Below are 71790 nucleotides of genomic sequence, written 5' to 3'. Positions count from 1 at the left end.
GGCGGACTCCCAACCACTGCACCACCCGGGAAGCCCTCCCTTGTTTTTTAAAACAGTAGTTTAAAAAAAATCACATATGTATGTATTCCATCCTAAATCTTATGCTTACCACCCTTACTTCCTTAAAATAGTTTTTAAAATCACATATGTATGTATCCCTAAACAGTATATTGTTTAGTGTTTGCTTGGTTTCTGAAATTTATAAAAGTGTTATCATACAGCTTATTGTTTTTTGCTACTTGCTTTTTCACTCCACATTATGTTTCTAAGTTTCACTGGAGCAATAGGTGGTTTATTTTCATTGCTGAAAAATAGGACATCGTTTGAACAGTACAATTTATTCATGCAGTCTCCTGTCAGTGGAATTTAGGTTGTTTCTAGTTTGGGGGCAATTATGAACAATACAGCTATGAACATTCTTTTTTTTTTTTGCGGTACGCAGGCCTCTCACTGCTGTGGCCTCTCCCGTTGCGGAGCACAGGCTCCGGACGCGCAGGCTCAGCGGCCATGGCTCACGGGCCCAGCCGCTCCGCGGCATGTGGGATTCTCCCAGACCGGGGCACAAACCCGTGTCCCCGGCATCTCAACCACTGAGCCACCAGGGAAGCCCCAGCTATGAACATTCATAAAAAAATTTTTAAACTGTTAAAATAACATTATACACACATACATATACATGTACATATAGCATAAAAAATGAAAAGCTCATGAATTAAAAAGTGAGCCCCTCTGAACACCACATGGCAAGGAGACTCCTCCAGCCTGACTTTTGTGCTAATCAGCTCTTCACTTTTCTTTGTTGTACTGTCGCCATTCCTAAACACTACAATTTAGCTTTGCTTGTTCTTTTTTTCCTTTCTTCAGACATCTTTTTAAGATCTCTTTTAATCTGTAGGCCCCCTTTCCATCTCTTCTTCCTCTTGCCATGTTGAAATATTAGGCTATTGTTTTCATCTGTGCATTTCATCTGGCATGCTTTTATTATGTGCTGGGATGTTATTCTGCTTATTTTTTCTTTAAATAACTGCATGGGATTTGACTTCAATCCTTTTCTGTTACTTATGCATACATAATATTAGATTTCCCTAACTTATAGAAAGGAGATATAATTTAAGAGTTGTTCTACTTTTACAGCTTTAGAATATCCTCTTCCGTGGTTTTCATTAAGCATTAAAGAACTACGGCATCTCACTTCCTGAGATCTCCTGACTACTTTTAACAGGATCCTCTTTTTTTCTCCCTTTTCTCTATTTTCCTGACCTGCTCCCTTTGTATTCTATTCCTGGCAGTCCCTCCTCAGTTGGCATTTGTCCTAGATGGGAGCCTGAGCTTGTCAGCTCTGAGTGTTCCTCAGGTCCTGTCTCCACTGGCCCCTTCAGACTCCGCCCTTGTACCACTGCTCTGGGGGTAAGCAGACCCCTCCCTGCATCTAGTGCCCTTCTACAGTTGGCCTGCTGGATTACTTATTTGAGGTTCTTAGGTCTGTCACATTCTCTGTTGCTTCCTCTGACACAGCTGCTGTGATGTGCAGGTCTTGTAGGTGTGTCTCCACCCAGTCAGGTTTTAGGGTTTGTGGGTTCTGTGTCATTTAGTTTGTAGTAGTGATTGCCCTTGGGTTTTCAGTTTGGCCAATCCTGGCTGCTCTGTGTATCCTTATGGAGAATTTGAAGAGATTAAACTGTTACACTACCAAGGTTACTGCCTTCCCAGAATCCCCATGAATATTTTTATAGAGTTTATTGTTGTATACCTATAAGAATTTTTCTGAGTATACTTATGGGAGAAATTACAGGTTCTTAGGGCAAATATCTGATATTACAAGGTAATTGTAAATTGTTTTCTAACGATGTTGTATCAATTTATGCTGTCATTGTCGGAAGACAAAAGTCCCTGTTGATCCACATGCTTGCCAATACTTGGTATTGTCAGACTTCTTGATTTTTCACATTTGCTAGATGGAAATGGTTCATCTTCGTTTGCATTTCCCTGAATCATAATGAGGTCAGACATCTTTTCATATGTTTATTTATCCTGCATTCATTCTTTTCAATGAATTGCCTTTCATGTCTTTTGTCCAGTTTTCTTTTGGGTAGTCATTTTTTAAAATTAATTTTAGTTCTTAGAGAATATACTTTTCTCTGTTTTTATTACACATATTTATGGTGCCTTTTGATAAGAGTTCTTGATATTTTACTCAGGTAAAATTCATATAACATAAAATTCACCATTTTAACGTGCAATGAAGTGACTTTAAAAATTTTACTATAGTTGAATATATCACTATTTTCTATTATGCTTAGTGCCTTTTGTGTCTTGTTAAAGAATCTTTCTCTGCCCCTTTGTCATAAAGATATTCTGTGCTTTCTCCTTTGAAACTTGAGTCTTTATCTGGAATTGTTTTCAGTAAGTAGTGTGAGGTGGGATTCGATTTTTCCCTATATGTGTAACCAATTATCCCAGCACAATTTATTGATAATTACCTTCTTTTTTCCAGTAACCTGTGATGCTACTTCTGTCATACCATATTTCACTGACTCTAAGAAGCTATCCATGTAAGATGTAACATTATTTTGGTGCAGCTAAAAAAGAAAAATTGCTGTCAATTAAAAGATGACATAATGCTTTCTTATTACTTAACATGGTCTATTTTATACATTTTTGAAAAGCATTTTTATCATCTATCACTCTTTTGAATCCACATAAGTAAAATATATGTGAATTAAATTGGTTAAAGTAGTCCTAAAATTTATTCACATTTACTTCTGAATCACTTTCTTTTAATTGGGATATAATTCACACACCATAAAATTTACCCCTTAAAGGGTACAACCCAGTGGTCTTTCAACACATCACAAGGTTGTATGACCATCACTAACATCCAATTCTAGAACATTTTCATCACCCTGAAAAGAAATCTTGTACCTATTTGCAGTCATTCCCCATTCCCACTCCCTTCAGCCTAGAGTTCCATTCTGGACACATAATATAAAAGGAATCATGTGATATGTGGCATTTTGTGTCTGGCTTCTTTCACTCTGTATAATGCTTTTTAAGGTTCATCCATGTTGTAGCACGTATCAGTACTTCATTCTTTCTTATTGTTGAATAATATTCCATTGTATGGATATACCACGTTTTGTTTATTTAGTCCATTTGATGGACATTTTGGGTGATTTCCACTTTTTTGCTATTATAATGCTGCTATGAGCATTCATATACAAATTTTTGTATAAACATGTGTTTTCAATTTTGGGGGGTGTATACCTAGGAGTGGAATTGCTGGGTCATATGGTAACTCTGCGTTTAACTTTTTGAAGTACTGCCAAACCGTTTTCTAGATGTCTAGGTCTTTTGCCTATTTAGATCCAAAAAATTGGGCTATTTGTCTTTTTATTGGTGAGTTGTAAGAGCTCTTTATAGGGGACTTCCCTCATGGTCCAGTGGGTAAGACACCACACTCCCAATGTAGGGGCCTGGGTTTGATCCCTGGCCGGGGAACTAGATCCTGCATGCATGCCTCAACTAAGAGTTCACATGCTGCGACTAAGAGTCCACACGCTGCAACTAAGAAACCTGTATGCCACAACTAAAGATCCCGCGTGCTGCAACTAAGACCCAGGGCAGCCAAAATAAATATAAATAAATAAGTATTTAAAAAAAGAGTTCTTTATATATTCTGGATATAAGTTCCACATCAGATAAATTATTTGCAAATATTATCGCCCATACTGTGGATTGTTTTTTCACTTCTTGGTGATGTCCTTTGAAGTACAGAAGTTTTAAATTTCAATTCATCTATTGTCTTGTGTTGCTGTGCTTTACATGCCATATCAAAGAAACCATTGCCTAATCCATGGTCGTGAAGATTCACATGTATGTTCTAAGAGTTTTATCGTTTAGCTCTTTTCTTTAGGTCTTTGATCCGTTTGAGTTAATTTTTATATGTGATGTGAGGTAAAGGTCTAATTTCTTTCTTTTGTGTGTGTGACTATCCAGTTGTCCCAGCACCATTTGTTGAAAAGACTATTCTTTCACCATTCAATAGGCACCCTTGTTACAAATCAATTGACCATAGGTGTATGGGTTTATTTCTGGATTCTAAATTCTATTTCATTGATCTGTTTGTCTATCTTTATGCCAGTCTTGTTTACTGTAGCTTTGTAGTAAGTTTTTGAAAGTCCTCTGACTTTGTTCTTTTCAAAATTGTTTTGGCTATTCTGTGCTCTTTGCATTTGCATATGAATTTTAGGATCGGCTTGTCAATTTCTGCAAAAAAAAAAAAGCTGGATGGAATTTTGATAGGGATTGCATTGAATCTGTAGATCAGTTTGGGGAATATTGTCATCTTAAAAATGTTGTCTTCTAATCCATGAAGATGGGGCATCTTTCTGCTTATTTAGGTCTTCTTTAATTTCTTTCAATGATGTTTTACAGTTTTCAGTGTACTTAAGTGTACTCACACCTTTTCGCTAAATTTATTCTTAAGTATTTTAGTCTTTTTGGTGGTATTATTAATGGAATTGTTTAATTTTTGTATTCATAGCTAGGGCATAGAAGTACAACTGATTTTCACATATTGATCTTATATCCTATAACTTTGCTGAATTCATTTATTAGCTCGAATTTTTTAGTGGATTCCTTAGGATTTCCTATATATAAGATCATGTCATCTGTAAACAGAGGTAGTTTTACTTCTTCCTTTCTAATCTGGATGCCTTCTATTTCTCTTCTTGCCTAATTGCCCTGGAGAGACTCCAATACAATGTTGGTAAGAGTGAACATCCTTGTTTTCTTCCTGATCTTAGGAGAAAATCAAGTAGTCTTTCACCACTATGTTAGCTATGGGTTTTTCATAGTTTCCCTCTATCAGGTTGAGGAAGTTCCCTTCTATTCCTAATCAATTGTGTGTTTTTTTGTTTTTTGTTTTTGTGGTACGCAGGCCTCTCATTGCTGTGGCCTCTCCCATTGCAGAGCACAGGCTCCGGACGCGCAGGTTCAGCAGCCATGGCTCACGGGCCCAGCTGCTCTGTGGCATGTGGGATCTTCCCAGACCGGGGCACGAACTCGTGTCCCCTGCATCGGCAGGCAGACTGTCAACCACTGTGCCACCAGGGAAGCCCAGTTGTGTGTTTTTATCATGAAAGGATGTTGGGTTTTGTCATATGCTTTTTCTTTTTTTTATATCTAGTGAGATAATTATGTGATTTTTGCCCTTTATTAATATGGTGTATTACACTGCTTTTCCACTTGGTCATGATCTATAACTCTTTTATATATGTTACTGGATTCAATTTTCTAGTATTGAGGATTTTTTGTGTCTATATTCATAGAAAGGATACTGGTCTGTAGTTTTCTTGTGATATCTTTGTATGGTTTTGGTATCATGGTCATACTGGCTTCACAGAATGTGTTGGGAAATATCGAAGTTTGCTAGAGCTGCTGTAACGAACTACTACCAACTGGGTGGCTTAAACAATAGACATTTATTGTCTTATAATTCTGGAAGTAGAAGTCCAAAATCAAGGTGGCAGCAGTGTTGGTTCCTTCTGAGGGCTCTGAGGGATGGGTCTATTCTAGGCCTATTCCTTGGCTTATAGATGACCATCTTCTCCCTATGCCTCTTCATATTATCTTCCTCCTATGTGTATAACTGTGTCCAAATTTCCCCTTTTTATAAGGACACAATGATATGTTACATACAACTATAATCTGTAATCCATACATATTGGATTATGACCCACCCTAATGACCTCACTTTAACTTATTACCTCTGTAAAGACTATATCCTAATAAGGTCATATTCTGAGGTCCTGGGGTCTTAGAAATTCAACATGTGAATTTTGGGGGGACACAATTCAACCCATAATAGGAAGCATTCACATATTTTTTATATCTGGGAAGAGTTTGTGAAGGATTATTGTTAATTTTCTTTAAACATTAGGTAGAATCCACTAATGAAGCCTCCTTGTCAGGGGCTTTTGGGTTTTTTTAAATTTTTATTTATTTATTTGGCTGCATCAGGTCTTAGTTGTGGTGTGTAGGATCTTTTGTTGTGGTGTGTGGGCTCTTCATAGCGGTGCACGGGTTTCTCTCCAGTTGTGGTGTGCAGGCTCCAGAGTGCGTGGGCTCAGCAGTTTCAGTGCGTGGGCTCTCTAGTTGTGGCGCAGGCTGTAGAGCATATGGGCTTAGTTGCCCCATGGCATATGGGATCTTAGTTCCCCGACCAAGGATCGAATCTGCGTCCCTTACATTGGAAGGTGGATTCTTAACCACTGGACCCCAGGGGAAGTTCCAGGGGCTTTTTTGTTGTTGTTGTTGTAGGAAGTTGTTTTGATTACTAATTCAATCTTTTTACTTGTTACAGGTCTGTTCAGATTTTGTTTCTTCTTGACTCAGTGTCAGTAGTTTGTGACTTTCTAGGAATTTGTCCTAGAAGGCTATCTAATTTGTTGGCATACAGTTGCTTATAGTATTCCCTTATAATTTGTTCTATTTCTGTAAGATCAGTAGTAATGTCCCTGCTTTCATTTGTGATTTTAATACTTTAAGGCTTCTGTGTTTTATTTTTGATCAGTCTGTGTTTGTCGATTTTGTTGATCTTTTCAAAGAGCCAATTTTTTGGTTTTGTTGATTCTATTGTTTTTCTATTCTCTATTTCATTTATTTCCACTCTAGTCTTTATTTTTCCTTCCTTCTGCTTTCTTGGAGTTTTGTTTGCTCTTTCTCTTCTAGTTTATTCAGACTATTGATTTGAGATCTTCTTTTTAAATATAAGTATCTACAGCTATAATTTTCCTCTAAGCACTGCTTTAGCTATATCCTATAAGCTTTGGTATGTTATGTTTCTATTTTCATTCATCTCAAAATATTTTCTAATTTCCTGTGTTATTTTATTTGACTCATTGATATGTTATTTAATTTCCAGATATTTGTGAATTCCCAAAATATATTTTTGTTATTGATTTTCTAATTTCTTTCCACTGTGGTTGGAGAATATACTTTGTATAAATTTAGTCTTTTAAAATTTATTGGAACTGGTTTTACATATAATGTAATTATTGATAAAGTAGGATTTATGTCTCCATCTGGCTGTTTGTTTCCTATATATTTTCTTTTTTGTGCCTCAATTTCAGCATTATTTCTTTGTTTTGTGTTAAATAGACATTTTCTAGTGTACCATTTTAATTCCCTTGTCATTTCTTTTACTATATATTATTTTCTTACTGGTTGTTTTTAGAATTGTGATTAACATATTAACTTATAACAATTTAGTTTGGGTTAATACCAACTTAATTTCAGTATTATACAAAACTTTGCCCCTATATGCTCCTTTCCATCCCCCCTCCTTTGTGCTGTTATTGTTGTGTAAATTACATCATTATACACTGTGTGCCCATCAACTCAGATGATAATTATTGCTTTACACATTGTCTTTTAAATCAGATGGGAGAAAATTACAAATAAAAAATACATTTATATATTTACCTCTGTAGTTACCTTTATTGGTGTTCTTTATTTTTCATCTGGGTTTGAGTTACTGTCTAGTGTCCTTTCAGTTCAGCCTGAAAAACTTCCTTTAGTATATCTTGCAGGGCTGGTCAGCTAGTGATGAATTATCTCAGTTTTTATTATCTGTGAATGTCTTCTTTTTTCCTTCATAGTTGAACATATTTATAATGGGTATTTTGAGGTCTTTTCTGTAAAATCGGATATCCAGTTGTTTCCAGAGGCAGCTTTTGTTGCTTTTTTCCCATGGTGTATGGGTTACATTTTCCTGTTTCTTGCATGCCTCATCATTTTTTATTGGAAACTGGACATTTTAGATAATATACCGTAGCAACTCTGGGTTCTGGTCTCCCCCTTTCCCCCACCAAGATTTGTTATTTTTGTTTATTTTTTAGTGACTGGATTATTTTAGTGACGTTTATTTTCTTCCTCCCATAAAGTGTGAAGCCTCTGACGTTGCTCCTCAGGCAGTGAAACCAAGCAGGACCCTACAGGGCTCCTGGGCTCAGAAGACTTTCTGTGTCCCCCATTCCTTGTTTGTAGGGAACAGACTCCAGCCTCCATGACCTTCCCTGAGTCCCAAAGGGCAGATTCAAACAGTTGCTAATCAGGGAAGGGAGGGGATGCAGAAACAAGGGAAGAACAGACAAGAAACAATAGTGCAGCCTTGGGGCAGGGTCCTCAAGAGATACACATAACAATATCTTTATAGAACTGAAACCCCCAGCAAATGGAAGATGTCAGCATTCTTCATTCCAGAGAAGACCACCTGAGGCCAGATTAAAGGAACCAGAGAAGCTCATCAAGAGAGTATCTGAGACCAGATTAAAGGAGGGCAGGCCCTGCACACACCCTAATCTTGTCAGGAACCCCACCCTTGAACTATTTCTATAACACTCTCACCAAATCCTCCCAGGTTGGGACACACAGTTTTCTTCGAGGGCAGGAGCCCGCTGTGTCCCCCTTTGCCTGGCAAAGCAATAAAGCTATTCTTTTCTACTTTACCCAAAACTCTGTCTCCAAGATTCAATTAGGCACTGGTGCACAGAGGCTGAGGAGGCCCAGTTTGGATATTCCCATAGTCACCTTGGGTGGTATTGGTAGGGTTCTCCTTCTCTCTTTCTCTGACCACACCCAGTTGTTTAACCCCACTCATTGCTAGCTTATTGATCTATTGTTTCCAATAATGCCCCAGGGCATAAATGTTCTACAAACTAATCCAATCAAAGTGTGGCTCCTTTGAAAGAACAGTTTCTGAGGTCTGTGTTTGATATTTGTTCTGACTCCAAGAGGGTTCCTCCCAGCAGTCTTATTCCATAGTTCTCTCATAAACTAGCCACCCTACAGTCTAGGTTGTGTTTTCTTTTAATTTTTTAAAAAATATTTATTTATTTATTTGGCTGTACCAGCTCTTAGTTGTGGCATGCAGGATCTTTTTTTTTTTTTTAGTTGTGGTATGCAGGATCTTTTTATTTAGTTGTGACATGAAAGCTCTTTAGTTGCAGCATGTGGGATCTTTTTAGTTGCAGCATGTGGGATCTAGTTCCCTGACCAGGGATCGAACCCAGGCCTCCTGCATTGGGAGCACAGACTCTTAGCCACTGGACCACCAAGGAGGTCCCTAGGTTGTGTTTTCTTAAAAATCCATGAATCTCTCCCTCATTGCATTTCACCTAAACCTTCACTGTTCTTGACAGTGCTCTTAGGTTTGAAGTTTTCCATGCTCTGTTGAAAATAAAATCAGTTCCTTTGGGAAGAGATTAAGAGCTACCTATTTTATAGCCTGCTTCTCCACCCAGGCAAAATCTCTGAGCCAGGGCTCTAGAGCTGCAGGTGGGGATGTTGACAAGCTTCTCTTTGATCATACCCCTTCTCTAGGAGCTGAGCGATCACTGGAATGTGATGGCGGCAGCCTGAAGTCCCTTTGTCTTTTCTCTCCTGGCATGAAGCCACCCACCTCATCAGTTGGGGCAAGGGCAGTTGGGCCCCAGTGTTCTCAGCATGCCACAACCAAGGTACAACCTCTATTCTATAAGTGGGGGCTGAACAGAAGAAGGGAGCTCCCACCTCTCAACAACACTTGCTTGGAATTAGCCTCAGCAATAGGCAGCTGGGGATAGGATGAGAAACACTGAAGTTCCTTCAACTGAGCTTGAGGAGAGGGAGCCCTGTGTCCTTGGCTGCAGGAGTCTGGAGTCTTTGCCTCACTGAGCTGGGAGAGGGAGGGAGGGAGTGGTCTTCGTTCAAGGACTGCACATTCTTGCCTTTCTTACCAATTTTGGGGGGAAGGTTTTCTTAAACATATGCTTCTCCATTTGCTATTTGCCTTTAGGACCATTTCCAGAGGCTTTACATGCTTGTTTAAATAATTTTCACAATTTCACTGGGGAGTGGGAGCTTCTCACACTGATGCTGGAAGTTGATCTCCTTCCTTTTTCAAGGATAGTTTTACTGGATTTAGGATTCTTGGTTGACTGTCTTTATCTTCCAGCAATTTAAATATATCATCTTTCTGCCTTCTTGCCTCCATGGTTATCTCAGTAAGGTCAGGCTTCCATAACAAATACCATAGACTGGGTGGCATAAACAATAGAAACTAATTTTCTCATAGTTCTGGAGGCTGGAAAGTCCAAGATCAAAGTCCAGTCTGGTCATTTTCTATCTCTTTATTGATACTATTTGGTGAGATACAATTCTCATGCTTTCTTTTAGTTATTTAGACATAGTTTCCCATTAAAAGAGAGTTAGCTATTAAAGAATAGCTAAATTCTCTTATTATAATTTGTAGATTCTTTGGGGTTTCCAGTATATGCAATTATATTATCGGTAAATTATGACAGTTTTGTGTCTTCCTTTCATGTTCTGTATACCATTTATTTCTTTTATTATTTTCTTCTTTTGCACTGGCTAGTACCTCTGGTACAATCTTAAATAGGAGTGGTGATAGCGGACATCCTTACTTCTGATTTTAAGTGAACTGCTACTAACATTTCACTATTAAGAATGATATTTGCTATAAGTTTTTAATAGATTACATTTATCAGGTTAAGAAAGTTCCCTTCTATTACTATTTTGTTAAGAAATTTAAAAATTAAATCATGAATAGGTATTGAATTTTATCTTTTTCTGTATCTATTGAGATGATAAAAATTTTAATGCAGTGAATGATATTTATAGAATTTATATTAAACTATACTTGTATTCCTGGAAAAAGTCAAACTTAGTCATGATGTATGACCTTTTTATATATCACAAGGTTAAGTTTGCTAATATTTTCATTTAGGAGTTTTGCATTTATGTTTAGGAGTGAGACTGACCTATAATTTTTCTTTCTTATATAATTCTTGTCTCTTTTTATTATTACTCATTCCCTCTTAGAATAAGTTGGGGAGTAGTTTATCTTTTTATAATATTTGGGAGGGTTTATATAAGATGGAATTATTTGTTCCTTGAAAGTTTAGTAGAATTTTGCTGATAAATCATCTGGGCCTTGGGTTTCTTGAGGGGGTTTTTTGGTGGGAAAATTTTAAACTACTGATATGAATTCTTTAATGACTTTAGGAATATTCAGACTTTCTTCTTTTGGTAAGTTATATTTTGTCCATTCTAAGTTGTCCAATTTAATCACATAAACTCTGTAGTATTCTTTTATCATCTCTTAAATTTCTGTTTCATTTATAGTTTTGTCTTTTTATACTTAAAATTATTCCTTTGAGGCTTTTCTGTTTTTTTTTTTTCCATGACCAGCCTCATCAGAGATTTATCTGTTTGATTAGTTTTATCAAAAAATCAACATTTGGCTTTGTCAGTCCTTTTTTTTTTTTTGCGGTATGCGGGCCTCTCACTGTTGTGGCCTCTCCCGTCGCGGAGCACAGGCTCTGGATGCGCAGGCCCAGCGGCCATGGCTCATGGGCCCAGCCGCTCTGCAGCATGCGGGATCTTCCCGGACCAGGGCGCGAACCCGTGTCCCCTGCATCGGCAGGCGGACTCTCAACCACTGCGCCACCAGGGAAGCCCTGTCAGTCCTTTTTAATGATCTTTGTTTTCTATTTCACCAGTTTCAGCTCTTATATGTAGTATATTTCTCTTTTTACTTTTTCTGGGTTGGATTCTTAGTGCATTATTTCCTATTGAGATTATTGATTTCCTTCTAAGTAATATTTTTTGCTGCATCTTCAAATTTTTGGTATGGAGATATTTAATTACCATTTAGTTTTAAATTTTTGAAAAATTTCCATTATAATTTCCTCTTTGATTAATGATTTATTTAGAAATGTAATTTCAAAATGTGTGGGTATTTAAAATATAGCCTTTATTCTTGATTTCTAACTTTTTTGCACAGTGTTTAGAGAATGTAGTCTATATGATATTTATTCTTTGAAATTTATTGAGATTTGCTCAGGTTTAATATGTTTTCAATTTGTTTTCTTGAGGGGAATATAAGTTCCCTATTTTTTATATGAAGCTTGTTGTGTTGTACACACACGTACACACATAATTTTTTGTATGATGATGGATTTGTCCACAGTGTTTTTCTTCTTTATGATTTTGAAGCTATATTATTAAATGCATACATTTATAAAATATTTAATTCTTCCTTTTATCATTCCATAGTGACTCTTTCTATCCCTAATAATGTCCTTTGTCATAAAGTATACTTTATGTGATTATAACCTATCTACCTCAACTTTCATTTAGTTTGCTTTTGTCTAACATCTTTTATTATACCTTTATCTTTACCTAAAGATAAAAATAAATAGCATATAACTATATTGAAAATCCAATCTAGTCATCTCTATCTTTTAATTCAAGGGTTTAATTCATTTATATTTATTGTGATTATTGATATATATGTGGATTTGTTTCTAACACCTACTTTTTGATTTCAACATGTCCTGCCTTTTCTATGCTATTTTTCTCTTTTCTTCATTTTCAAGAATTGTTTGTTTGCTTTCTTATTTCATTTTTCCCCTCCTAAGGTTTTGGATGTTATATTTTTAGCTTTTTAGTGATTTCCCCTGACATTTTTCCAGGCTTATTGAACAAAATCTAAATTAGTCCATAATTTCCCCCTGCTCCCAAATACAAGGGTCTCAGAACATTTTAACTCAATCCTTTACTCAATCAACTTACACGTCATTGTTATCTGTCTTTTAGTGTGCCCTTAAAAAAAAAACTACATAAATAAACATTATTATAATTCAAATAGATAAGGCTTATTTATATTTACCTTCACAGTCACCATGTCTTTACTCACCATACCTTCTTGCTTTTCAGATTCCCCCTTTAGGATCATTTTCCTTCTACATGAAGTATACTTTTTAGAAGTTCTTTAGGTAAGAACTATTGGTAAACTCTCTAAATTTTTGTATTTTTCCTTCTTTCTTGAAAATCAGTTTTTCTAGATTTACAATTTTAAGTTGACAATTATTCCCTCTCTGTACTTTCAAGATATTAGATTGCTATTTTCTGATTTCCATTAATTTGTTAAGAAGTCTGTTATAATTTCACAATTTAAAATAATCTGTCATTCTTCTCTGGCTGCTTTTAAGGGCTTCTTAGTGTGTCTAAGTGTGGTTTTATTTTTAAAGTTTGCTTTCCTGCTTGGTGGTATGCATTGTTTTTTCTGGTTTTTTGGATTTCAGTCTTTATTACCTTTGGAAAATCCTTAGCCTTTATTTTTTAAAATTTGCCTCTCCTCCATTCTTTCTTTCTGGAGCTCCAGTTATTTTCATGTTAATCTTTTTATTTTAACCTCTGTCTTTTAAACCTTTTATATTTTTTAATCCATTTGTCTTTTTTTTGCAATCTGGGTAATTTCTTCAGCTCCGTTTTAGAATTCATTAATTTTCTTTAGTCTGTTGTTAAATCTCTCAAATTAGATTTGTTTCCAACAGTTTTTCATTTCTGAAGGTTCTATTTTTCATCATGCCTTGTCCTTTCATAGTGTCTCATTGCTTACTTATTTTCATGACTCTACTTTTTAATTCCTTAGATATTTAGTATATCATTATTCTATTTTGATAATTCTTTTCCTTGGAGCTGTGTTTCTGCTGATTCTCCCCTGTGGTTTGTGGATCTTAGATACTGAGTTCCTATTTGGTTAATCTGAACTGAGTTTGCTGTTCTCCAGAAAGGACTTAAATTTGCTTCTGCCAGGAGCCACGGAGAGCATTGTTTTGTTCATTTATTTGCATGTGCATGTGTATTCCCATTTATTTTCTGCCTGGTGATTTCTCTTGAAATCACCTGAGAGTTCAGCAGTGTATTAAAAAGTATGTTTTGTTTTGTTTTTTTGTCCAGGAACTACTTGCTTTATAACAGATAGACTCTTCAGGAAGTTAAGCCCTAATAAATTCTTTAGTTGGGGAAAAGTTTCAACTGTTGGGTAAAATTAGATTTTCAAGAGTAGGCTCTTCATATGATGGATATTATAGAAATAAGCTAGGTTTCTGGTCCAATAAATAAAATCAACACTCAATAAACAAGGGGTTGATTATTCACTTTATGGGAGAATTAGCAGTGGAAGCTTTTGGTTGCCAGGTACATCAAAGGTTCCATTTACGACTGTTCATTTCTGAACAGAGAAAGCAAAAATGAAGCCAAAGCATTTTGAGTAACTATTGGAGATCAAAGTGAACTAAGATAAACTGTCTGGAACTATTACAGAAATTGGTGGGGGAAAATAGAATTTAACTGAACAAAAATTCTACTTTGCACACTCTCCAAGAAACACAATTAGTATGTTTCATCTTAGACAAAAACTGTTCTAAACAAGGTGTTTTGTTTTAGGTTAATCTTACCATGTTTCTCTGGTCAGGTCCTCTTTCACTTTCTCCAACAATTACTTTTAAACTTCTCCTCCCTCTTCAACCCTCAGGGCCAAAACAACTTCCTTCCCTGTCACTCTCAACAGATGGCATTGACTACTTTTCTACAAAGGGTATAGACATCATCAGAGGAGAACTTCCACACCTTACATCACCAGGAGTAAATCCTTCCCTCATTGGCCCCTATTCTTTTCTCCTAATTTTAAAAGACAAGCTGGCACTCCTCGCTAAAGCCACATGTTCTCTGGACCTCATCTCTTCCCATACCTTCTAGGACTTTGATCTCTCTCTGTCTCTCTCTCTCTCATCTTCAACCACTCCAGGTCATCTTGTTCTTTTCCAGAAACATTTAAAACAGGTTCAGGTCAGAACCATGGGAAACAAATAATCAGCTCTCCTTCTAACCCCCTATATCTACAATCCTCTCTTCCCCCACTTCACAGCCAAATCTCAAAAGAGTATCTAGAACTAGCCTCCATTTCCTTACTTCTCACTCATTCCCAATCTTGATTTTATCCCCAACATTCCATTGAAATTCTTACCCTAAAGTTTCCATATTTCAAATTCTGTGGACATTTACTGGTCTTCACCCTACTTGACTTCTCCATAGGATTCAACACTGTTTCACACACTCACGTGAGCGCACACACACTCTCTTACACTTCTTTAGCCTTTATTTAAAATGTCATTTATAAAGAGGGTCAACAGTGTTTAGTTGAATATCGTTGTATTTCTCTCAATACCAACTTATTTATTGTAAGTTTATTACTTATAATAATTACTACTCATTATTAGTATTATATGCATGTTAGTGTAAATTAGATTTTGGATTTATTTATACTTTATATTTGAATCAAGACCTTATATTGATTAAAAAAAACTACACACATAAGTAGGTTATATTATTTCTGAATTTCGTCTTAGGTTAGTAGAAAGGAATTTTCAACATATATGTTAGAAAAAGTTGGTGCTAGTCTGGTGGGATTGAGAGTTTCTGCTCTAGTGATGCCAACTTCCTCTTTCTAAAGAGATCCAGGGCAGGTGGGCTTCTGTACTTCCAAGGGTCCCCCTTCATCGCTTTTGAAACAGATTCAGCTTTTCAAGTAGCTGAATGATAATTCTTCTCTTTAACTAATATGAGTTATTTTGGTTGCTCTTTAGTTCTTATGTGAACTACCAAAATAATGGATACTTTTTCATTGATTTTATCATTTCTTTTTAAACTTAACTCTCCCAGCATTATGCGTGGGAGGATGCAGAGTAGAAAAACAAACCTTCAAGCACAAGATTTGTTTTTTTCTTTTTGAAAATTATTTGTTGTGTTTTTCTGGCCATGTTTCTTATTTTGGAAAACTCTTTTCATGGGCTCAAAATGGCAAAGCCATCTTTTGGTTATTGTTCCCAAGAAATGGTTTTTAGTCACTAGACTGCTTTCTGAATGTAGGTTTCCTTCTTATTTCCCAGTACAGTACGACATTTCTGGTTGCTTCAGTAGAAAAGCAACTGACTGCATGACAGGTGGGTGTTCTGTGAAGAGTTCCTGTTTTCCTGGTGGACCCAGGGCTGATGTGTGGGTCTACCTGGAGGCATCCTACATGGAGCACACAGAGTGCAAGGCTGTGGCTCTGGTGGAGTGTCTTCTCCCTCTGCCTTTAAGAGAACAAGGGGCTTGCAGCAGCAGCAGTAGTATACAGAGGCATATCTCACCAGGGCAGCCAGGGAACCAGAGTCCAGAGGAAGCTTAATGGGGCAGAGATGCACTGGTCTGTGGGCCATAGACTATAGCACAGCAGAGACAAAGGAAGCTGTCTAAGCCCTTGTTACTCTGTCTGAGGATCAATACCATGTGTGTAACCTGGGAACTTATTAGAGATGCACAGTCTCTGGGCCTCATCCCTGACCCATGAATCCAAACCTGTGTTTGAACAAGATCTTATGCAACTCCTGTGCCCGTGATAGTTCGAGAGGCACTGCTGCTCTAACCTACATTAAAGCCACAGCCTTCAGATCACAGCACAGACACTACTGCTCCCTCCAGGAAGCCTTCCTGGTACTCCTTTCACATATCCTGGCACTTCGTCACCTGGATCTCGTCCATATCCTTACTGGCCTTGTCTCTGCAGGTCTGCATGTCCCTTCCTCAGAGGTGAGCTCTAGCCCAGATCATTCTGTGCTCCCTTTGCACGCTGCCTGACTCAGAGCAAACTCCAATCAGAAGGCTCACCAGGCCAACAAACGAATGAATGGGCAGGTGATCAGTGCAACAGAAATAAAAGCCTGAAATTCACGGGAAGTTAGGTGTTTATTTTTGCTGCTTCTCCGACAAGCTCTACAAGGTAAAAACAAAATACACAAACAGTTCCAATAGCATAGATTTTAAACGTTCAACCTCAGACCATGGCATTTAGGGTTTCCAGAGCACTTTGGTTCAGGCACTTTTGTACCCAGAGGCACATAGAATTTCCCAGGCTGTAAGGGAGTGACTTGCTCTCATGGGGGTGCTGTTGCCAGCTGCCTGATGAGGTAGGGGACAGCAGCAGACACCAGGTCAAGGCCAAGCACACAGCCCACCCTGCCTCTCATGAGCTGACTGTACAGTTTGGGGGTGGCCAGGTCCTCTGCTGCACCTGTCCCCTCCTGAGGAGCACCTGCGGCAGCGGGTGAGCGGGGAAGGGAAGGGAGCACATTAAACTTGGCTCTGTGTCAGCATCTTTGGTATAAGGAAACATCCTGGGCCTGGGGAGGGCCAGAGAAAAAGGGCAGCCAATACTGACCGGGGTTGATATCCTTGGTGGATCCCAGCTGCCCATGTTCTCCCTGCTTCCTATCAGCAGGAAATCGATGAGCCCCCATTTTGTCAAGCAAATGCTGACATGTCTGCTTTGCCCGCCTCCTTTCCAGCAAGCCTCTCTGAGGCCAAGGCTGCCACTCCATCAGGGCCCCACCTGGGAGGCAAGCTTGTGCCGCTCAGCCTTTGAGCTGCAGATGGAACACATCTGCAGGAAGCAGGCAGCTTTGCCTGCACTGCCTCGCCTCCATCAGTCACTGGCCCAATGAGATATGCTTGCACTTGGCTCTTTTCCCTTTTCGCTAAAGGACCCTAATGTGCTTCACAGCCATGAGCTCTTGGGTCAGCTTTTGCCAGCTGACTCTATTCCATCCTAAGATGCCCTCTGGCCCAGGAGACCTAAGAATATAAGCGTGACCAACACCCCATCCTGGGTACGTCTCACTGATGTCCTCCATCAGGGCCGCGCCCCTCTGTGTTCAAAGATGACACATCATCCTGATTCTGCCATGGGCTGGGGGCTCAGACCGAGAACAGCTGATTCTCTCTACAGGTGGAAATAAAAAACAGTTTCAGTATGAATCAGTCAGGGATGGCATGTGATTCAAGGATACAACGTCCTGCAGGCCTCTTGTGCTTCGGAGCAGCAGTGTTTCAAATTTGTGGCTTTGGAGGAAAAGACCCTTCCAGCTATTTTGAAACATAACCCTGCATTGGGAGGAACTTTGAGCCAGTGTGGTTTTCAGGGTGCTTGGAAGGCAGGCTCTCTGCCCGGTAGCAGCAGAAGGTATTTGAAGAGGTCCCAGTGTCCTTCCACAGAACCAGTTCAGTGAGGACAATCCATCCTTCAGCCCTTTGGATGGAGTCCCAAGGGGGGCGGGGCTGTCACGTTCAGCGCTCTGGGTCTTGTTTTCCCCTCCCCCTGAACCAACTTTTAAAGGGTCTGCTCTAGGCCTTCCTGGGAGACATTCAAACTAATGATTTACAAGGTGAGAAGGCACAGCGGTTTAAAGAACGGGCATCACCAACTTAAAGGAAGGAAAGAAATTACACTTGTTCTCAAGACAGGGTTCATTAGTGGTTCTGGCAAGGAGGTGACTTCAAACACTCCCACAGGAGGATCATTGCAGCTGCCGTGGTGACTTCTGACTTTCAGAAAAAGATCTCCCAGCTCCGGGGAGAATTAGGGGGGAGCACGCTCAGGTCCAATCCCTCCCCCTTCCGATCCCCCAACCTTGGCAAAGGATGGACCTTCAGGCGGGCACCCAGGACAGACACAGGCTCACCCCCAGTGCCCGCAATCCCGCCTGGCCTCCTGCTGCAGCCAAAGAAGGGAGCTGCAACCCCCTGCTCACTGGTGACATCGTCAGCCCTGTGCACCCAAATTGGGCTCCAGGCAGAGCTCCTGTCTGTCCTGCCACCATTGGAGCCCCAGTTCTGCAAAAGCCTTGGGAAAGTAGCAAAAAGGGGCAGGCGGGGGAGGTGCACAAGTGGATGGAAGCCACCAAAGTGCAAGCCTCTCACTGCCTTTTCTGTGCAAAAAGTCTGTGCATCTCTCTGTAAATGTCACAGTAGTATGAGCTGCTGTTCTCCTAACATCTGACACTTGCTTTTAAATCTACAGGTTGAAATCTCAGGGACTCAACTTTTAGCTAAGTAAGTATAATTGCAAATCCTGTTATATATATGAAATACATATGGACATACATATCACACACAGGTGTGGTCATTCTGAATATTACCACACACGTCCCAGGAATTCAGACCTCAACCCACCCATCCGTGTGTAATCCTGGTGTCCTACATGATCACAGGCGAGAAGTCCTGAGAGACTCTGGGCGCTGTCCTGCCTGTGTCTGGCTTCCGGAGCTGGGTGCAGGCACCTCACACGTGGCTTGTCTTCTGGGCCAGGGCGCAGCCCACTGGCAGCGTGAACTTGACGGCGCCATCCTTCTCCCAGCCCCTCCGGATCTTGGAGAGTCTGCGGCTGAAGCAGGGCAGGAGAAACAGGCCTTTGGCCAGGATGACAACACAGGGCACCAGCAGGGTTAGTGTGAAAGGTGGGGGGCAGGTAGAACTTGTAGCGACTCTCCTCGAAGGCGCGGGTCCAGCCGTAGGTGAGCGTGTGCAGGGTGCTCAGCACTAGGCCCACAAAGCCCAGAGTGGACTGCCGGAGAAAAGAAGGCTAGAATGAGGGTCAGGGTGGGGACGGACACAGCCATCCTACCAATGGCTCGTCTGCTTATTTGGCAGAGGGGAAGGAAGGAGGGCAGCTTTAGTAGGGCTCTGTGTTCAAATCCCAGCCCCGTCACTCACTCTCTGGGTGATCTTATTACTGTCTAAACTCTCTGAGCCTCAGTTTCCCCAAGAGAACAATGCTCATACGTCAAAGTATATAAGGAGTCATTGATTCATAAGGATTCTAGTAAAATAACAATGCTTGGGGGACTTCCCTGGTGGTGGCAGAATCCGCCTGCCAATGCAGGGAACACGGGTTCGAGCCCTGGTCCGGGAGGATGCCACGGAGCAACTGAGGCCTGTGTGCCACAACTACTAAGGCCCTCGTACCACAACTACTGAGCCCGCGTGTCTAGAGCCCATGCTCCGCAACAAGAGAAGCCACCACAATGAGAAGCCCGTGCACCTCAACGAAGAGTAGCCCCCGCTCGCCGCAACTAGAGAAAGCCCGCACGCAGCAACAAAGACCCAGCAGCAAGAGAGACCCAACGCAGGCCAAAAATAAATAAATAAATAAATTTATTAAAAAACAGAAACAAAAAATCCAATGCTTTCCCCAAACTGTATTATTCATAACTCTGGTGGCTGCCAGAGGACTTAAGATGTAATTAAATTTAAAGAAGTTTAAAAACATGTTACTAGTTTTGTGTATCTTTTCATGTGTACAGAGTAATGTGTCGGCCAGCATATCAAAATCATAATTTCACAGATAATATTTGGCACAAGATACGGCCAGGGTAAAAAGTGAGTAGATCTTAAGTTGGTTTAAAGATAAGCACAAAGGAAAAATTTACTTGGCACATGGATCTGGCACCAATAGTGAAGGTGACTCACAAGGGCTTGCAGGCTAGTTGTCCTGACACTGTATATCAAGCCCACAGTATCACAAGATGCTTTCTGTGGGTGCTGGTCCCTCACCTCCTGCCCATGCTCTGAGCTATGAACGCCCCAGGTACAAACCCCGCCAGGGTTACTCTCCTGTCGCGGAAGGAGATTAGTGATGCTGGGGAGATCAAGACCATCACAGATCCAAATGGAAATGGTCCAAGCCGTCGTGTGGCAGAGCATCTTGCCCCTTGAGCCAGGTGTGGGCTTTTGTGGGTCACTTCCAGCCATGAGCAGCTCCTTGTCACCCCATGTGCTATACAATCATGACTTTCTATGGGAAGTGTGAGTGTGAAAAATAGCCAGGAAGTGATGATCTGTAACTCTAGCCTCTGGGAATCTTTTGCACGTAGGGTTTCTTGCAACTACAAATGATGCCTTCCGGATTCTACTGTTGGTGCTAGTCTCAACTGACACTGTGACCCTCGGCAAGTTGCTTAATTAGCCTCAGTGAGAAGGAAGTGATTACAAAAGTAAAGTCAGAATTGTAGGGAAAGTGCTGTATAGATGCAGCATTCTCCAGCCCCCAGACCTGGCAGGCAGCGGTGCAGAGCAGAGGGCAGCCAGGGTTAGGACCTCGTGGAGGGTCGAGAGGAGGGGCACAGGGCACCGAGAGATTCCGGGCGGGAGAGACCTGTGTTTATTACACAAGGAATGAAGATAGCAGTGACCCATCAAGCGATGAACACATCTGCATTTTCTCCAACGAGACACTGCAAGGGTTTAATTGAAACGTGGCAGCATGACGATACCTCGGGGTGCTCTTTACGGGTTGGTTTTGAGCTTTCCACAGAGGAACTGTAATCAGGCCTCCTGGATTTCCTTCCAGCCCAGCTTGTCAGCATCAATCCAGGGGCTTGGCTGAGGGACACTGTCTTGTTGGCACTCCCCCCAGACACGGCTCTAAGTGGGTCTGATTCTGCTACCATGTCTCATTCTCACTCCTCCCTAGCATGGGGGGTGCTTACACCTTCTCCAGTATAAACACCAGGGTGGTGAACCTCAGTAAGTGGAAGGACATGGTTCAGAAGAATTGTTTGTAATGCTTTTACTAAAAATAGTAATGGCTATACCTACAAGTTCGTAGACAGGGGCACAAGTATAACATTTTTGACCCTAAACAAAATACTAGCTGCTAAGAGATCCCAGTCTCTATCCTTCCTAGCCGCCATCTCTGGTTCTCTTTGGCTTTGTGACCACTTAAAGGATATGTTTATTACATCCTTAACAACTTCCTGGCTCAGCACAGCCTGTTGGGAAAGGCCATGGTTGGCTCTATGCTCCTATCCACGGCTACTTCACGTGTCATGTGCAAACGGTCAGCCCCCAAACGGAAGCCTCTTTGACTGTGAGTCACGTGTAACCAAATCCTTGTCACCTCCAGACGCGTCTATCAAGATTCCAAATCTCGTAGCAACTTCTGAACCACACCAACTTTTTCTAAGTTCTGATCTATTGAAAATGAAGACTGGGGTTAAAAAAGTCCCCAGCATTGAGAAAATATTGGGGATTAATATCCAGACTGTATAGAGAACTCTTAAAGTCAACAACAACAGAAACAAACAACCCAACTCAAAAATAGGCAAAGGACTTGCATAGAAATTTCTCCAAAGAAGATATACGAATGGCCAATAAACACATGAAGAGATGCTCAACATCGCTCGTCGTTAGGGAAATGCAAATCAAAATCACTTCACACCCAGTAGGATGGCTACTATTAAGAAAACAAGAAAACCAGTGTTGGCGCAGATGTGGAGAAATTAAAACCCTTATGCACTGCTAGTGGGGATGTTAGAAGGGCGCAGCTACTATGGAAAATGGTAATGGAGGATCCTCAGTGAATTAAAAATACAATCACCATGTGCTCCAGCAATCCCACTTCTGGCATACACCCCAAATAACTGAAAGCAGGGTCTTGAAGAGTTATTTATACACCCATGTTCACAGCAGCATTATTCATAATAGCTCAAATGTAGAAGCAACCCCAGTGTCCCCTGACAGATAGATAAGCAAAATGTAGTATCTCTATACAATGGAATACTATTCAGCCTTAAATAAGAATAAATTTCTGTCACATGCTACAATATGGATGAACTTTGAGGGCATCATGCTAAGTGACATAGGCCAGTCACAAAAAGACAAGTACTGGATAATTCCACTTATATAAGGTGCCTGTAGGAGGCAGTAAACATCCCTGGGCCAGAATGTAGAATGGTAACTGCCAGAGGCTGGGAGAGGAGAGCAATGGGGAGTTAGTGTTTAACGGGGACAGCATTTCAGTTCTGCAAGACGAAAAGAGCTCTGGAGATAGATGGTGGTGATGATTGCACGACAAAGTGAATATACTTAATATTACTGAACCGCACACTTCAAAACGGTTAAGGGGATAACTTTTGTTATGTTACTTTACCACAATAAAAAAAAAATTGGGGGGCTTCCCTGGTGGCGCAGTGGTTGAGAGTCCGCCTGCCGATGCAGGGGACACGGGTTCGTGCCCCGGTCCGGGAAGATCCCACGTGCCGCGGAGCGGCTGGGCCCGTGAGCCATGGCCGCTGAGCCTGCGCGTCCGGAGCCTGTGCTCCGCAACGGGAGAGGCCACAATGAGAGGCCCGTGTACTGCAAAAAAAAAAAAAAAATTGGGGGAAGGAAAGGCCCCAGCATTGACCATCAGGAATAAATCTTGAACTAGCCTGACAACAACCTTGTTATTCCCCCACCAGCTTCCAAGTCCCAAACTGTTGCTCCCCTCACTCAGGCGAATTTACTGGGCTTTGCTGAGGATGGCTGGGACGTGCCTTTTTACCCCTGAGAGTTTAGCGGCCTGAGGCGTGGTTTTCAAATCTGGCTACGTGGTAAAATCATCTGGGGAGCACGGGAAAAATCTTAATGCCCAGGCGCCGGTCCCAGAAAATCGGATTAAATTGGATAGGGATTGGAGCTCAGGTGTGGTAGCTTTTATAAGCTCAGAGATGATGCTGACATGCAGACAGGACTAAGAACCACTAATTTAGGAGACTCTTATCACCTGAACCCTTCTAACTTCAGGTTCAGAAGTCTTCAAGGTCCCTCTGCCCAGGCTATTTGATTGGGGTGGACCCGGTCCTTTCTGTTTCTCAGACAAAGACCCATCGAGGGCCTGAACGGGCTCACACTCTGCATCGTGAAGCTCTCCCAGATGCTGCAGCAGTGAGAAGCCACCCAGGCCTGGGAACTGAGTCCTGGTGGCCCCAGAAAGGCCTTAGCACCTCCCTCAGTGACATGCCCTGGGGCTCCAGTGTTTGGCCCATGTTCACCACTGTCCCCTGCCCTAATCTGGAGAGTGATGGATTGTGCTGGGCAAACAAGACCTGCCCTGGGAGAGTATGAAGACCTTCTCCTGCCCATATAACCTCTTCCCTTTGCCATCCAGAATCCCATGGTGATTCCAGATGGCAGGAGGCCCCAAAGACCAGCCAGTAACAAAGGGCCTTCTGACTTTCCAATCCCAATGGGAAGCCTGGATGAGTCCAGCAAGTTTGTTTCCCTAAAACTCTCTCTCCTTGGGAACAATTTAAAAAATCCCAGAACAGTCAAAGGAAGCCAAAAGAAAGGGAGGCATCCTCACGGGGCAATTAATAACGCCCACTACAAGCTAGGGCCATTTTATTATATGTAAGCTTGTTAGCAAAACAGAAGCAGCCAGGTTGTTGGTGGCTGCTGGTGGTGATCCATTACCGCGGCAGGAAGGGGCTTTGGACAATTGCTCACAAAGCTGGGGTCAGAACAGGGCTCTGTTATTATCTCAGGCAGGTGGCAGGAGTGGGCAAGGCCACAGGAAGCTCCTCTAACGATGGGGCAGAACCAAGGTGCTAAGAGCCAAACACTAATTTCTCTGTCCAGCGGAGCTGCACCGACCTGGGTAGTTGGCAATCTAAGAATGTTTAACTGGCTTAATTAGGAGCAGTTAGCACAGCCGAAACCAAACCAAAACAGTAGGAACAAAAACACCCAGACAAACAAAACCCCAAATTAAAAACTTCGAAAACAGCCTCAGGAACAAAAGGATACACGTAAGCACAAGTCACGTCTGTGGAACCCACGCCCTGTTTTGATGGCTTTTTAGCTCAATAAATCATTACAGACCCAGGGGTCAGGCCAGGCCCACTGAGAACCACGGTGTCTCCACAGCCACTTTCTAAGCCCTGGTGACCTGTCGCAGTCATTCGTGGCTGGGAAAGGAAATGGGGTCCAGGTAGTTCCTTGTTCTAAAGCAGCGCTCACCTTACAGGAGAAGGTTGCAGCTCACCTCAAAACCTGTACAGCCACTATTGGGTGCACGTATACATGTCCTCAGCACAAATCCTCCCAGTGACTACAGGAGGTGGATACAGACGAGTCAGGATGCAGGTGCTTGGAGACGCTAAGGAGCTGTCTAGTGGTGCAGGGCTGGTAAGTGGTGGTCTTGGGACTGAAACCCAGGTCTGCTGGCTCCATAGCCTGCGTCCCCCACCCCAGAGATTGTCACATACTGCATCACGTGCACTTAAGTCACCCAAGGAGCCTATAAAAATAGACTCCAGAGCCGACCCCGGGCATCTGAGTCCACAGGTCAAGGGTAGTCCTGGGTATCTGCATTTCTCCAAGAGCTCCGTGACTTCAAACTTTTCGATGGCGGCTCACATTAAGAATCACATTTTCATTACTGCCCAGTACACAATGAAGTATGCCCACATATGTATATATAACTACTGAATTGATACAACTGAAAAATGTCTATGCTTAGAACATGTAAAGAACTCTGACATTTTGGAGACGTTCTACTCTATTTCATGTTTAAAAAGCTTGTCGTGGGCTTCCCTGGTGGCGCAGTGGTTGGGAGTCCGCCTGCCGATGCAGGGGACACGGGTTCGTGCCCCGGTCCGGGAAGATCCCACGTGCCGTGGAGCGGCTGGGCCCGTGAGCCATGGCCGCTGAGCCTGCGCGTCCGGAACCTGTGGCTCCGCAACGGGAGAGGCCACAACAGTGAGAGGCCCGCGTATCGCAAAAAAAGCTTGTTGTGGTCCCCAAAATTGATTTCATAACCCACCAACAAGTGTCAACTGCAGTTGCAAACACTGCCCCAGACCATTCTGCGGCTCTGGGTGGGAGTCTCTTGCCTGTCTCTTGCTGCCTCCTACTGACTCAGAAATGGGTGGCTTAGTCAGAGGTCATGGAAATGTGGCTACATGCCCCGAGAATCACAGCAAATTGCGTTGTATTTTTCTTTTACGCATAATCTTGCACAGTGACTCACAACACATCTGTAGGGAACTAACTCCATTTTACAAGAGTGTAAAGTGAGGCTCGGGAGCGCACGTGATCTGCTAATGGTTACAGAGCTGGGATGTGCCGGCTCCTCCTCTGTATCAGCACTCCAGGGAGATAGAGCATTTGTGGACAGAATGTGGGCATTTGATTACCTCACGTAAAACCCTGTCTTTCTACCCATCTCTCGGCTTTCCACCCCCCTCTTCTTGCAGCAGCATAAGGACTTTCCTATTTGTATTTCGACTCTTCAGTATGTAAAGTAGAACAGCTGCTGAGTCCCGGTCAGCTTTTGCTAACAAAACCAAATTCCCCGGCTTTCTCTGGCAGCTGGAGCTGGAGCTTGTAATCTACAGCTGCTTAAGGGAGCAACTTTCCGGTGAGGGGAGCGAACTGCAGTCTGTTTTAGTTGTGGATAAACTCTGCACCCCAGCATACTCCAGGCAGGAACACGAAAATCCCAGATTTGGGGGTGCGACACGTGAGGATTAGTGGCAGATAAAATTCTTTCTTCCCCCTTTTGCCGGCATGTGTCAGGCCTGAGCACACCTCCAGAGACCTTCCGAGACGAGCAGAGCCAGTGAGATTCAGAAACAGACACACTTAAAAAAAACCCCAAAAAACCCACAACTCTGTTTTGTTCTAGGGTACGCATGCATCCCCAATGAGGGATAATTAATTTGGATTACATGAGAGCGCTGCCCTGTTGGTGTCCCTCTTGGAATCCCATACTGTGTCCTTGCTGCACAGAGACGATATGGGACAGAGTTTTTGTTGACATCGGGGGTGGGTGTGATATCTGTTCCCTGCCCTGATACCATATGGATGGCAGAACCCAGTATTAGTCAGCACCCATCAATGGAGGGGATGAGTTAACCTGCCAGCACCTGGGGGCTGAGCACGTGCTCTGTGTGGAGAACAGTGGGAGATGCCAAAGGAATGTAAAAAATGTCCCTGCCTCAGTGGTCCTTATAATTAAAGCGTGGCTCTACCTGTCTCGTTGCCTCTTGCATCCCAGGTCTAGCAGGACGCTGGGCATGCAGTATGTGTTCAATAAACACTGAATGAATAAATGCATGAAGAACCTTCGCCACTAGTAGCATCTTCCAAAGTGTGTTCTGTGGAGTGTAGACAGTGAAAGAAAAACGGGGGTGGGGGGAGGACGCCAACACTGAAATAAGTCTGCTTAACAAGGTTTGCTTCCTTGTGCATTGTGACTTGTGAAAGTGCGTTGTGACTCGCTGAGCGGGAAGCAAATCTTTTCCCAGATTTATTTTATTTTTTTTATTTTTTGCGGTACGCGGGGCTCTCACTGTCGCGGCCTCTCCCGTTGAGGAGCACAGGCTCCGGACGCGCAGGCTCAGCGGCCATGGCTCACGGGCCCAGCCGCTCCGCGGCATGTGGGAGCCTCCCGGACCGGGGCACGAACCCGTGTCCCCTGCATCGGCAGGCGGACTCTCAACCACTGCGCCACCAGGGAAGCCCTCCCAGATTTGTTTGACTCTACATGTCCTTTTTAATATGAATGGTGTCCTTTGGGAAATGCTGTGTTTTATTTCCTATAAACTGAAGGTCCTAATCTCACCTCCCATCCACTCTGCATGAATCAAGAGGTTAAAGGAAACAACAGGGCCGGGTTCAGCTGAGGGTGCTGGCTGGGCGGTTCGGCTCACCCAAGGGCTCACTGACTGCCCAGACAGATCAGTGACACGTCCAGTGACTACGTATTATGGGATTTTGTTTGGGAAGCCCAAGAATTGTAGATACTGGGAATGTGTAGTCCAGGGTTCAGCCTTCTGCTGTCTGAATTTTACACATGCCTAAATCTGGCATCTCCCGGTGTCACGAGGATGAGCTCATCCCAGGCAGCCCCTTTATCAGGAGACTTGGGTGAGCCTGCCAGGCTTGGGGAGGCCCGGGCACCTGAGTGAGCGGTTCTGCTGCACAGATTACGAAAGCCCAGGCGGCGCGTGGGTGGGAAGGTGCTTGCACCGGAGAGGCAGGGCCAGGGCCACGCTGAGGCTCACCAGCAGAGACAGAACTACTTTACCTGAACAAAGCTGAACTCCCTCCAGTTGAGTGAGTTTGAGATGGATGGCAGTGAGGTGACAGCCAGCAGAGACAGCGTGCCGAGGGCCAGCACTCCCAGGGACAGGTAGATCTCCATCCGCCAGACTTCCTTCTCGATCCAGAGGTGACTTTTATTGGTCAAGACCTGGTGTGGATGGAAAGGAAACCATGAACACTGTGGCCAAGGTCGATGCCCTGGGATTTGGGCGAGCAAGGAATTTAGGACGGGAAAAACGCAGTAACGACCAACATTCCCAATTTCCACTCCGTGTAACGTGTGTCTGCCTCTGTTTTAAGCACTTCTCAGGTATCAGCTCACCTGAGCCTTACAGCAACCCCGTGAGGCAGATGTCACTATTGTACCCATTTTCCAGATGAGGGAAATGACGCACAGAGATCAAGTAACCTTTCCATGGTCACACACAGCTTAGGAGATGGCAGAGCTGAGATCAGGACCCAGGCAGCTGGCTCGGAAGAAGAGGCTCCTCCCTCCCCACGGCTTTCACAAATCTGTCTGGGGCCAGTCGACCAGAACAGTCACAATCCAAGAGTAAGGAGCCAGAGAATCTGACAAGACATAAAGAACCTTCAAATATGACCATCTCACAAGGTTTTCTGGTGCCCAAATCCCCAGCAGGAAGGAGGCGCTCTCTTAATTCAGAATCCCTTCAGCCAGACAGGCTGCTGCCTCTGCTGACTACCTTCAGCCTGTCTCAGCCTGGATCCTTGGTCCCCCAAGCTGCTCCCGTCACTGGCTCATATTCCAGACACACATACACCAAACCCCTCAATATTTCCTAACTAGCCCCCAGCTCCCATCTTCCCACCCAGTTGCCCATTTCTGTCTGAGGAATGTAGCTTTGAGTCAACCACTGCCAGGCAATAGAGTCCAACATCCATTCGCCAAGCAGGCCCATGAGCACTTATGAAGCACCTAGCACACAGTAGGTGCTTCACAAGCACCTACTGTGTGCTAGGCCCTGGGCTGCAGAGAGCAAAGATACCTGCCCTCACAGAGTTCTGGAATCCGCCAGTGAGCCCCAGGCACGCACCAATGGGGGAGCCCCTGCAGGCCCAGAGGTTTCTACCCCCTCCCTCCCCACTCAGAGACCCCTTGCACCTCAGCCCCACCTTTCCCCCCCAGCCTGGCCAATGCTCACTCGTACCGTGCACACGAGGAAAAGCTTTTATCAAGATCCTTCTGTCAGAACCATCATTTCCGAACTAGACCACATTGCAGAGTTCCTGGACGTCAAGATGTTTTCTGAGAAACACCAGGAAACGCTGCTGCTTCAATTCTACCCGCACAACAAGGAACAGCATTTCCATTAGGATACGTGACTAGGCTTTAGTCGGTAGGTCTCTGCTTTGCAAAACAGAGTGACTCATACAGGTTTTTGAGAAACTATTTCAGCGGGAAAAAAATAACCCAAGTGCAGTTAGAAGTTATAATATTAAAAATGAATCTAGTGGTCTGAGCAAAAATGGTTGAAAGGCTTATGAGAGAACGTTGAAAGGAACTGAGAAAATGCCAGCCACTGGGTACTTTTCCTGCAATTTGAGAGAAACGAGGGCCTCTGTTCTATTTCAGGGCAGGCTGGCTCTCACTGGTGCCTTTAAGCCACAAAAGGACCAGGAGTCTCACCCTGACCATGAGTCCTGTGAGACTCTGGGCAGCTCCATCTCTGGGCCTCCGTTTCTCCACTGACAGAGCTGGAAGAGGTCACGTCTAAAATCCTGTGATTTCGCTGTGTGCCAGGCGAACGTCAGCACTAACGAGAAAGGCGGGGCCGACGGTACCTGCAGGGGGCAGGGGGGTCTCCCACGTAACTGAGCCCAGAGAAGGCTAACTCGTACCTTCCCTGCACTAACGACGGCCGCTCAGTGGGTCATCCCCGAGTTGTAAGTTGTTTGTTCTTCAGATATACTTCATTAGTCGCTCCTTTCTGCATTTTGGTAAGATCAGGAAGTTAATGTCCCAAGTCAGAGCTTGGACGATTACACACACCACATCTGCTTGCAAAATGTCTCGTCTTTTCCTCTAATATTTCCATTCAGCCGCGACACTGGGAAGGGGTGGGATGAGGAACCTGCATAAGTACCTGGCTCCCGGCCACCTTCGGTAGCCTGTGGGAGTCTCACCCAACTGACTGAACTACAGTGCTGTTCCCAGGGCTCCCCAGCGACCAGCGTCACAGACGGCAAACTGGGACGTGGGTGAAACAGCTCTCCACTCCCCTACTGATGCTCTCATGTTCAGAGCTAATCAAGCTGGCCGCCTCGAGCACGACCAGGACAGTGCTCGTCAACAAGAGATGGAACGCTGCCATCCCCGTGTGGGGTTTCCTTTCCCTGTAGGTTGCAAGCTCGAAGCTGAAGGGCCCAAGGGCAGGAGGCTCAGATGTGAGATTTAGACGGTTCTCTCTGACAGCCTGGACTAGATTTGGGGTGACAGGGCGGAGAACACAGTGTGTGGGTAAAACACTTTCTTTCATCTTTATCTTGATTTCGGATTTTGATCTTGACGTGTGTTTCCAAGGCACCACTGATGTGCGTTTTGGCTGCCCGCCCCTCTTCTGGGCTGCTCTGCTCTGGTAATCCCTCCCCCCCATTTCCACGCCCCTCCCTGACAAGCCGCATCAGCCCTGGCTCTGCCCTCCAGAACTCTGCAGAACAAGGTTCAGCCCCTTTGCCTGACAGGCCTTGCTGTCTGTCTCTGATCCTGTCCTGTGGGAGTGATGGTTGCCTGGCAACCTCCACGGGGGCCTGCAGCCTTACAGGGCTTTGGAACTCAGGGAAAATTACCTCACACGGGCCCCAATGTGCCCTGGTATTTGCATCATGGCAAAACGATATTAACGTGATATCAAGGAAAGCCTTGGCAGGGTGGAGAATTTGGAGAATGGCAGTCAGAGGGTGGGCAGGGGGAGGAGAGGGCAGGGGTTTTGCCTTGCGCTCTAGTGGGGAGGGGGCATTACCTTCTTCCCCATCCACTGCCTGAAACACCCGCCACCTCCTGGGCAGCAAACATTGTTCCAGTCTCCGAGGAGCCACGCAGAGCTTCCTGCCCAGCAGGCTGACTCTTCTTAGGAGTAAGAAAATATCATGAAAGAGCATCAAAAAACATCAGCACTGGGTGAGACCTCCATCTACACCAGGGCCCTGAGGACCAAAGAGGGGTTGTGACTTGCTTATTAAGGTCAAGATCTTTGTTCCAGTCAGTGATGCTGGAGGACAAGAGTCTAGGGCTCTGGCCTGCAGGCCTCCACGCCACCCCACGCCAGCTAAGGTGAGGGACAAGACTGTCTGATTTCATCCCGTGGCCTCAGGGCCCGGTAGAGTAGAACTCAGCGAATGAATGAGTTCTGGGATCATTCATTCAACTGTTAATTTGGACTTGTTTTCCCCGTAGAAAGCAGTACGGGCATGAACACGGATTTGGAGGAGATTGGCTGGACCTGGATCCCAGCTCAGCCACTTACTGGCTGAGTGACTTTGACCAAGTTACTTAAACTCTCTGTGCCTCAGGGTAGTACAGCACCTGCCTTATAGGGATAAGAGTTCAATGAATTCACACTGGGTATGTAAAGCTCTTAGATGGTACCTGGAACACACTAAGCGCTTTTTAAGCGTTAGTGACTATTATTTTTTCCCTTCCCCTCTCATTTCCAGCAGGTGTCTTGCTGCTTTGCCTGAAGTCTGGGGTTCCTCCTTTCTCTTATGAAAGCCCAAGCCTACAGATGGAATGGTGCCAGGTGTCCGTGGGTGGGGAATGACGAGGGCATTTGAGAAGCTGCCAGCAAGGAAGCAGGAACTAGAGTGAACAGGGGCTGAGGTCTGTGGAGCCTTGCCTCCTGGCTCTGCTCTGGGAAGTGGTCAGGCCTCCGAGGGGATGGCTGCATGGTGGGTGTACCTGGGGAGGGCCCAGCCTTCGTAAGATCCCTGCTTCCCAAGCAAGAACAAAACTGCAGCCGGAACCAGGGGTAGAAGAGAAGTGTCTCATTGGGTGCCTGAGTGTCCTGGAGTGGGTAGGACCCTCGCACCAGGCCAGAGGCTGAGGGCTAGAGGTGGAATTACGCAGGTTGGGGAAAATAAAGAAAGGCAGGGTTGCTTGCAGACCTGAGCTTGGGACTCAGAATCAGGCCCCGTGAGCTTGTAAACCCAGAGGAAGCATCTGGGGGGACTATTTCTGTGGGTACAGGTGCCAGGGGATGCTGCCTGTGATACCACCTGGCTTGACCCGAAGGCCCTCCACTCCCAGGAATCCTGCTGGCAAAATAGCACCCTATGGCTTTGCTAAATGAATAATTACTGTGCCCTTCCACCCCCTCAAAATACACATGCTGGGCTTCCCTGGTGGCGCAGTGGTTGGGAGTCTGCCTGCCGATGCAGGGGACAAGGGTTCGTGCCCCGGTCCGGGAAGATCCCACATGCCAGGGAGCGGCTGGGCCCGTGAGCCATGGCCGCTGAGCCTGCGCGTCCGGAGCCTGTGCTCCGCAACGGGAGAGGCCACAGCAGTGAGAGGCCCGCGTACCGAAAAACAAACAAACAAAAAAAAACCCCTACATGCTCCTGCAGCCTTTCCCGTCTCAGGGGATGGCAACTCCATCCCTCCAGGTGCTCAGGCTGAAAACCCAGAGTCGTCCTCCACCACCTCATGAATCCCGTGTCTATTACAGCAATTCTGTGTACCCTGGCTTCAGAATATGCCTTCAACACCTTCTTGCCTCTCTGCTGCTCCCAGCCCACTCCAAGCCTCTGTGGCCTCTCATCCGGGTTCCTGCACAGCCTCCTAACTGGTTTCCCAGCATGTGCGTTTGATCTTTGATTGTCTGTTCTCCACCTGGCAGCAGCGTGAGGCAGTTAAAACCCCAGACGGCGCATCACTCCTCTACTCAAAACCTTTGCTCGGCTTCAAGCCCAAGGCCCAAGCCCTTCCTCAGCCTTTAAGGCCTCTCTGGTGTGGCTTCCGCCTCCCAGGCCCCGCCCACCACCCCGTCCCCTGGCTCCACCAAGAGGGCCTCCTTGCCGATCCTCAAAGGTGCCAGACAGCTCCTGTCCTCCTGGCCTTCCGACCTGGGCTCACATGTCCCCCGCTCAGCCAGGCCTCTCTCACCACCCTTTAATACTGCACCCCCCACCCCCTGCTTGATCTTCCTCTTTAGCACTTAGCTACCTTCTACATACCCTCTGTAACTCACAGCTGCACTTTAAGTCTCCCTGGCTTGGGGGCAGAGCGCTTTTCACGTTCTATTCGCTGATACGCCAAACCTCGGACAGCAGGATGTGGGCGTGATCCAGTCCGGGCAGGATCGGCAGGCGACAACTGGCGGGCTGCACCCAGGGGCGCCCCCCGCCCCCGCCCCGGCGCTGTGATTGGCAGGAAGCAGGCGAGCACCGTACCTGCTTGACGGCCTGGTTGACCAGCTCGTAGCGGTGGGAGCGGCGCAGCGGCAGGCAGAAGCTGTAGAGCGCGTGCAGGGCGGCGCAGAAGAAGCTGAGCAGCCCCATCTGCTTGCGGTGCTGCAGCCAGTGGTCCAGCCAGTCGGGGAAGCGGCGGTACTTGGTGCCGCGGTGCAGCTGCAGGGCCGCCGCCACCACGCCGGGCAGGTACACCAGCGACAGCAGCACATAGGCCACGCAGGGTAGCGTCGTGTTGACCACGGACACGGGCAGCTGGTAGAACTTGTTCTTGCCCTCCTGCAGGTAGGGCTGCAGCACATCCCGGATGAAGTTGTAGGTGTAGAAGAAGACGAAGAGCCCCAGGGCCAGGAGAGCAGGCACCTTCCAGCCTGGGAGGAGGCGCAGGGGCATGGCCTCCACCTCCCGGGCCGAGGCCAGGGAACCCATGTCCACGGGGGTGAAGCCCATGGCCTGCGCCAGCTCCAAGACGGTGCGTTTGGCTTCTGGCTGGTCACTGCAGATGGGCACCTGCGGGGAGGAAGGTGGGGGGGGGGGGTTCAGGTGGGGTCCCTGGAGGGTTGAGCGGGGCCTTGGAGAGCATCTTGGCCAAGCTCCTCACGGAGCAGCTGAGGAAACTGAGGCCCAGCGATCTGCCAGGTAAGGGTATGGCTGGAGCACAAGGAGGCCCTGAATCCCAGCCCGGGGCCTTTCCTCGGCTCCCCGTGGGCTCCTAGTCTCTGGCCCAGCAATGCCCACTTCTCGAGGAAAACGGCCAACGCTCATCCAACAGTGAGCATCTCGCCCAGTTCACTGCCATCAGCATCCACAAGCAAAACGCCCATCTAGGCAGCCCCCGGGGGCCCTTGGAGTAGGTGCCTCAAAGGACTGTGGCCTGCCCTGGGGGTCATTCAGCAACTGGGCTTTGCATATGGCCCAGAAGGTGCAGCTGTGGCTGCAGCTCCATCCCTCAGTCCAGAAGTGTCCCCTTTGACCATGTCCTCTGGCCCCGTACAGCCCGCAGCCAACACACAAGGCCTTCCACAAGCCAGCCCCAGCCTTGTAGCCCGCTGCTCCCCTCCACAAGCCCCAACGCAGGCCCACTGGTGTCCTCTGATCCCTGAACACTCCATGGGTCTTCCTGACACCGCTGTGGTCAGGTAGTCTACCAACACTGACTCAGCACCCGCTATGTGCCAGGCGTTACACATGTGAACCCTCAGCCTCGTCATAAGCCTGCAAGTAGGTACTATTGTCCCCATTTGGGAACATCGTTTGGGAACACTGTTCCTCACCTCTGTGCCTCTGCAGGTTGTCCCCTCAGCTTGAAACGCCCTTCCTGTTCCCTGTGCCTGACATCGTAAGGTAGGGCAAAGGCCAAGGCTGATCTCGAAGTCTTCCCCAGCCAGCCTCTAGCTCTGCTCCCTCCCAGGCCCTGCTACCCTACACTCCCCCGCTGTTCCTTGCCTGTCCAAATGTAGGAGTCCCAAGATGCAGGCTGCATGGAGGGCCCTCCAGTCAGGGGTGGCTGGGTACCTGTGGGCTCCCCACAGCCTGGCATGGAGCTGGGCAGAGAAGGCATCTGAGCTGGACTCATTGGTGGAAGTTCTCAAACACATGTGGAGCCTGGCATGCTTCCCTGAGGCAAATACAGGTTGCCTCTTGGCATTAAAAACCACCTTGTCGGGCTTCCCTGGTGGCGCAGTGGTTGGGAGTCCGCCTGCCGATGCAGGGGACACGGGTTCGTGCCCCGGTCCGGGAAGATCCCCCGTGCCGCGGAGCGGCTGGACCCGTGAGACATGGCCGCTGAGCCTGCACGTCCGGAGCCTGTGCTCCGCAATGGGAGAGGCCACAGCAGTGAGAGGCCCGCGTACCGCAAAAAAAAAACAAACAAAAATACAAACAAAAAGACCACCTTGTCTTGGTTAGAGCTCCTCCTGCCAACAACAGTGTGCAGCAATGGCTGTTTTCTGGAGCCATTTTCCACCCTCAGAAAAACCTGCTGTTGACTATTCTGAGAAATCCACGCAGTTTTTGGAAGCCCGTGGAATAAATGAGAGAAAGTTTGGGACATGCCTGCTCCCTTAGGACCTGGTACATGAGTGTGTTACCTTCTTCTTTCTAAGTGCAATCCTAAAAGCAAAATCTCTCCTCTGCTTGGCTCCAAATAGTAAAGAGAAAGCCATCGACCTTTTCCTCCTTGTCTTCTTGCAAATGAAATTACCATAGAAGAAAGAACATGATTTCAGGTTCCTATGAACTGGGTTCAAATCCCAGCTCACCAAGCTGTGGGACCTAGTGTGAGTAAGTTCATTAACATCTCTGAGCCTCAGTTTCCTGCTCTGTAAAATGGGACTTTGCAGGGCTGTGAGATGAGCTGAGATAATGTACATAAAGAGCCTGGTACACCAAGGGCCCTCAATGGAAGTTAGCCATTTACATTTATTGTTATGATGACTGGCATTCCTCCAGCACCTACCTGCCTGTTTCCATCCCTCGGGCCAGCCTGCAGGGTCCAGGCAGAGATGACATTGAAGGCCTTGACCACTGTGCAGGTGGGGAAGAGGGAGGCCAGGTACTCAGCATTGGACTCATGGTGCCGAAGGTGCTCCTGCTGTGTGGGGTTGCTCACGTCCACCAGGATCTTGCCGGCCAGCTGGTCACTGAGACCACATAGTGTGGAGTAGTGTTCCCGGAACATAGCCACGAAGATGACCTCTGGGGACCCCACTGCCTCCTCCTGGAGAGTCACTTGTGCTGCTGAGGGGAACAGCCCAGCCGTGCGTTTGGGGTTGCGGCTCCCCACCACCACGCTGAAGCCGGAGCCCACCAGGCGTGTGGCCAGGGAGCGGGCAAAGTCCCCACTGCCCAGGATTCCCACTTTGGGAACCTCCCTGGGGGCCTCAGCAAGACTGCCGTCACTGTCCACCAGGTGGCGGCTGATGAGTGGCTTGTCCATCTCTCCTGATGTTCTGGTGGCTAGAAGAGAAAACAGGAACTTGATCAGTGGAGGGCTTCTGGACTGTCCCTCCTACCAGCTCCCTCTCTTGTCCACTGGAGCTGCACGGGGGTCCAACATTCACCCAACAGGGCTTTATGAGTATTAACATGTGCGAGCACGGGGGCACAAGCTGAACAAGACCCAGCCCCTTCCTGAGGAGGACACAGCCTCCAGAAAAGGAGAGGAAAGGACCTCTGCCCTCCACACTCTGTCCTTTGTCCTGAGTTATTTCCTTGGTACAAATTTTCAAGCGTGAGAGTGCTGAGAAAGAAGGGTATGGAATTTCTGTGATCGATGCTATGCAGTGCCATACGTCTTTTCAAAAGGATTATGTAATGGCCGGTGTTACTACCCAGGAGTGACCCAACCTCAGCATCACCGGGTTTATCCGATTACCAGGAAGGGTAGACGTGTTCCTGTACTTGTTTACATTTTGCATTTTGGGATGGTGTCTCTGATGCTCTTCTTTAAGTAGATGATGAGCAGCTTAAAGGCGCTCATCTTATTTGACTTTGGATCTCACCATTTGTCCCAAGGCCCGGCACAGAGCTGGTGTTCAATATTTGCTGAATGAATGAACACTGAAATCCTACTCTCTGAGGGTGGGATTGGAGTGGGACATGACAGTGAATGGGACCCTAAGATTGGGTGGGTGCCCTGGGAGCTCCTTTACTAAGTCTGAGATATGAGGGGACATGGAGGAAACCCTGGACTTGGGCCACGAATTTATAGTAAACTTGGGTGGGAAAATTATTTGTTTTAATGGTCACCAACTTCTAACTGAAAGTTGCTATTTTCTTCAAGTATGAATGTAAGTAGCAACACAGTAGTATTACCCTACCTGTGGGTTTGTCCCCAGTAATGACCAATGTCACATCGCAAATTTAATTGTGAAAGAACTGTCCAAATACAATTTAAACTCATCATTAATTTAAAATTATGGTAGGTGGAACACTTCAATACAGAAAGCAAATATTAACATATCTGAAGGGAAAATAGATGACATTATAAATAACAGTAGGGGACTTCACTACCCCACTTTCAACCATGGATGGATCAGACAAAAAAAAATCAGTATGGGAACATTGAACTTGAACTGTACTTTAGACCAAATGAACCTAACAGACATATAGAGAACGTTCTGTCCAAGAGCAGCATAATACACATTCTCCTCATGTGTCACAGAATATTCTCCAGGACACAGCATATGTTAGGTCATAAAACACATCTTAACAATTTTAAGAAGACTGAAATCATATCAGGTATATTTTCTGACCACAATAGTATGAAACTAGAAATCAATAACAGGAGGAAGATTAGATAATTCACAAATATGTGGAAATTAGTACACTCCTGAACAACGAATGAGCCAAAGAAGAAATCAAAAGGGAAATTTAAAAAAACTATCTGAAACAAGGAAAAATTGAAGTACAACATACCAAAAAGTATGGAATGAAGCAAAAGCAGCTCTAAAAGGAAAGTTTATAGCTTAATGCCAAAATGAAGAAAAAAGAAAGATCTCAAACAACTTAACTTTACACCTCAAGGAACTAGGAAAAGAACAACAAACTAAGTCCAAAGTTAACAGAAGGAAGGATATAACAAAGATCAGAGTGGAAACAATTGCAATAAAGGCTAGAAACACAAGAGAAAAAAAAAATCAATAAAACTAAGACCTGGTTTTTTGAAAAGATAACACTGACAAACCTTTAGGTAGATTCACAAAGAAAAAAGAAAGACTCAAATAAGATAAAAAAAGAGAGACATTACAATGGATAACACAGAAATACAAAAGATCATGAGACTATTATGAACAATTATATGACAACAAACTGGACAACCCAGAAGAAATGGATAAATTCCTAAAAACATACCATTCTACCAAGATTGACTCATGAAGAAATAAAAAATCTGAACAGGCCACTAATGAGTAAGGAGATTGAATCAGTGATGTAAAAAACTCCCCCCAAAAAGAAAGGCCTTGGACTGGGGGGCTTCACTGGTGAATTCTTCCAAACATTTCATGAAGAGTTAACGCTAATCCTTCTCCCACTCTTCCAAAAAACTGAAGAGGAGGGAACACTTCCAAGCTCATTTTATGAGGCCATCATTACTCTGATATCAAAGACAGATAAGGACACTACATGAAAAGCAAATTACAGGTCAATATCCCTGATGAACATAGATGCAAAAATCTTCAATGAAACACTAGCAAACTGAATTCAACAGCACATTAAAAGGATCCTACACCATGATCAAAGTGGGATTTATCTCTGAGATGCAAGGATGGTTCAACATAAGCAAACCATTAAATGTGAAACACCACATTAACAGAAGAGGGACAAAAATGATATGATCATCTCAATAGATGCAGAAGAAAACATTTACCAGAATTGAACATACTTTCATGACAAAAACTCAACAAATTAGACACAGAACTAGGAATGTACTTCAGTATAATAAAGGCCATATATGCCAAGCTCACACCTAACATCATACTCAATGATGAGAAGCTGAAAGCTTTTTCCTCTAAGATCAGGAACAAGGGTGCCCACTCTTGCCGCTTCTATTCAACATAGTACTGGAAGTCCTAGCTTGAGCAATCAGACAAGAAAAAGAACAAAGGCATCCAAATTGGTAAGGAAGAAATAAAATTATCTTTGTTTGCAGTTGACGTGATCTTATATATAGAAAACTCTAAAGACTCCACCAAAAAACTGTTACAACTAAGAAATTAATCCAGTAAAGTTGCAGGATACAAAATCAACATACAGGGCTTCCCTGGTGGCACACTGTTTAAAGAATCTGCCTGCCAATGCAGGGGACACGGCTTCGAGCCCTGGTCCGGGAAGATCCCACATGCCGCAGAGCACCAAAGCCCATGCACCACAACTACTGAGCCTGCGAGCCACAACTACTGAAGCCCTCATGCCTAGAGCCCGTGCTCTGCAATAAGAGAAGCCACCGCAATGAGAAGCCAGCACACAGCAAGGAAGAGTAGCCCCCGCTCACCGCAACTAGAGAAAGCCTGTGCCCGGCAACAAAGACCCAACTCAGCCAAAAAAAAAAAAAAAAAAAAAGAATCAACATACAAAAATCGGCTGTGTTTCTATATACCAACAATTAACTATCTGAAAAAGAAATTAATAAAACAATCCCATTTACAATACCACCAAAAAGAATAAAATACTTAGGAATAAGTTTAACCAAGGAGGTGAAAGAGCTGTACACTTAAAACTACGGAACACTGATGAAAGAAATTGAAGAAGACATAAATAAATGGAAAGACATTCAGATTCAAAGTAATCTATATAAAAATCCCAATAGCATTTTTCACAGATATAGAAAAAAATCCTAAGATTTGTATGGAACCACAAAAGACCCCAAAGAGCTGAAGCAATCTTGAGCAAGAAGAACAAAGCTGGAAGCATCACACTTCCTAATTTCAAATTGTATTACAAAGCTATAGTAATCAAAGCAATATGGTACTGACATAAAAACAGACATAAACCAACGGAACAGAATAGAGAGCCCCAGAAATAAACCCATGCATATATGGTCAATTAATCTTCAGCACAGGTGCCAAGAATACCCAGTGGGGAAATGACAATCTCTTCAATAAATGGCATTGGGAAAACTGGACATCCTCATGGAAAAGAATGAAACTGGACCCACATCTCACATCATACACAAAAATCAACTCAAAATGGATACAATCCTTAAACACAAAAAAAAAAAAAAAAAAAAAAAAAAAGGTAAGACCTGAAACTGTATTACTGTCTTAGAAGAAAACACTGGTCTTATCAATGACTTTTTTTGGATTTGACACCAAAAGTACAGGCAACAAAAGTAAAAGCAAACAAGTCTAGTCTGACTAAGTCAAACTAAAATGTTTTTGCACAGCAAAGGAAATAATCAACAACATGAAAAGGTAACCTATAGAATGGGAGCAAATATTTGTAAACCATATATCCAATAAGGGGTTAATTTCCAAAATATATAAGGAAATCATATAACTCAATAGTTAAAAACCCAAATAATCCAAGTAAAAATGCAAAGGAACTGAACAGACATTTTTCTAAGGAAGACATACAAATGGTCAACAAGTATTATAAAAAGATGCTTATCATCAGTAATCATCAATCAAAACCTCACACCTTTTAGGATGACTAGTGTCAAAAAGCCAAAAGATAATAAGTGTTGGCACACATGTAGAGAAAAGGGAACCCTTGTGCATTGCTGGTGGGAATGTAAATTTGTACAGCCATTATGGAAAACAGCGTGGCGGCTCCTCAAAATATTAAAAATAGAACTACCATATGATCCAGCAATCCACTACTGGGTATTCACCCAAAGGAGATAAAATCACTATCTTGAAGAGATCTGCGCCCCGTGTTTATTGCAGCATAATTCATAGTAGACAAGATATGGAAACAACCTCAGTGTCTGTTGATGGATGAATGGGTAATGAAAATGTGGTGCATACGTACAATGAAATATTATTCAACCTTAAAAAAGAAGGAAATCCTGACATTTGCATCAACATAATGAACCTGGAGGACATTACACTAAGTGGAATAAGCCAAACACAGAGAGACAAACACTGCATGATCCCACTTCCATGTGGTTCTGAAAAAGTCAAACTTAGAAGCAGAGAGTGGAAAGAATGGTGACCAGGAGAAAAGGGGAGATGTTGGTCAAAGGGTACAAACTTTCAGTTATAAGATGAGAGATCTAATGAGTATTATGGTGACTACAGTTGATAATACTGTATTACATACCTGAAGTTTTCTAAGAGAGTAGTTCTCAAGTGTGCCCAACACACACACAAATGGAAACTATGTGAGGTGACGGATATGCTAGTTAGCTTTATTGTGGTAGTTAGTTCACAATGTATATGTATATCAAAATATCACATTGTATACCTTAAACATACACAGTTTTATTTGTCTTTCATAACTCAATAAGGGTGAGGGGAAATTAAAAACTAAAATTATAGTAAATATTAGATTCTGTCACTAGATCTTGTTACTTAACATAAAGAATCATGCATGTTACTATTACACGTCTTTTAAAAATATATTTTAGGGACTGTGTTTCAATATAGTAGGTATTCTTTGTAACCCTATGTAATTTTACGTATGGAAGAAGAGCGTTATTCTGAGAAGTTTAGGGGCTTCACCAGTCTATGAACTCATGGGGGTCCTCGGCATAGGAGGGTTAAGAATCCCTGCCTGGAACCAGTGGAGCTGCAGGGATGGCTTTTTAACACCCTCTTCCCACTTTCCACAGAAGCCTCCTGGCACGCGCCACACACCGGGTGAGGTGGGAGGCACAAGATCTAACACAAGGGGCCACAGGGGAACCAGGAGGCTGTGTCCTGGCTCTCCCACGAACCAGCTGTGTGTCCTTGGACAAGCCCCTGTGCCTCTCTGGGCCCCAGCTTCCACCTTTGTAAATGGAGGTCACAATCTCTGCTCCGAGGTGGCAGACAATGCAATCTTAAAAGGCTTTGAAAACTGACCTGGATGTTTTACAAGGGGGCAGCAGCAGCTCCTAGCTATGGGATGGCCACCATGTGCCAGACACTGCTCTAGGTGATGTGTGATGCGTTGATGAGTGGCGGTCATCCAGTCCTCACAGAACCCCATGAAGTAGGGCCATTATTATCCCCAACTTAAAGAAGACGAAATGGAGGCTCAGAGAGGCTGAGAAACCTGCTTCAGGTGGCATAGAGGGGAAGCGGGGGGGAAGGAAGAATGGGACGCAGGTCTGTTGGCCTCTGTAGTCTGAACTTCCCCAAGAGTCTTACTGCCCAGATGGAGGACAGTGACCTGTCCAGCAAGTAGCAGAGCTGGGACCACTCTGGCTGAGAAGAGAGGGTCAGTGTGGAAGCAGACGCAGTGACCGAGAGTCAGGGACACGTGTTGCTGTCCTGCGTCCGCCAAATACAGGCAACTCCCCTAGCGTCTCACGCCTCTGGAGTGGTTTCAGAGCATTGTCCTGTCTCTATCACAGACACCAGGGACCGGCTGAGCTAAGCCCCTTCAGGGTCATTTTTTGGGGGACACACAAATGGAGGGGCCATGACCACACAGACATACAAGCACCAGCCGGAGCCTCCACGCTGCTCAGGCCAGGCTGACTGTGGGCTCAGACGGGGATTGCCACTCCCTGAAAAACGGGAAAGAGCGTTTTCTGCCTGGTCTGGGTATAGGATATTTTTCCAAGTGGTGATGATCTATGCTTTGTAGATGCACATGGGTCTCGCGAGGATCCCCAGAGCCCAGGCTTAGAGTCGTGTGTCCATGGGCTGCTTTAGCACCCGACTTACCGTTGGGTAAGCCTGGGTTCTAGTTCTCACTCTGCCACCTTGGGCCTGTCAGTGCCTCAGTTCCTCAGCTATAAAAGGGAGAGATCACAGTACCTTCCTTATGGGGAGGTTGTAGGAATGAAGCCAATGTGTGTATAGCACTCAGAACAGAGCTCTCTTGGTATATAGTAAGCGCTGGGTGGATGGCTGTCGGCAATGACGCAGACACTGGTTGCCAGCACTGTCCCAGCAGCGGGGGTGAGGCAAAGTAAGGATGTAGAGACCCTGTCAGCACCTCTGCAGCCCTGGGGAAGAGGGGCGAGTGGTGACAGGGGCCTTGCAGGTGGCCTCAGGCCAGCGCCGGGGATTTGGGCCAAGGTAACTGTAAATCCCTCCCCGGGGACTCCAGCCTTCCCTATGGGTCAGTCATGACTGGGACGGATACCCCAGGGCTTTCCCCAGTCCCTGCCTCAGCCACCTGGAGACACCAGTCCTGGGGCAGGTTTTGTCCCTACGGGGAGGGAGAGTCACCACGCTGAGGCCTTCAGGTCGTCTTCACATTTGCTAGCAATTTGGAGGATCCCAAGTAGATCCCCTCCTGGACAGAAGCCTCTCCTCTGGCTTTGCTCTCTCTCTCTCTCTTCTCCCTCCCATCTCCTGGGCAACTACCATGTGCTGAACACTTAGGAACATAAGGATGAACAAGATGTGCTTCCCACTTTCGGATGGTTTATAATCATGTGCATGTTGGGTGGCGTGTCCACCCATGAGTGGATGCAGGGAAGAAAGGGATGGGGCTGCCAAAGGGGCAGCCAGGGAGGGCTTCATGGCACACACAGCATCTGCTGGTCCTTGCAGAGCCCCGAATGATTTACAGCCTCACGGCAAACCTGAACCAGCCCAAAGAGAAAGTCAATGAGACCTGGACTTTGCATCCTGTCCTTGTTTATCTCGAGACTTCGCATCACGATGGGGAGAGGAAGGGTTTGGGGCTGGCACTCAAGGCTCACTGCTGAGAACCTCATTCGGTCCCCTTTTGCCCAGACGAGGCAGCTGCAGCAGAGGGAAGCCAAGGGCATGGGCCTGGTGGCCTGGGGCTGGTCCCAGCTTTGCCCCAAACTGGCCCTGGGACATGGGAGCATCTGGGGACCCTATTAAACATCCCAGACTTATGGTCCTAAGGGGCCCTGCTTTTAGCCGCAGGGTAAATGGAAATTAAACGTAAAGCACATCTAAAGTGCTCTTGCTACCAAAATTCGATCCTTGGGACAGGAAAACACCAGGTTGTGACGCCTCCTTCCCCTCCAGCTCTGACATGGGGACACAGCCACCTGGGCAGAGGTGCTGGGTTCTAATCATAGCCACGCCCATCACTCACTACTCAGGTGCCTCTGCACCTTGGTCCCCTCACGTTTAAAATGGGGACATGAATTGTACGTCTTCCATGCCTTGTTGTGAGGATGGAACTAGTTAACGAGAGCCACCTTTTCTGGCTGGTGCTATGTGTATACGTGTGTGTGTGTGTGTGTGTGTGTGTGAGTGTGTGTGTATTCTCTGAAGTGCTTCACGGGCCTTTCAAAATTCTTCCACCCTCCCAGTGCCCAGCACAAGGCCTGCTGCTGGCGTGATGCTGGCGAGGGTAGGACAGGTGGTAGAGTCCTGGAGGCCCCAAAGGTCCAACAGAGTCCCTGTTGCCTGTCCATGTGGCCCAAAGGTGAGAGTGCCTAATCCTGGCTGGGCCCTGGCTCCCTGGCTGTTCTATTTACAGATCTGGGGGTGGGGGGAGGAATCCAACAGCCGCTGGGCTGGGGGGGGCCTGCGGCCTGCACACACAAACCTGCCCGTTTCCCCTTCCCCCTCCCAGGCTGCGGACGAAACAGCACAGAGGCCCGGGTGTGCAGGCACTGGCACCAGCTACGGTTCCCAGTCCCCTCTGGGTCTCTGCCCACCTTGCCTGGTCTCACCTCCTTCCTGGCAGGGCCCCAACATGGGCTGTTTGTGGCTGGGAGCCAGGCCTGGCCCACTGGCCTACCTGCCAGCTCTCATCCGCTCTTGGGCAGGCCAGCGGGCCAGGCACGTAGGCAGGCAGGGCGTGGACAAACCCGCAGCCTGTTCTGCACGTAGCACGCAGCCCTTCAGACCCCAGTGGCCGGAGCAGGCCACGGCCGGGAAGGGATCACCATGGAGTTGGGTGTGGGTAGGTGGCGGTGGGGTGACCAGCTGGGCAGCCGGCGGCCGGATGGTCTACAAGCCAACTGGGGTGCCGCGCACCCCCTCCCAGCCAGAGGCTGACTTAGTTAGCACTTCTGGCCTTGGGGACTGACAGAGGAATATGGCCCAGTTCTTGTCCTCAAGCAGCCCACAGTTATCTTCAAACTTTAGTTTTAGATTTTAACATTAAATCTGGGGGGACACATTCCTATTACTGCTCTATTTATTTATAAATATATTTAAATATGACTGGTGCACTATAACGTTATATACAGAATAAATCGTATATAAACAAATATAAATGTAAAGAGAGAAGGCTAAAATGTAAACACAGACAGAAGCTTTGAGCTTTCTTCCTGCTCCCAGGGATGACCCCTTACCATACCTGGGGAGGTCCACACCCTCCTAGACACCTGGGTCCCCGCGGAGTGACAGGCGCCAAGACGCAACTGAACAAGGTCTCCTGAGAGAGGACGCTGCCTTCAGGCAGGGCAGCTGGGCGGCTTCCTGCGGGAGGTGGGTCTGAGCTGAGCCTTGAAGGATGTGAGAGGGAGCCCGGAAAAGCCTTCTAGAAAGAAGAGCCTGTGTGAGCAAAGGCCCAGAGGCCGAATAGCAGGTGTCCACGGACAGCTTGTGGCCCCGGGGGCAAACTGGTGTGCGCCTACAGCCAGCACCCGGGAGTTGGCAAGCCATAAATGAAAACACAAATTCTTGCCCAGAACTTTCTTTAAACCTAAAAATTATAGGGTTGAAAAGAGTATGGATCCAAGAGGCTGAAACTCTGGGTTCTATCCCAACGATTTCCTCACCAGTAGACACTGGACAAGTTACATCTTCCCTCTAGCTTCATCATCTGTAAAATGACCGAGGGCTGCCCGGCTTCGCTCAGTGAGCATGGGGGCAGTTAAGGGCCTGGGGCTTTGCCTGTGGTTGGGGGCTTCCCTACGTCCTTTGCCTGTTGGCTTCTCTGTGCACCCCTGCGCCACCCCACTCCCAGTCAGCTTTGGGAGGGTAGATAGAGATCACCATGCTCGTTCCATGGCCTGACTCCAAAACCCAGCTCTGTGCCTGGCACACTGCAGAAGTTCCGTGCATATCTGTGACCGGAGATACATATCACGGGAGCTTACAGCTTCACACCTTACTCTATTTTGTCCTTTGGGGGCAGAAATTCTTCCAAAATGCAGTGCATATTTCAAGAGAAAGCAGTCAGGTCCTCACCCAGAGATCAACCTGAGCTGCAAGAAGGGATGTTCTTGAGTCTCGTCTTGTTTTCATAGGAAAGTTTTATAGCCTTATATCCTCCCTCATTGTCAGGATATTTATCACAGCTGTCAGCCTGCTGGCCTCTTAATTAAAGCCCACCCAGGTCCTGCTCATTTGCTGTGGACAAGAATTACAGATAACACACTATCAAGAAAGTGAAAAGACAACCCACAGAATGAGAGACCAATTTTACAAATCATATATCTGGTAAGGGACTTGTTTCTAAATATATAAAGAACTCTTACAACTCAATATTAAAAAGACAACCTATATAAAAATGGGCAAAGGATTTGAGTAGACATTTCTCCAATGATATACTAGCTGTCAATAAGCACATAAAAGGATGCTCAATATAATAACCACCAGGGAAATGCAAATTAAAACCATGGGTTACCTCTTTACACCCACTAGGATGGCTTAATCAAAATAAGACAGAGAAAATAAGTGTTGGTGAGGATGTAGAGAAATCAGAACCCTCATCCACTGCTAGTGGGAAAGAAAAATGGTGTAGCCACTAGGGAAAAGAGTCTGGAAGTTCCTCAAAAAGTTAAACACAGAGTTTCTATATGCCCCAGCAATCCCACTCCTAGGAACATATACAACCTAGAGAAATGAAAGCATATGTACAGACAAAAATATGTGCACCCGGGCTTCCCTGGTGGCGCAGCGGTTGAGAATCTGCCTGCTACTGCAGGGGACACGGTTTCGAGCCCTGGTCTGGGAAGATCCCACATGCCACGGAGCAACTAGGCCCGTGAGCCACAACTACTGAGCCTGCGCGTCTGGAGCCTGTGCTCCGCAACAAGAGAGGCCGCGATAGTGAGAGGCCCGCGAACCGCGATGAAGAGCGGCCCCCGCTCGCCACAACTAGAGAAAGCCCTCGCACAGAAACGAAGACCAAACACAGCCAAAAAATAAATAAATAAACAAATGTGGGGTTAAAAAAAAAAAAAAGGTTGGCCCAGTTTAAAAAAAAAAAAAAAAAATAGGTGCACCAATGTTCCTAGTAGCACATTCACAATACCCAAAGAGTGGAAACAACACAATGACCATCAGCTGACGGATGCATCAACAACATGTAGTTTATGCACACAATAGAATAATATTCAGTAATGAAAAGGAATGAGGTACTGATACATGCTACAACATGATGAACCCTGAAAATATTATGCTAAATGAAAGGAGCCAGTCACAAAAGGTCACATATTGTATGATTCCATTTATATGAAATGCCTAGAAATAGGCAAATCTATAGAGACAGAAAGTAGAAGAGAGGCTGCCAGGGAGTAAGGGGAGAAGGGGTGGGGAAAATGATACAGGGTTTCTTTTGGAAGTGATGAAAATGTTCTAAAATTGACTGTAGTGATGGTTGTACAGCTCTGTGCATACACGAAAAACCACTGGTTGTTTACTTTAAATGGATGAATTATATAGCATGTGAATTATAGCTCATTAAAGTTGTTACAGAAAAGCTGAGAGCTTCCCTGGTGGCGCAGTGATTGAGAGTCCACCTGCCGATGCAGGGGACACGGGTTCATGCCCTGGTCCGGGAGGATCCCACATGCTGCGGAGCGGCTGGGCCCGTGAGCCATGGCCGCTGAGCCTGGGCGTCCGGAGCCTGTGCTCCGCAACGGGAGAGGCCACAACAGTGAGAGGCCCACGTACCGCAAAAAAAAAAAAAAAAAAAAAAAAAAAAAAAAAAAGCTGAGATACCACACAGCCTGTTATTAATGTGTGTAAACTAAGAATAAACATGCTTTGGTGAGAGTTTAAGGACTCTTCAGTGAGCTTAATGCGTGAATTTTGTGACATCAATGCTGGTGATTCTGCAACCTTCCAAATTTATTTCCTAGCTGTTTTCCAAAATTTGAGGTTTCTAAGCCCCAGGAACTCTAGCAAAGTGAGGCTTATGTTGGTGTAGGGGAGATGGTACCATGGGCTAAACAGCCCTCTTGGCTACTGAGTGGACCCTGCAGCTTTTGCCCACACAGCTACTTCTCTGCACTCCACCCCATGCCAGCAGACAGCTGTTCTAGAGCCACGCTGGACGGCATGCAAGGAAGGGTACTGAGGTCTGCGGCCCACCCTGCCAGCTCCCAGGGTGGGTCAGTGAATAGGACAGATGTGTTCCAGTGAGAGGGGACTGGCAGGCATCATCTGTCATTCATCCAAGTGGCTGAGGGTTTATATAAAGACATATGGCTAGAAACTGGCACACAACTGCAAATCTGCTTGCGTTAGGTCTGATCCATTCGTCTTTCCCCACCAAACTCAGTCCCTCCTTAATGAGGCAGAAGATCAGCCCCCGAGAGCCATCACTGGTCATGGGGAAGCTTGCCCAGCAGAACGTGGTCTCAGGAAAACATCTGGATGCTCTGGATTTACTCAGGATCAGACGCCTTCGTAAACTGCGAGATAGGCCAGCAAGAACCCAGGCAGCTATGGGGTCATATTTCAGCTGCGCCCCTTATTAGCTGGGTGGCTTTGGCAAGTCACTTTACCTCTCTGAGCCTCAGTTTCCTCATCTGTACAATGGAGTGCTGTTACTTACCTGAATGAAATGTAGGAAGGATTAGATGAGATAAGCCAAGTGCCATGGTCTGAGCCTGTTAAAGTCACACAATTTTCAAGATGTTCCTTTCTGCCTAGGATTTTTAAAAACCTTTGGTCTGTGTAACGCATAAATAGAAGCACCTAAATCAATACATGGTGTTCTCTGCTGAATGGAAAAATTTACTCTAAAATTTTCTAAAAATAAGCTCTGAGATAATGGTCTGGAGATCTGCACACATTTCTCACCAAGACAACTGGAGGAAAAGACTTGCTGCTCTTTGGGACTCAGGAAGAGGTAAGAAGAGGGGGGCAGTAGAGCAGGGAGGGGTATAGTAGGGAGAGGCTGGTGGTCAGTGGCAGGGCACCAGGGTGGTCTGGGACTGGGCAGCGAGCCCTCTAGGGGTTGCTAGTCCCAACACCGGGCTCCCTGCCGGGTTCCCTAATGGCTCCTCATGCCATTGAGGTCCCCGGCCACCCTTCCTCACCAGCATCCCCAGCTCCTGGATCAAACCCTACTAGCTGCCTCTCTGCCTTCCCACCCCTTGAGAACAGCCCTTTCCCACTGACAGTATTTCTCTCCTTCCTGCCTGTCTCCTCCCCGGACTCCAAGTTCCTTGAGGGCGAGAAAAGAGTAAAACTCACTTCTGTAATCCCAGCACTTAGCCCAGTGCCATTAGGTCAAGCCTGAGCTACACTGGAGTCATCTGGTGGGCCTGTTAAAACATACTGCTGGGCTGCATCCCCAGGATTTCTTTTTTTTTTTTTTTTTTTTTGCTGTACATGGGCCTCTCGCTGTTGTGGCCTCTCCTGTTGCGGAGCACAGGCTCCGGACGTGCAGGCTCAGCGGCCATGGCTCACGGGCCCAGCCGCTCCGCGGCATGTGGGATACACTCGGACTGGGGCACGAACCCGGGTCCCCTGCATCGGCAGGCGGACTCTCAACCACTGCGCCACCAGGGAAGGCCTTCCCCAGGATTTCTGATGCTGCCGGTCATAGGACCCCCGGCTGAAAATCACTGCAGTAGATGTTCACAAAAGGTCTATGTGAGGGGTGAGTGAATTAATGCATCACTTCTCGAATTCTTATAGTCGGGCCCAGCTCTCCATAAAGCCCTCCCTGACCCACAGGGCCCCTTGTATCAGTATCTCCCCTTATGCTCCTCTTGGTCTTGAGGGTCAGGTGTGTGTGCCCCATTGCTGCACACCCTGGCCTCCCAAAGCTGGCTCCTTCTGGTAAGGAGAAGGTGGTCCAGGCCATGGCGGCATTGACCACTCAGCCAACGAGGCAAACCCTCCAGGAGAATCGCTCCCACAGTCCCCTCCCCTCCTGTACGTGGGTCACCAGGCCCACTGCAGGCTGAGGGTGAAGAGGGTAGTAGAACTGGGAGACCACACAGATCCCGGGGACCCAGGAGCCCCCAACACAACAACTGGGGTGATTATCCCAGAGTATGAGTTTCCTGGATGACCTAGAATTCAGACGGCCTGACACCATATTCATGACTTTCTTTCACTAAGATTTAATAGCCAGGCCCGGAGCAAGTGCTCACGGGCGCAGAGGCAGGAGGGTGGTCAGTGCTGGTTGCGAAGGGGAGGGAGTCGGTGGTCAGCGCCAAGACCAGGGGCGCAAAGCGGGAAGATGCTAGGGTCCCCATGCTGCACAACCCCAGGGGCGTGATTTACATTGTGATCCGTGTGAACAGGGCCCTCTGGAGCTGCACAGTGCACAGCCTGTACCGTTTTATGCAAAGGTTGGTCCTGCCAATGCTCGTCCGAAAAATTTCCTCATTTGTTATTCCCTGAGTACCCACTGTGTACCCAGCGGGTGTTCTGGCAGGTGGCTAGAAGACGGCTTGTCCTCTTGGGACTCTTAGGGGAAAGGCCAGCTACACCCCGCAGCCAAGAGAAAAGTGCTTGCAAGAGGGCGTGCCCAGCTCTGTGGCAGCCAGGGAGGAATGCCTGTCTCTGCCCAGGGAGGTCAGGGCGCTGGCATGTGGAAGCAGCCAGCTCCCTGGACCCCTTAATCCCGCCAGGCTAGAGGCTATCGGCAGTGGCCGCTGAACCTGCAGCCTCAGCACCTGGGGTTGGGTGGCTTCTTGCTTTCCAGGGACACCCGCTGCTGCAAGCCCTGGGACCAGATGGGTCTCGTGGGATGTTGCTGTCCCCACCTCCCCCCTTGCCGTGGTGTAAATCTGCGGATTCAGCAATGGGCACCCTGCTCCTGGGGAGGCTGGAGGACGGGAAAGGGGCAGAGGCAGGCAGCCAAGCCAGAGAGAGGCAGCTCCCGGGGCTCCTGCCAAGGAGCTCAGCCTGCCTCACGCGGCCAGTTTCTTGGGCTGGGGTGCATATGCTTCCCCAGCTCTGCCCTGCTGATGGGCCACCTTTTCCAGGTGGCCTCCGCACTCTTGTCACATTACCATTGACTGCACACACCGGTTCACTCATCTGTCACCCCGCCAGACTGGGGGCCACTTGCAACTCATTTCTGTGTCTCTAGCATCCAGCCTGGGGCCTGGCACCATGTAGGTGCTCAATCAATGTTTGTGGCTTGAATGACTTAACTGCTAGATTCTGTGCCTGAGGGCAGAGTGCGCTTGAGTGAGTCCCGGCTGTTATCCCCAGAACCTAGCTGGGGTCCTCCTGCACCCAGTGGGGATTCAATCATACAATGCGTTTCGAGTCCCTGCGGTAGCCTGGCCATACTGTTAGAACTGGCCAGACATTTCACTATTGGATGAACTTCGTAACACAGAAGACCAATGCACAGCTGTGCTTAAACACTGCAAATAAACAGAATAACACAAATGCAGCTTAGCTTATGCAACGCTGGCAAAAGTAGGAAATCAAACCCCATACCCGAGGCACATCAGGGTGCAGCCTGGTAAGTGCATACCCAGGGAAGGAGGCTTCAGGGATGCTGGGTCGATGGCTCCAGGGCCCAGTGAGCCTCTGAGCCAGGGGGTAGAGCGGTCTGCCCAGTCTCCATCAGGGAGAAGCATCTGGGGCAGGTGAGGCCCAGCTGCAGCTTCTGGCAGATGGCCTCTGTGGCTTTTCCCAACCAAGGCCCACCTGATCTATAGTCTCGACTCTGGCCATCCCTCCTTATGCTTTTTTCCCCCCGCTCAAGTCATAGATTTAATCTCTGTGCCTGGAAATTCCTTTTCCTCCAAAGGACAAAATTCACAGTGAGGCAGAAAGGCCACTCCTCTGTGAAGTCCTCACCCTACCTCCCCTTCGAGGCAGGATGAATGCCCCTCCCCTAGTTCCCTTGGCTCTCTGCAGCACAGGTAACAGGATGGAACCAGCACACGATGGCAGGTACTTTCCTTAGTACCTACTTGGACTTAGAGGTCCAAGCGGTGGATGGCGGTGGGGTCCCTAGCCCCCTTTAATCTCCGTCACCCCTCCCCATGTGCTAATGTTAGTATGAAAACTAATACCCTTGGTATGAATAATTTACATTTCCCGGTCAGGTAAAGTGAATAACACCTCCTACAAAATCGTTCCCATTTTATAGATCTGAAACAAATAATCGAAGTAAAAAGCCGGCTACTTGCTATGCAAATAGAAGCAGCTTTCAGGGAAGTCCCCTAGTTCCCCCTTCCCTCCACATGACTGCCCCTGAAGCCACATCATGTAGAAATCCCAGGACTTCCCGGGGCTCTAAGGTTCGCCTGCCCTCCCCTACCGGGATGCAGCTGGGAGGTCACATCCCGGCATCCAACAAGTGCTTGGCAGCTGCCACATCACCGTCGATCAGGAGTCAAAGAAGAGAACTTACTGTGAGGCGAGGCCTGACTCAAACGGTGGGGAGACTCTGACTGTGGACTTGTACACTCAGGGGATCATTACTTCCATTTTACAGATGAGAAAACTGAGGTTGAGGCCCCACTGTTGGCTCTTGCCCTAGTCCCGTCCAGTCCCTGCATTCAAGCTGCCTCTGGGGCAGTGAGGCTGGGCAGCTCGTGGCCGTGGGCATGAGTCATAGCCGGTTACCTGGTCTACATGGGGCTCTGAGGTGGTGGTCTTGGCTTCCTTGTGGCTCTCCCTCTGCCCTGCTGAGCTGCCCAAACTCATACTTTCCAGCCTCTCGTTCTCAGGCTGTATCTGCAAATCTGGGGCTGCCCTCTTCTCCTAGATTCTAAACCAAGGCAGCGCAGGCCCTCCCTCGCTGATCTCAGGTTAATGGGTCCAGGGGGCAAGAAGGAGGTGCTACCTGAGTCCAGGTGCCCCTCACACACACACACCCTCCCTGCCGACAGCTGACTTGAGGGGAGACAGCATAGAAGATGCCAGTCTCAAATCCAGGTTGAAAAGCTGGGTCATAGCCACACACATTCTTAATTGGTGCATTTCTATTTTCTCTGTGGGCATTTTGCCTTTCTGATGGACTCTTACAAACATTTTACTGTTACATTTCTTGTAATACTGCCTGGAATCGTTATTTAGACATCATTAAAAAATCATTATAGTTTTAAAAAGAAGGCTGAGAAGCTCCTACAAAAGAGAATACAAGAAGCACGGTGCGTACACGCTCATACAAGCCTGTACACACACAAATACACACATGTGCAAGTTTGGTTGGACAGAAAAGAGAGGTTTATCACCACAGCGCTTGCAAAATAGAAGTGAATGAATAATTTTTAGGGCTTTATCCAGACATTTAGATTTTTGAAACATTCTAGAAAAATCCGGTTTGATGACTTACACCAGTCGTTCTCTGAGAAACCAACCCAGAAGTGGTTAACGATAAGTAAAATTTACAATTCCCAAATGGACCTGCCTTCCACAGAAATACATCATAAACATGAACCGTCTTTTTTTTGTAACACACCAGAACCTGCAAAGCTCTTGTTCTCATTAACTGAAGGCACTGTGTGTGATAAATCCCTAAACCCCTTATTCGGAAAAGGGTCCTGACTTAATGTGTACATGATAAGATCTCCCATTTCGGCAAGAACTTCACCAGACTGTGCTCTTTGGTGCCAGTTGCCAAACGGGGGCTCCCTGAGGTGCCGGGGTCCACTTAAGCAGGCAAGGGGCTCATGGGGCTGGAGGGAGGGGCCCACACACTGCCCAGGCCACCTTGGCTCTCACCGGACTCACCAACGACAGGCTGATGTGAGGGTCTGAAGCACGGGTCCTTGACAGCCCCACTGTGATCTGGCCACCCGTTCCTGCTGGGGTCTCCCTCTGACCTGCGAGCAGCCTGACTTTGGTTTTGAAGACAGGCGGATGCTGAGAAGGCGTGGGACCTGCCACGGGCCAGGCTGCCGGCCCCCTCAACCTGCACTCCAGTTCCTGGCTGCAGGGAGTGGACGGGGTGGTGACTGATGCTCGGTTTCAGAGTGCACTGCGGGAGAGTGGCTCTGTCTTCATACTTCCTGTTTAGGGAGGAAACCTCACTGGTGGTAATTAGTGGCTCAGAGTCAAGTCTCTTTGCTACAGGAACTGAGGCGGGACAGACAGCAGAACCCAGGATACATAAAATGAATAAACGTCATCCACTGCAGGGCGGATTGCCTCACCACAGGGCTGTGTGTATGTGTGTGTATGTGTGTGTGAGAGAGAGAGAGAGAAGGAGAAAGAGAAAGAGAAAGAGAGGGACACCTTTACTTCTCGGATACAAAGCCGAACGTAATGGCTGCAGAAAATGGCAATCTACCAGTTGCTGGGTGGGTGATGCATTGCAATCACGGTGGCTGTCATTGGCTTAGTGATAACTCCTTACATTTTGTGCCAGCAAAGGCTTCACAGTCATCTTTACTTGCTAGTCTGTGCCCGTGGTGGGGAGAAAGACAGACAGACAGGAGGACCCACAGAAAGACAACCCTGTTCGGAGGGCAAAGCATGGATGGGGTGGGCCTGCCCGTGCCGGTGACCCTGCCCTGCCAGCGACCCTGGAGGCCACACCAACAACACAGAGGGAGGCTAGAGGTTTGGAGGCTTTCGTATCATTGAAGTTAATTATGCCAAGTTCAGTCTCACGACAGGTGTATTTGATTGTTTTCAACTTGTTGGAAAACTGGCGATCTTGGGAAACTAGCTCTGAGTAACCCTGGGCATCTGGGCCTTTGATGACCAGAATACATCACCCTAGGCTCCTGACAGGTTTACTCTTATTACCAGCAATAGATCAGGGCCTGCACGGTTCTCTGCTGCGGCTCCTAAGACTTGTCACTTCTACTCGAGCGCACCCGCGTGTGGGCAGGGGCATTCTGGCATCTTCTGTAGTCCAGCCTAGGCCAGCACGTGCAGACTGACTTTCCCCTGCTCAGCTCACCCTGCCTCCTTCAGTCCCCGCTGCCCCCCACTTCTGCCAGGGCTGCTACCTCCACCTGAAGTCCTGACAGCCTCGTGGCCATCCAAATGCCGCTTCCCTAAAGACCCAGCCTGGGCCCTTGGGCCTGCCGGGTACCTCCCAGCCCCCCCAGAGTCCTGCAACCCTCTCCCCTGCTCTGAATACAGAGGCAGCTGTTCAGGTGGGAGATCTAGTTAGACAGACCTAGGTGTGAATTCAGGTTTGGCCATGTACCAGCAGTGTGACCTATTTTCCTCCTCTGTTCTGATGGTTAAGTGAGACAGCGAACATGAAAGCCCCAAACCCACATCTTAGCATTGCTCTTACTTACGCATGTCCTGCGTTCCACTGTGGGCCACAGGCAGCCCTGGACTCTTCTCCCTCTGCCGCCTGGTAGCATTCTGTATCCTCACTCAGCTTCCCAATTGACTACAAGCTCCCTGAGGGCTCTCCACTCCTGTGTACCTACCCAGCCCCCAGCCTCAGTGAGGCTGGTAGACGCCTGCGGGCTGGGGGCTCTCAGGCAGTGCTCTAGAACAGTGAACACCAAATCGCCCAGGAGTTTCGGCAGTGGACTTCTGGGCAGCTCTATGTGTGGAGCCGCTGCCTGATGCAGTGGTTGGCGTGGGCTCAGCACGCTCTGTTCCCATCAGAGCTACCGGGTGGTCTCCTATCCCCTTGGAGAAGCTGCACAGTCAGGAAACCGCACTTCCTTCTGAAAGCAAACCCGCCAGGTATGAGCAGACAGGATGTCCTGGCACACCCCCATGGCTCCAGCTGTGATGCCCTGTCCCCTGAGGTTCTCCCTGAGTTCCCCCCAATCTTGGGATGCCCCCTCTCCCCTCGCTTGCCACACATAGCCACGCCAGATCAGAATGTTCAAGAAGAGTTGTAGCAAAAGTTACGGGAGGACAAAAGGCAGCCAAGCCAGAACTTACAAAGCAGTCAGGTCTCCAGCCTCCAGGCTTCTAATCCAGCAACACCAGGAGGGCGGGGCTTCCCCGAATGGAACGCCCTGAGCCCCCATCACAACCCTTGGCCACCTGGCCCGGCGCGTCTTGCTTTCTTCCCTTCCAGTTCCAGGCGCCACCTGACTTCCAGCCAGAGTGGAGCCATCTCCGCAGACCAGCCGCAAAGGGCGTGCCCTGACCTGCAGCGGCGGCTCAGGCCGCGTCCTGTGCATTACCGACCCACGTACACGTCCAACTGGGCGCCCGGGCTCAGCACAGGGCCCTTGGATCCCAAAAGGCCCGTTTGGGTGACTCCACAGGCCCTGTGTCTGGCCGTCCTGTCTTTGCGCAGACTCCCCCTGGAGGGCCCGTCTCACAGGGCCACCTGAAGCCCCCTAACATCCTCAGCTGTGAGCCCTGAGTCATTCAGCTTCAGAGAGACCTTCACCCCGACTGCAGGGCATGCTGTCACCCTCCCAAGCCCGCCAGTCAAATCACAGGCCTACCCTTCCCACAGCCTGACGGCCACCATAGGCATCGGACGCTCCAGTAACAGGAACGGTCTTCCCGTCACAGACCCAGCACATCGGCTCCCGGAAACCTGCTCTCTACACATGAACCAAGAAAGCTTAGGCCCACTCCCCGTGGAAAGCTTAGGAAGCCCATTCACCAGTCCCTAAATTCCTCTACATTTACCTGTGACTGATTTGATAGTCTTGGGGCTGCATTTTTCAGTTTAATCTCCTAATCGGAGAGTTCCAAAAGGCTTAAAACTGTGCTGTGCTCCGACCCCACCTGGCTCTCGTTAAGTAGAAGAGGGAACAAGGAGTAAGTTACTGCCTGATTGCAGGACAATCAGTGCTCACCCGTTGCACGTTCTGCCCGGTGACTGTGGTGACCGATGAGGACAGACTGATTGGAAAGAGTAATTCTCTAGTGACAGTTTTCCACACCTGAGGAGGAGGGAAACATTTTGCTCTGGGTTGAAGTGCCAATGCAGGGGTTTAGGATCCTGCATAAATTAGCAGCCACCGATCCCACCCTGACAGCAGGCACAGTGGTCAATACCTCCAGCTAGGCGGGAGCCGTCTCCGCTTTGGAATCCTGACTTGCATTAGCTGTGGGACCTGGGCCTCAGCTGCCCCACTTGTATTCAGAAATAAGTGGAGGGCATGGGTTTTCGTGGGATGATAAATGGCAACCGACACTCATCCTGCCAGAAGTGGGACTCAGCCAGGTCCTGAGTGCCTGGCACCAAGTCAGTGCTCAGTAAATGTTGAAAGAATAAACGATGATGCAGAACTTGGACAAGCATATAGTTAGTGGTTAGGAGCACAAATCTGGCCTCAAAAGAATGGAGTCTCGTGTTCTTGGGCAAGTTACATGGCTGGGAGAACAGCACCGTCTACTTCGTAAGAGAGTCGGAAGGTTTAAGTGTGCTCACACACATAACATGCTTGGCATGTGGGAAGCGGGACGTTCAGTGATGACGACAATTGCCATTTCAGGTGTGAAGGAAGAGGTGCTCATGGCACGCCAAGGATGTGAAGGGCTGACATGCAGAGGTCTGGGAACAGCGGGGCAGGTTGGACGGGCAGGTGGGTCCAGCTGCAGTGAGCAGGCAGGTGGAAGTCAGACTTGAAAATCACCTAGAGCGCCCTGTCCCCCCAACCCTTGCCTCCCCACCTCCAAGTTCTGTAATCTCCACAGCTCCTAAATTGAGGCCTGGGCCCGAGGTCAGGTCTGCAACAGAGAAGGGGAGCATGGAGGCCACGCTCTAGTGAGCCGAGGGATTCAGAGCAGAAGAGCAATGAGCCTGGAAGGTCCCCAGTTGACTTTAACACAAACTCTGGGGGAAGGGGGAGGGATCTGATATTTACTGCACTCCTAAAACCCAGCACTTCACACGGTGCACATACACCACCCCCGGCAGGCATTATTATTCCTGTTTTACAGGAAGATTATGTCCCAAGCCCTTAGCAAGGTTTCATAGACGAAGCAGGTTCAGAGAACGGAGGACTTGGCCAAGGCCACATGGTAAAGAGCTGTGATTCAGACTTGGGGGTCCACCTGACTGCAAAGCCAGATGCCCTCCCCTGCAGTCAGCCTCTCCACTGCTCAGGTGTGCGGCTTGGGCTTTAGTCCTTAAATTTCCCTTTTTAACTACCTGAAGCCCTGCCCAATACTCTGAGACGTCCAGCGAGGGAAGGGCCCTGAGTTAAGGACAAGAAACTTGAAGGGGAGAGGAATTTACCTGTTTGGCATCTCTAGGCTGGAGAGGGCACACCTATGGTCCCAGTGTGGCCAGGCCTCGTCCTAGGGAGCTCAGCGGGCTTGGGGCTGGCTGTCCAACCCTCTAGTGAACAAATGGCCCGGCCTGAGCTCCCTGCGAGCTCTGAGGCCAGGGTCACCCCATGCCAACTCCAGGCCTTCCTCCCCCAGGCCTGGCTGAGGCTACCTGTCCACCATTCAAGGCCTCCTTCGGGGAAACCTTTCTACCCCAGTGATAGCCCCTGCCCCACTACGTCCATTCATCCATCAGACATTGATTAAACACCTGCTCCAAGGTGACCCCTCTGCCGGCCACTGGGGATAGAGTGGGAATAGAGATGAGTTAGATACAGTCCCAGCCCTCCAGGCACTCCTGACTGGATGTAGGAGGGGTTCACTCTGCAGAATTGGATTCAGCCAGCTGTGGGTAGGACCTAGGCACCTGTTTTTTTTTTTTTTTTTTTTTTAAGAAACCATGCAGGTGACTGAAGGGGCACACCCAGGTGAGACTCTTTGGTCTTGTGGATATTCTGACCCCCAGTACTGCATCCTTCAGGCTGCCACAATCCTCTGAGAACATGGCCTGTCTCTTCTCCCACTAGCAGGCTCCTCTGGGCTCTCAAGTCAGATAAATCCTACTTTCGCAACTTGCTACCCGGGTATCCTTGCAAAATACCCATGCTCTCTGAGGCTCAGTTTCCCCGTCTTAAATGAGATAATTGGTGCCTTCCTATGCTGAGGACTAACTGGGATATTGTGCGCAAAGCAAGATGTCTGGCACAGATGAACGCACAATAAATGTCTGCTATTAATTATATCATCACTGCACTCTGATGGACAGAAATATTTCCCTGTGGGTATTTCCAGAATCCCTACTTCTGGAGCTTGAGAGGCGGCCCTGGAAACCTGCGAGGCCTCTCCGCGGAGCCCTCTGCCGGGGCTCCAACGAGACCTGTCTGCATTTTCCCCGTGGACCCAGCCTCCTGGCCCTCACAGGAAATATCAGCTTGTCGTACCCTCCCCTTCACCTATCCAGAGTGAACAAAGTTTCAACCACACCTCTCAGGGCAGCCTGCCCCCGATTTCGGGGAAACGGGCAAGGGAAATGGGGTAAGTCTGCCAGGCTCCGCGGGCAGAGCACACTGGTGCGTCCAGCCGCCTCCCGATCAAGGTCGGGAGCCCCCGCCCCTGCCGCCTGCCTAGCCCGCCCACCGCTCCCGCCCTCCCCGGAGACCGCGGGCCCGGAGCTGCGGGGAACCGGGGGCCGGACGACTTGGCGGGTCCGCGGGCTGGGGCGCGAGAGGCAGCAGCCCGGGGGCTTAGCGTGGCCCCTTCAGTCCGGCCCCCGGCGCGGGCCGCGTCCGGCCTAACCGGCCAGAGTGGCGCCTGAGGTTTGCGTCCCTGGGGAAGGAAGGCGCCCACGGAGTGGGGGACCCAGGACCCAGGTTCGCTGCCGCCGGGCACACGTGGCTCGGTGCCAGCGGCCCAGGTCTCCGGCACGCGCGCGGCGGCGCGCGACGAGGGCGCTCCAGGGCGGGCTCCGGGGCGGGGGGCGAGCGGGCGACGGGTCACTCACCTCTCAGGCCCGCCGCTCGGAGCAGCGGCGGCGGCAGAAGGTCCGCGGCGGAGGCGCTGGCGCTGCCCGGAGGCTCCTCCTCTCCCCCCGCCCCGCCTGCCCGCGGGGCCGGACCTGCGGGGGAGGTGGCCGCCCGCCAGGCCGCTGCTGCTTATCCGGCTCGGCCGCCTCCCTCGGGGCCACAACCGGAGAGCCGCAGGGTCCTCGGGCGGCAGGCACCAACGATCCTCCGCTCCTCAGCCCCTGGCCCGAGCTTCGGACACGTGTTGATCGGCGCCCCCTTCCCCGATTTAAAGGGTGCAGAACTCCCGGACCAACTCTTAACCGGGACAAGGGGGTCGTGTGGAGGCCAGGGTAACTTCTGGGACCGACTCGCTCCCTTCACCTGAGGGACATCTCAAATCCACGTCCATTGTATAACCGAGGTTGAGTGGCAGGCCAAGTTCACACAGGTGGCAAGAGGCCAGGGCACCAGAGTCAACCTGGCTTCCTTCCTTCCTTCCTTCCTGCGAGGGGAGCAGGCAGTACAGGCCCCTCCTGGACGAGGCCGCATCCCGGCCTTTGGTTCCTTGTTTCTCCTCTGTCCCTTGTCTACCCTTAGGGCAGAACTCTGACCCTCCTGAAGTCCTCAGTTTCAGGTCCTGGGAGCCGGTGGAGGGCCCTTAGGAGCTTGTCTCTATGTCTAGACTTCCTGGGCTTCAAACCACCCCTCTGCCCCTGAGAAAGATGACCTCCAGCCCTGGGCACTGTCCTCCCCTCCCCCATGCTAGTCGCATCCTGCACAGCAGTGAGTCAGGTGCAAGTTAAGGATATCTTTTGGGTACCTTTCTAGAGGTGTGTGCCTTCATCTGAAGCCCTTTCTCACCTACAACTTCACATCACGTGCTGCTGACAGCTCTACCTCCCCCTTTTACAGGTGAGGACATGGGGACCCTGATGGTTGTAGGGCACCAATGTCACTCATCTTCTGGGAGGCTGACCGGGGGTTACCTGAGCCCTGTGACTCTTTCTGGATTATTCCTGTAGTACATATTCCACCAGCCCTTGATAAAGAGCTTCAAATTACTCCAGGATAACAACCTGTTCTGGAGAGATAAGTCCTAGGGAGGGGTTATCTGATCCCTGAGACCAGAGAGGCAGCGGGCTGGGCCTCGGGAATGGCCCCAGAGCTAGACCACAATGGGGGAGGGGCAGACCTGGTGGGGTGGTGGGGTGAGGGGCCTCTCCTCCATCCTCCGACCCTGTGGAGACCCACCCATGAGCATCCAATGCTTCCTCACTTCCACAGGTTTCCTCCTGCCTAAAATACCTTCCTTCCCCAGCTCGCTGCTCTGCCAGGCCCCAAGGCCCAGGTCTGCTCCCACCTCCTTCGGTGACCCTCCTGCCCCACCCTGCCCCAGGACCTCTCTGAGCTCCTGTGGCAGTTCTCATAGGTCTTCATGCATTCAACACTCAGGGAACCCCACAATACCAGTGTTCCAGGTGCTGGGGACACAGATTCCCCATGCCTGGTTCTGGCCCTTGGATAGCAAGTTGCCTCTGCAGTGGGTTGTAGACTTTGGGGAGACAAGAATGAGTACCTAGCCCTCTTTGGTGCCCTTAGCATGGTGCCCTGCACATAGTAGGTACTCTTTAAGTATCTGCTCTGGCTTATGGGGGAGTCTCTGAGCACCCTTCCTGCAACTCCAAAGGGAGGCACAAGGAGATGAAGCTTGGGAAATGGAGACACTGAGAGGTCTTCCAGCATTCTCAAAGGATCTGTCCAGAATCCTTCCAAAGAGACCTGGTGGGCCTCTGAGGGGCTCCCAATGAGTTGGAGAGCGAGCTGAAGGCTGGAGTGGCAGAGATGCACCGAGGAATGTCCTAGTAGAGCATGAACTTCTGCAAGAGAACAATCAGGGCCTTGAAAGCCACAGCGAGGGAGGGAGGTGAACACCCTGCTAAGGCCAATCACCTTGGTGGACAGAGCACCACCCACGCCGTTGGGCTTTGGTGCTTCGCCTGTCTGTCTCCCTATCTCGCCTGGCATGGGGCCTGGTGAGGGTGAGAGCTCAATACATGTTTCCTGGGGCCAAACTCCTGGGAAGCAGACGAGCCCTCTGCTGAGCAGGGAGGGAGAGTGGCACTGACACTGGTTGAGCACTTCCTCTGTGCCAGACTCGTGTCCTTGGCCAGGCCAAGGGCAGAGCAGTTGGAGCCATCTTTTTGAGACATTTGTCAGATCATGTTACTCCTCGGCTCAAAACCTGCCCTGGCTCCCTGGTCTCTCGGAGTCAAAGCAAAGTCCTGGTAATGGCGACCAGGCCCAGTGGGACCTTGTGTCCGGTTCCCCTCTCTCTGCTCTCTCAGCCCTGCGGTGCTGGCCTTTTCCCTCCCTCCTCTGGAGCCTTGCAGAATAATATCACCTCCATGGGACCCATGCCCGAATCATCCCCATCCGTCATCTGTGTACCCTGCCCTATTTCTTTTCTTTTCACTTAGCCTTTTTTCCTTCTAACACACTATAAAACACAACTTCTCTGTTTGCTGTTTATTAACTGTCTGCCCCCACAGAAATGTGAGCTCCCCCAGGGAAGGGAGTTTTATCTGCTTCCTTCACTTCTGTGTTCCCAGTGCGTGGATCAGAGCCTGGCACATAGTCGGTGCTCTGTAAATGGTTGTTGAATGAATGCACTGCCATTCTCAACCTTCTGCATCTCCCAGCATCTCTGGGAAGCTTCCCCAGGGCTCCTGCCCACCTCTGGTCTCCCCCCTTGCTTGCCCCAGAGCTAGCACACCGCAGGCACACAGGAGGCGCTCAGTACACGCACTGGTGGATATCTAGACCTGGAGCCCCTGGGTGTCAGTCTCCTGAGATTGCCCTTTTTCCTGAAGACAAGGCTACTCCTTTGGCTAAGAAAATGAGAGTATTCAGGAAGAGAACCTAGATTCATCTCCTACTTGGGCCAGAGAGAAGGCCAGAAGCTCCGCTTCTTGGATTGATCCCTCACTTATAAGCTGAGACAGAGCACATCCATTTCACAAAATAAATACTCTAAATGACTACTAAATCAAGATGGTCACAAGAACCCGTGTGCTGGATGTATTCTGACAGCCTGGCTGGGAGCCAGGCCACCTGAACCTAGCCCTGCCCAGGCCGGGCTGTGGGCCCAGGGAAGGTGCCCTGGCCTCCACTGCCCAGCCCAGGCCAGGTAAGACTCCTCCAACCAAGCGTCTGGGCACAGGGAGCTGCTTCTTCCTGTGAAGGATGGAGAGGGGCTGCGGCTTGGGGTAGGGATTCTGAGGGAAAATGGAGGGGTTGTCTCTTCCTCCTTGAAGACCCAGTGGATGAAGCCACGTCTAAGGCACCCAGAGGTGAGGCAGGGCAGCGGGCGACGGGCATGGTCTGTGAGGGGCAGGCACCGGATGGGGAGGCAGGCTGCCAAAGTGTGCTCAGGGCCTGGCGTTTAAGCTTAGACTCTTGCATGTGGCGGTTTACCTCGAGCCAATATTGTAAGGCGTTATAAGGCATGGCTAACAGAGCACCGGGCACCGCCCCTGCCCCTGCACCCCAGGGCTTGGTACTCTGCTTTTGCATAAGGCTCGCCCTCCTTCTAGTTCTCTATTGAAACATGAGCTCTCTCCAGAAGAAAAGCTCCCTGAGCTCAGTGGGATGAGAAACTGCGCATCCACGAGAGATTTAACTGTGTCAGCACGAGTGTGGACAAGATTCGAAAGGCAGGTGCTTTCAGGGGGAGGGGTGGGCTGCAGCAACCATTCTGCTAAGGAAGCTCTGGCACATGGTATGTACTTAATCTCTGTGTGAGACCAGGCATCTGGGCTTGTGACTGGACATCCGTGGCCAGCGGGAACTGTGGTAGCACTGCGTTGCCTTCAGTTGGGGGGAGATCGCATAGGTGCACAGCTAGAGAAGTCTGGGCTTTAGCCCCTTGCTCCAAGGGTGGTGCACGTGGGGGCCTGGGAGGTTTTTACAATGGCAGAGTCTCAGACCCACCCCAGATCTGAATCAGAAATGCATTTTCACAAGACCCGCCGGAGATGGTATGCACATTAAAGTTTGAGAAATTAGGGTCTACAGCACAGATGAGAAAACGGATAACTCCCTGAATACCTGGGCCAGGGCAGATCATCAGGACCCTGTACTGGGCTGCCTTCACCCTCACTGGGTGGTTCTTTAATATCATCCCCTTTGCTTTCTCAAAGGTCCTTGTGAACCAAATAACCTGATTTCGTGCGCTTCTGAATTCTTATAAATATGAAGTAAGTGACCTGTCCTGCACAATACTCAGTGCCTATTATACAAAGCTCTGAGAAAAAAATATAAGACTAGTATGCGTATTCCTTTCCAGTTGCTGATCTTATTTCCCCTTTTTTTTTTTTAACATCTTTATTGGGGTATAATTGCTTTACAGTGGTGCTTATTTCCCTTTTTACCATGGCGACTAGGATACTCAGACCCATATTCATGACTATATTATCCTTACTAAATGTATTTAAGTTCTGCTTTATTTTCCCCCAGCCCATGATTTTCTGTGTCTAGTTTACTATTAACTGTATCGTGAAGCTCTTCGTTATAAGGTGTTCTAAGTTGCTTTTGGAAAAAGCCAATTGTTTAAGCAAAATAAATAGGCAACATCTGTGTGCTACAGTGGCAAATTCTTTTTCCCCTGGGTGGCCATTACCCTTTCATGGCAAGAACAGGGTCATTCCTATCCTCTGCTGGATTTTTGAGAAGAGGACGGAGGGCTTGGGAGAAGGATGAGTCCATGGACTTCTGCCCAAAGTTACTGAGAAAAGAAAGCCCAAAAAGCTAGGCGACACTGGGGAGGTGGCGGTGGGGTATTGTGACACTCAGCCTGTGCTCCTGCCTGCTCTCTCCCTGCCAGTCAGTTCCCAGCTCACCTGATTGGGGGTGCAAGGTGCTGTCCTCCATGTCAGGCGACTTTTCCCAGACCGGGGCAGGGGCCCTGCTCACCAGGGGCCCCAGTGGCAGGCTCTCCATGTGCTGCTTCTTCTGCTGCTAGGCCCCCTATTGGGTGGCCAGCGCTCACTAGGCATGGCGTGGGGGGTGGGGCATGGGGAGAGTCAGCTGAGGCTGCTCAAGGGCAGGAGGGTCAGTGCCCGGCCCAGCCCAGATGGGCGTCACTGACCTCAGGGTTATCTGCAAACACACTGTGGTCAGCAGCCCAGATAAGCCCTCCCTCCAGCCCTGGGGATGTTTTCAACCGGCTTAATTCTCCGCTTCCTGGATCTTGGCTCCCAAGGGGAGGAGGGAAGTGGCAATTTTGAAGACCCACCTTGAGCCAAAGACTGTGCCACGTTTAAATCACCTGCTTTAAGCCCCATCCAGACGTTGTGAGGTGAATGGAATCAGCCTCATTTTCAGATGAGGAAAGCATCCTGCAGTGAGGAAATGGTAGAGCTGGGACTCGAACCAGGTCTGCCTGACCACCAGGCAGGCTACCTCTGCCTCACGAGGTAGACGGCTCCTGTGGGCAGTGGCCAGCACACCTTGCGCCAAGGACCGGGGCCAGCTCAGTGTTGGGGGAGAGCAGGGGCGGTCCATGCAGCGTGACCAAAGGGGAGACGAACCTGGGTCACTCCCAAACGCTTGTAGCCCTGTCCCACCTAGGTGAGAGCCTATGAGCCACACCTCCCCGGCCTCTCAGAGGTGACGGCTCCACCAATGTGTCTACCCGAGATCTGCACAGCCTGGAAGCAGGTCTGTGGAATGTGAGGTAGGATTTCAAGAGTCTGGTTCTTTCCAGTCTACTGCCTGACTTCATTGACATGCACAAGCGAGCCATCATCTCAGAGTCATGTGTAGATGTTTGCTGGTCCCTGGCAGCATGTAAGAAGCCAGGTCCCTGCAGGACAAATAAGGGAGATAGTGGGCCAAATCTGGTACATGTGCCAAGGGCCACGGCCACAGTCAGCCAGGTACTGGGGCCTCCAGGGAGGAGAGGGACCAGGCCTTGGTCTTTGGAGGCATCTGCAGGGCAGAGCACCACATTGACCTGGGTCCCAACGTGGTCTCTCCACTGAACCTTGGTTTCCTCAGCTGCAAGATAAGAGTATATACCTCCTCAGGTGGTTGTGAGAATGAGGTGATAAATTGCTAGCAAAGTGCCTCGCGCTTAGCAGGCGCTCAATAAATGTAGTCAGCCATTAAGGAACAGTGAGAAGGGCAGATGGCTGAAAGAGCCATTTCCATAAGAACTGCACCTATTGTCAAGTCCCTCTCTTCCCCCTTCGAAAAGTCTTCCTTCTGTGTCCTGATCTAAACTCTCCCTGCCTCAGAGAAGCCCTCAGGGAACTGGCTCTCCTCTGACCCCATGTCAAGGACCCCCAGGGGAGCAATGAATGCCAGCTACGTCTGCCCCATCCCGTGGTCAGCAAGCACTGTGGGCCTCCTAGCCAGCCTCCGGGCTGACTGTAGAATCTTCTTCCTGGGTCTTCCGCTCCTGTCAGCTCGAGGTGTCTGAAAACATAGTGTCTGAAAGTTCCCCCACTGCCTTGAGAGTCCTGTGAACAGGCCCTGCCCTGTGCCTGATCTGGGGGGTCTCTGAAAAGTGCTGCAGCAGATGGGGCTGGGGACGAAGGGGACAGATGAAGAGAGGCCTGGTTTGCCTATGGGTGAAAATCGAGGCTTTATCCTGCTGGCCCCGGGGGGCCAGGAAGATTTGAAGAGGCATGAGTGTGTGTGATAATAATAGCTAAGGGTTTTTGAGGCATCCTGTACACCAGGCACTGTTCTAAGCACGTTAATTGTATTAACTCATTTAATCCTCGTATGGTCAGGCCATTCAAGATGGCTGTTCTCTTGTTCTCTGTATGTCCCCTCCTCAACCGGGCCCTGCTCCACTCACATGACTAACTAATCATTTTTATGGAGCTTAATTAGTCCCTGGTAACTGATAAGCCCACCTGACTTCAATTCCCCTATAAATGGTAGCCTCCTTCTCCCTTGAGTAGCAAAGACTGCTGTCATGTCCCATCTACCATCTGCCACAGGTGGTGGGGTGTCACTCCAGGACCCTTTGTGTAAGATCCCCCTGTCCAATAAACTATCTTATTTAATTTATTTATTTAATTAATTTGTGTTTTTGGCTGCATCGGGTCTTAGTTGCAGCACGTGGGGTCTTCGTTGAGGCGTGCGGTTTCTTTCATTGCGGCATGGGCTCTTCCCTGTAGCGCGTAAGCTTCTCTCTAGCTGTGGCGTGTGGGTTTCCTCTCTCTAGTTGTGGCACGTGAGCTCCAGGGCACATGGGCTCTGTAGTTGAGGCGCTTGAGCTCAGTAGTTATGGCACGCGGTCTTAGTTGCCCCGTGGCATGTGGGATCTTAGTTCTCCGACCAGGGATCGAACCCGCGTCCCCTTCATTGGAAGGCAGATTCCTTACCACTGGACCACCACGGAAGTCCCTGTCCAATAAACTATTGATATCTCTGTTGCTGTCTCTGGGCTCTTTCTTTGGTCTCGAGGCTGGGCAGCTGCAAGGCTTGCAGGCCTGCAGGGTGCAGCCCTACAGTCTTCATGGTACATTTTCCCCATTTTCAAATGAGGAAACAGGTATGGGGAGGTTAAGTCACCTGCTTAACGGGAAACAGATAGTGGTAGAGCTGGGATTGAAATGCCGTGGATGTGTTTTGGTGCCCACCCCCTACCACTACCTTCCTGTTGTCCGGAAGCTGTTCATTTCCAAAGCTCCTCTCTCTCTGGCAGCCGTGGGGCTGGATCATAAAAGGCACATGAGAGGCTCGGAGGGGCTGTGTTTTGAAGTCTACTTAGAGGACACAATAAGTCTAGTGAATCTTGTGTGTTGGGAGCCCCTCATCCAGGCCTAAGGGCTGCACATTTAATCAGAGTTCAAAGCAACTGCCCAAGCAGACCTCTGGCTGGGGGTATAAAGGGGGTTCAGAAAGGTCATTTAGCCGAGGTCAAATCTCTTGCCTTCAGGAGTCCAGGAAGGGAAGTGACTGCAGGACCCGTGGTCCACCTACTGACTTTGATACCTGGTGAGAACACAAGGCTTTTGAAGTGACAAGGATCTAGGTTTGATTCCTGAGCCTCAGTTTTCTTATCTGTAAAATGGAGACGATGACAGCAGGGGAGTAAACCAAGCACAGATGGTACAATTAGGCTTGAACACAGGTTAATTCCCCACCTCCCCTCACCTATACTCCTTGGTTCCTTATTCTCCTCTGCCTCAATCAATCCCCTGGATTCCATTGCCTGAGGGGATGGGAGGAGGATGCTAGGACGCAGGGTACACTCTGTCCCTTGGCCCTGGCCCAGTCCTGGCTGGAAGGCCTGAATTGGGTGGCGGCAAGGTCCAGTCTTCCCTCAGCTCTCCCCTCGCAATCTTTCCTGAAGTTCCAGGAACCCTCATTCTCCAAGGGTGGGAAGCAGGGAGGGACCCGTCTTTCCCCTTTCTGCTCCAGGCTCATCTGGCTACTCTGCTTCTGGAACTGCTCTCTGAAGCCTGGAGCCTCCTGGGCATGTTCTCCAGCTCTGCTGGAGTTGTTGAACCCAAGTTCATGTGCCCGACACACAGTGAGGCCAAGCAAATCAAAACGTCGGAGTTTGGAGCAGAGAGAGTTTTATTGCAGGGCCGAGCAAGGAGACCGGGGACTCATGCTCAGAAGACCTGAACTCCCTGATTGTTTTCAGGGAGTAGTTTTTATAGGCAACACTGGGGTGAGGGCTGCAGGGTACATGACTTTCTTCTGATTGATTGGCGGTGAGGTAGCAGGGTGGTGTTCCAGAATCTTGCTCTGAGCATGAAGTCACCATCCTCCACATGGAAGGGGTGAGGGCTTAGTTCCTGTAGAACACTCAAAGATGTGTATCAGGTTGGTATCCCTTGAGGAGGAACTAGGACTCTGCTTTATCACTGCACTGTTGTTTCTCGACTGCTTTTCCTCTGATTCTGCATTCCCTTACTTCTCTAATTAGTAACTGTTTGAATCTGCCCTTCGGAACTCACAGAAGGTCTAGAAGGCTGAAGCCTTTCTCTACAAATAAGAAATGGAGGACATGGAAAGGCTTTTGTACGTGGGAGGGCCCTGCAGGGTCCTGCTCAGTTTTTCAATTTTCAATCCTCCCTTTTCTTTCTTTCTTTTTTTTTTTTTTTGGGGTACGCGGGCCTCTCACTGTTGCGGCCCCTCCCATCGCAGAGCGCAGGCTCAGCGGCCATGGCTCACGGGCCCAGCCGCTCCGCGGCATGTGGGATCTTCCCGGATCAGGACACGAACCCACGCCCCCTGCATTGGCAGGTGGACTCCCAACCACTGCACCACCAGGGAAGCCCCCCCTCCCTTTTCTTTGATACTCCTCCATCTTGAGGAGAACATGTGCAAGACAAGAAAGGGAATGAAGTCTTGGATGGAGAGGTTAATCATGAACTTGGTAGAGGAACTGGGCTTTAGGGGGACTCAGTTTCAATGGGACCACAGGCATGCCAGCTCCTCTGGTTCTGGTTCCAGCTCTGCTGCAGCCACTGTGACCTTGGCTGAGGCTCTTCCCCTCCTTGGGCCTCTGTTTGTCCAGATATAAAATGAGGGTGGGTTTCAAATGCTCTGAGGAGCCTGAAGTCCCTGCAGATGCCTCTACGGGGTGAGAGACTAGTCCAAGGGTGGGACTCCAGGCTGCGCCCACCCCTCTTCTAGAGCAGGGCTACCATTACCTGCCTCTGTGAAATCAAGTTGAATGACCTTGGATTAGACATCTGGAAAGTCCCCTCCACATTTAAGATTCTAATCTGGTTAAATTAGGGCTACTGATCAGTGGGGAATGATTGGAGTTGCCAAGACCTGCCTTTCCCAGGTACTGGGAACTTCTGGTGGTCACAGCTAAAGGCAGTGGGTAGTAGGCCCTGATGGGGGTTCGGGGCAGCAGGTAGGTGAGGGCGAGGAGGGGAAGCGCAGGCCCGTGGGAGACATTTTCTGCTGGAGGTGGGGCAGAGACTCTGGGTACCCTCTTGACATGAAGCCCAGGGGGCCACAACTCTGCTGGTGCCCTTTCCTGGAAAGCAGAGATGCAGAAATGAAATAATTGGCTACAAGGCACAGGATATGGTGCTTACGCAAATTTGTGCAAATAACACGCGTATGAAGCTGGCCTTAGGCTGCGTTCCCTGGGATGGCAGCTGGGATGGGGTGCCTCCCCTTTACTTCTGACTTTGCCTCAGACCCCTGAGGACTTCACAGGGAGAGGCCCATAGCCTTGCCTTTGCACAATCCCACTTCTCAGTGGGCTTAAGCCAAAGACAAACAACTATGGAGTGCCTACCATGAGTAGGTCTCACTGTGTAGGAAGGCACCAGGGCCACCGAGGGGGCACTGGAGAGGAAGATTGCAGACAGTCTGATTTGGGACAATGTCTTCATTCCATAGAAAAGGACAGTGAGGCTTGGAGAGGTGGGGTGAATTTCCCCATCACCCAGCTAGAAGTGACAGGACTAGAGTTCAGTCCAAGGCTGTCTGATTCTGACTGCATGCCCCTTCACCATGACCGCAGTCTACAGTGCTGTGTTACCTGACAGCTAAATACTATTCCATGTGTGCATACATGTGGGAATGGGGTCACGTAGAGTCTCCAGATCCCTGCACTGGGACCCAGGCCCGCCTAACGTGGTAGCCCTGGGCCACGTCCCCATTCCCAGACTCGGAGCCTAGAGCTTAGTAGGTGCTCAGTTAATGTTTTCAGGAATGCCTGAAAGTTTATCTTTAGTGTAGGTACTTAGAGTCTAGTTCAGCTACTCAAGGTATTTGTTGCCCTTAAGTCAGCCTGGTCCAGGCCTGGCCATACCAGGAGGATAGCTGGGGGTGGGGTTTTCTTTCTGCAGAGAATGGATTTCTATTAGCTGGTCAGGTCATGGGCAAAGCAGCTGTGGGAAAGTAGGGGCCTTCAGAATTGGGCAAAGGAGGTCCGTCCCGGGGCTGGAGAGTGTTGACCTGAATGGTCAGAGAAGGAGGGGCAAGGGTCCCAGCCAGTGGGCGTTGAGTGGCAACTTCCCTTGTCCCCTCTCCAGCCCCTCCCCATTCCAACTTCAGTGCTAGGGGATCACACGGGCAGGGGCAAGAATAGAGTGGAGTTGTAAGGTCAGTCAATTGTAAGGTTATGAACTGCGTGTGAGTTGTAAGATCTGTATGAGCTAAGAGTGCCGGACTTGGGTTAACTCCAAACTTTGAGGGATGTTTTCCTCAGAGTCATGGTTGGGCCTAGTTGTGCTGTGGGCAATCAGGGATCCCATTCCTTCTCCAAAGCCAGTGGGGTCATCAGTGGTCCCCAGTGAGACAGCTGTGCCCACACAAGTGCACACATGGCCATCTCATAAGGTCATTTGCAACGTGGTGGTTAGACCAGAGGCTGGAGGAAGGGCCTCATGCAGGAGCCCTTGGAGGCAGCTTTCTGGGAAATACTCAGAAATAATGGGGGGCGATGGCAGGTATACTTTGAGAGGGGATAACTTTCTGGGTAGATGATGGTAGAGACTTGTGGTACAAAGACTTCAGCCTAAACAGCAAGAGTATTTTCTTTTTGGGATCACAGGCTGATGGGCTCAGAAACCCTGTGGACTGGTCAGACACAGCATGGATAGACACCCACGGAGGCCAGTGCGACGATGGCACAAGGTGTGGCCAGAGCTGGCAGGGGCTGGGGAGTCCAGGCAGAACTGGTGGCAGCTCTGGGGTCCCTGGGCCCAGCGTCCAGCCCCCTTTTACTGCCAACCTCTGAGCACTGGAATCTCCTCTCAAGCAGCATTTACTTCAGAATCTGACTGGTTCCCCAAGTGAAATAAGACACAGCTTTTCACTTTCCCAGGCTTTTCATGCAGGGACCAGGTAAGTTACTGGTAAAATAAGCTGCCAAACCACAAAGCAGGGGCTCAGGTCCTTGGCAGAGGGCAAACGGCAGTGGCTGGCAGTGTGGTGAGCCCGGCTTGGGGGCAGCGCTGGGCTTCTTGCCCAAGCAGGGCAGAAGTGAGGTGCCTGAGCACTTAGGTAGGGTTGGAGGCCCAGTCCGTTTCCCAGACCATTAGCAAGGCGAGCAACTGTTGAAAAATTAACCACAGGCCTAGGTAATGCACTTTGCAGAGGAACATCCCCTCAGGGGCTCCAATGCACAGCGTGGGCCCGAGAGACGGGCCAGTGATGGGCAGGGCTTTTGGAAAAGAAGAGACAGTGGAAAGACATGGATCCTGCCTCATAGAGCCTTTCCCAGGAGTGTGGTTGAGGCAGTGACCCTGAGGACTGGGACATCTCTTTCATGGTCCCCACTTAAGACTCAGGTCTGAGAAGCCATCCTCGACCCTCCTCCAAGGCTCTGTTCTCTCACCTCGAGG

General features: G+C 48.5%; 1 protein-coding gene across 1 annotated transcript; it reads right to left on the bottom strand.

The window, feature by feature from the left end:
- Window positions 1-16619: 16619 nt before the first annotated feature.
- On the bottom strand, window positions 16620-59506 carry STEAP3 (STEAP3 metalloreductase). Its single transcript, XM_032637868.1, is given in 6 exon segments — window positions 16620-19182; window positions 19184-19291; window positions 27581-27745; window positions 33004-33531; window positions 35480-35979; window positions 59443-59506. Coding segments are annotated over 5 exon segments (1455 nt in total). The 5' UTR covers window positions 35960-35979; window positions 59443-59506; the 3' UTR covers window positions 16620-19008.
- Window positions 59507-71790: the final 12284 nt, after the last annotated feature.

The sequence above is a fragment of the Phocoena sinus genome, chromosome 7, assembly GCF_008692025.1.
Source record: "Phocoena sinus isolate mPhoSin1 chromosome 7, mPhoSin1.pri, whole genome shotgun sequence".
Lineage (NCBI taxonomy): Eukaryota > Metazoa > Chordata > Mammalia > Artiodactyla > Phocoenidae > Phocoena > Phocoena sinus.
The sequence above is the reverse complement of the archived record's forward strand: the minus strand, read 5'-3'. Positions and strand labels throughout refer to the sequence as shown.